We start from the raw sequence: 72,089 nt of genomic DNA on the forward strand, positions 1-72,089 counted from the left end.
CCATACATTGTTCATCATTGTTGTAATATATGTTATAAACAATGATGTTTATCATATCATATATCTTTTGTATATTTTGTATTTTGCTCTTTTGTTATTACTGTATTTTAGATGTATGATTGACCCTCTGATTAACATCCCTGAAGGAGAGACAGATACTCTGAAACGCGTCAGCTGAATCACAATCTCAGAGTCAATCATTGTGGTGATTTTGTATTTAGCATACAGTTATTGTAACCATTACAATAGACGTTGCTGTTTTTATTGTGCTTAATAAAAATATATACCTTTTCTGCAAATTATGTCAGTGCCTTTAAAGTCCACCTAGGGGATTTTCCTTGTTGTCTAGCTTATTTGGATGTGGCACTTTACAGGGACACTTCACTGATATAATTAGGTTTGTAGCATGGAGCAATTCACTTTTTATCTGATTGACTATAATGGAACAGGCTGAGAGTGTAAGCAAACCCAGAAGATATAACCTGTATCGTATTTCAGTTGGCAGGATATTCTGAGGATAACTTTTGATCAAAACATGCTATTTGAATAATTCTTTTTTGCTACTGACATCTCTTGCGAAGGGGAAGTCAGGTGCAAAAATTGGATTTTTGGCTTTTTGCCAACAGGGTTCAAGTGCTAATATATCACTAACCGTAATAGATAGTGGGGAATTGTTTGCGGCATTAGTACTACCGCAATTGAAGGCACTGTTTGAACCTGTTGGCACTCTGCCAAAAATTTGTAATGTAAATAAAAATTGTTTGGTTATAAACATAAACAAAGTAATAATGTACAAAGCTTGCTTGTGATCAGGGGAACCTCTGGCCATAAGGAGTGCTTATTGGCAGTTTACCAAGGAAAAAAAAAAAAAAAAAAAGAAGACTCAGTATCTACAAGAATCTAATTAGAATGTTTAGAAAAAAAAAAATAAAGATGAAAATCAAAATGCATGCTGTGGAGATCCCCGGCTGGACCAAGACTCCCTATAGCATCCTAGCCCAAACATTGTACACAATGAGTTTAGCAGAGTCATGGGATGGTAATTTAAGGGTTAAATCAACCTTCTCAACCTTGCCTGTACCATGTGCCCCGCCTCCTCCCCCTTACATTCCACAACCAGATAAGGACCTCATCACATGAGGACACACAGCAACAAATCTTCCTTACCCACAGCCGTAGCTTGCAAACAAAAGCCAGTAGAATCTGTGTTAGAATTTTGGAAAAGATTTTTAGAAGTTTGGACACAAGAGCCGGGACTTAGTGTCCAGGAGGGAGGGGGGGAAAAAGGGGGGAGGGGGGGAAGGTGGAAGGGGAGGGAAAGGGGGGAGGGGGGGAGAAGGGAAAAAGGAGGGAGGAAAAAGGGAAAAGGGGAGGGGGAGAGGAAAATGGGGGGGGGGGGGAAGGGGGGAACAGGGGAAGGGGAAGGAGACAAAGTAAGGAGGTAGACAGACCATGGGGGAATAGAGGGATTGATGGTGGTACAAAGACACATGCGATTGAGCCTACCTCTAAGAGAAATTAAAACTACAAATAGCTGGGAAGTGTGTGTTGCCATAAACAACTTCCGAATAGCCAAGCTGAATAGGATAACCAATGACGTCAATTCTAGGGAGTATAGACATATATATGGTAAGACATAGTAAGATATGCTCTGTGTATATATGGACACACATATATAGAAAAAGTAATAATAATGATAGGAAGCCAATCCAAGAGATACACCAGAGCCATATAAATGTGTATATATCAAAATCTCACCTTGTGAGAGGCAATGTAGGCCCAACGAATCTTCCGGACAAAGTCACAAGCTGTGACCCCACTATCCCACCACCCAGAGGAGCATCACCGGCAGGGATGTATTGGGATTTTAACGACTTAAGGACCGCCTCACGCCGATGTACGTCGGCAAGGGCAGGCAAAATCACGTACATACACGGGATTTGCCTCCCGCTGGTGGGGGGTCCCGGTGCCCGAGGCGGTCCTCTTTTGTTCCCCGGCGATCTGAGGTGAGGGGGAGGCCATCCGTTCGTGGCCCCCCCCTCGCGATCGCCGCCGGGCCAATCAGATCATTTCCTTTGCTGCTGTATGCTAAACAGCAGCAAAGGAAATTATGTCATCTCTCCTCGGCTCGGTATTTTCCGTTCCGGCGCCGAGGAGAGAAGACTGAAATGTGAGTGCACAAACACTACACACACAGTAGAACATGCCAGGCACACAAAACACCCCGATCCCCCCCCGATCGCCCCCCGATCACCCCCCAATCACCCCCCCCCATCACAAACTGACACCAAGCAGTTTTTTTTTTTTTTTTTTCTGATTACTGCATGGTGTCAGTTTGTTACAGTTACAGTGTTAGGACAGTTAGGGTTAGCCCCCTTTAGGTCTAGGGTACCCCCCTAATAAAGTTTTAACCCCTTGATCACCCCCCATCACCAGTGTCGCTAAGCGATCATTTTTCTGATCGCTGTATTAGTGTCGCTGGTTACGCTAGTTAGGGACGTAAATATTTAGGTTCGCCGTCAGCGTTTTATAGCGCCAGGGACCCCCATATACTACCTAATAAAGGTTTTAACCCCTTGATTGCCCCCTAGTTAACTCTTTCACCACTGATCACCGTATAAGTGTTACGGGTGACGCTGGTTAGTTTGTTTATTTTTTATAGTGTCAGGGCACCCGCCGTTTATTACCGAATAAAGGTTTAGCCCCCTGATCGCCCGGCGGTGATATGCGTCGCCCCAGGCAGCGTCAGATTAGTGCCAGTACTGCTAACACCCACGCACGCAGCATACGCCTCCCTTAGTGGTATAGTATCTGAACGGATCAATATCTGATCCGATCAGATCTATACTAGCGTCCCCAGCAGTTTAGGGTTTCCAAAAACGCAGTGTTAGCGGGATCAGCCCAGATACCTGCTAGCACCTGCGTTTTGGCCCTCCGCCCGGCCCAGCCCAGCCCACCCAAGTGCAGTATCAATCGATCACTGTCACTTACAAAACACTAAACGCATAACTGCAGCGTTCGCACAGTCAGGCCTGATCCCTGCGATCGCTAACAGTTTTTTTGGTAGCATTTTGGTGAACTGGCAAGCACCAGCCCCAGGCAGCGTCAGATTAGCGCCAGTACCACTAACACCCACGCACGCACCATACACCTCCCTTAGTGGTATAGTATCTGATCGGATCAATATCTGATCCGATCAGATCTATACTAGCATCCCCAGCAGTTTAGGGTTCCCAAAAACGCAGTGTTAGTGGGATCAGCCCAGATACCTGCTAGCACCTGCGTTTTGCCCCTCCGCCCTGCCCAGCCCACCCAAGTGCAGTATCAATCGATCACTGTCACTTACAAAACACTAAACGCATAACTGCAGCATTCGCAGTCACAGGCCTGATCCCTGCGATCGCTAACAGTTTTTTTGGTAGCTTTTTATTGAACTGGCAAGCACCAGTGGCCTAGTACACCCCGGTCGTAGTCAAACCAGCACTGCAGTAACACTTGGTGACGTGGCGAGTCCCATAAGTGCAGTTCAAGCTGGTGAGGTGGCAAGCACAAGTAGTGTCCCGCTGCCACCAAAAAGACAAACACAGGCCCGTCGTGCCCATAGTGCCCTTCCTGCTGCATTCGCCAATCCTAATTGGGAACCCACCACTTCTGCAGCGCCCGTACTTCCCCCATTCACATCCCCAACCAAATGCAGTCAGCTGCATGAGAGGCATTTTCTTTATGTCCTCCCGAGTACCCCTACCCAACGAACCCCCCCAAAAAAGATGTTGTGTCTGCAGCAAGCGCGGATATAGGCGTGACACCCACTATTATTGTCCCACCTGTCCTGACAATCCTGGTCTTTGCATTGGTGAATGTTTTGAACGCTACCATACACTAGTTGTGTATTAGCGTAGGGTACAGCATTGCACAGACTAGGCACACTTTCACAGGGTCTCCCAAGATGCCATCGCATTTTGAGAGACCTGAACCTGGAACTGGTTACAGTTATAAAAGTTAGTTACAAAAAAAGTGTAAAAAAAAAAAAAAATTTATAAAATAAAAAAAAATAGTTGTCGTTTTATTGTTCTCTCTCTCTCTATTCTCTCTCTCTATTGTTCTGCTCTTTTTTACTGTATTCTAATCTGCAATGTTTTATTGTTATTATGTTTTATCAAGTTTGTTTTTCAGGTATGCAATTTTTTATACTTTACCGTTTACTGTGCTTTATTGTTAACCATTTTTTTGTCTTCAGGTACGCCATTCACGACTTTGAGTGGTTATACCAGAATGATGCCTGCAGGTTTAGGTATCATCTTGGTATCATTCTTTTCAGCCAGCGGTCGGCTTTCATGTAAAAGCAATCCTAGCGGCTCTAGACTGCTTTTACAAGCCGTGGGAGGGAATGCCCCCCCACCGTCTTCCGTGTTTTTCTCTGGCTCTCCTGTCTCAACAGGGAACCTGAGAATGCAGCTGGTGATTCAGCCAGCTGACCATAGAGCTGATCAGAGACCAGAGTGGCTCCAAACATCTCTATGGCCTAAGAAACCGGAAGCTACGAGCATTTTATGACTTAGATTTCGCCGGATGTAAATAGCGCCATTGGGAAGTTGGGGAAGCATTTTATCACACCGATCTTGGTGTGGTCAGATGCTTGGATGGCAGAGGAGAGATCTAGGGTCTAATAGACCCCAATTTTTTCAAAAAAGAGTACCGGTCACTACCTATTGCTATCATAGAGGATATTTACATTCCTCGAGATAACAATAAAAATGATAAAAAAAAAAAAAAAAATGAAAGGAACAGTTTAAAAATAAGATAAAAAAGCAAAAAAAAAAAGAAAAAAAAAAAAAAAAGCACCCCTGTCGCCCCATGCTCTCGTGCTAAGGCGAACGCAAGCGGCGGTCTGTCGTCAAATTTAAACAGCAATTGCACCATGCAAGTGAGGTATCACCGCGAAGGTCAGATCGAGGGCAGTTATTTTTGCAGTAGACCTCCTCTGTAAATCTAAAGTGGTAACCTGTAAAGGCTTTTAAAGGCTTTTAAAAATGTATTTATTTTCTTGCCACTGCACGTTTGTGCGCAATTGTAAAGCATGTCATGTTTGGTATCCATGTACTCGGCCTAAGATCATCTTTTTTATTTCATCAAACATTTGGGCAATATAGTGTGTTTTAGTGCATTAAAATTTAAAAAAGTGTGTTTTTTCCCCAAAAAATGCGTTTGAAAAATCGCTGCGCAAATACTGTGTGAAAAAAAAAATGAAACACCCACCATTTTATTCTGTAGGGCATTTTCTTTAAATAAATATATAATGTTTGGGGGTTCAAAGTAATTTTCTTGCAAAAAAAAAAAACTTTTTCATGTAAACAACAAGTGTCAGAAAGGGCTTTGTCTTCAAGTGGTTAGAAGAGTGGGTGATGTGTGACATAAGCTTCTAAATGTTGTGCATAAAATGCCAGGACAGTTCAAAACCCCCCAAATGACCCCATTTTGGAAAGTAGACACCCCAAGCTATTTGCTGAGAGGCATGTCGAGTCCATGGAATATTTTATATTGCGACACAAGTTGCGGGAAAGAGACACATTTTTTTTTTTTTTTTTGCACAAAGTTGTCACTAAATGATATATTGCTCAAACATGCCATGGGAATATGTGAAATTACACCCCAAAATACATTCTGCTGCTTCTCCTGAGTACGGGGATACCACATGTGTGGGACTTTTTGGGAGCCTAGCCGCGTACGGGACCCCGAAAACCAAGCACCGCCTTCAGGCTTTCTAAGGGCGTGAATTTTTGATTTCACTCTTCACTGCCTATCACAGTTTCAGAGGCCATGGAATGCCCAGGTGGCACAAAACCCCCCCAAATGACCCCATTTTGGAAAGTAGACACCCAAAGCTATTTGCTGAGAGGTATAGTGAGTATTTTGCAGACCTCACTTTTTGTCACAAAGTTTTGAAAATTGAAAAAAAAAAAAAAAAAAAAGTTTTTTCTTGTCTTTCTTCAATTTCAAACACAAATGAGAGCTGCAAAATACTCCCCATGCCTCTCAGCAAATAGCTTCGGGTGTCTACTTTCCAAAATGGGGTCATTTGGGGGGGTTTTGTGCCACCTGGGCATTCCATGGCCTCCGAAACTGTGATAGGCAGTGAACAGTGACATCAAAAATTTACACCCTTAGAAATCCTGAAGGCGGTGATTGGTTTTCGGGGCATCATACGCGGCTAGGCTCCCAAAAAGTCCCACACATGTGGTATCCCCATACTCAGGAGAAGCAGCTGAATGTATTTTGGGGTGCAATTCCACATAGGCCCATGGCCTGTGTGAGCAATATATCATTTAGTGACAACTTTTTGTAAATATTTTTTTTTTTTTTGTCATTATTTAATCACTTGGGACAAAAAATAAATATTCAATGGGTTCAACATGCCTCTCAGCAATTTTCTTGGGGTGTCTACTTTCCAAAATGGGGTCATTTGGGGGGGTTTTGTACTGCCCTGCCATTTTAGCACTTCAAGAAATGACATAGGCAGTCATAAACTAAAAGCTGTGTAAATTCCAGAAAATGTACCCTAGCTTGTAGACGCTATAACTTTTGCGCAAACCAATAAATATACACTTATTGACATTTTTTTTACCAAAGACATGTGGCCTAATACATTTTGGCCTAAATGTATGACTAAAATTGAGTTTATTGGATTTTTTTATAACAAAAAGTAGAAAATATTTTTTTTCAAAATTTTCGGTCTTTTTCCGTTTATAGCGCAAAAAATAAAAACCGAAAAGGTGATCAAGTACCATCAAAAGAAAGCTCTATTTGTTGGAAGAAAAGGACGCAAATTTTGTTTGGGTACAGCATTGCATGACCGCGCAATTAGCAGTTAAAGCGACGCAGTGCCAAATTGGAAAAAGACCTCTGGTCCTTAGGCAGCAAAATGGTCCAGGGCTCAAGTGGTTAAAGTTACAAGCATAAGCAGCCTAGCAGCAGCCAAACGACAACCGTCTCTAGAGGAGGGAACATAACTCAATGTAACCAGTAAGCTCCAATGCACGGGGTGTAACCACCAAGATTAAGTATACCGTAGCCAAAGATATAGCCATAAAGAGTCTTACCAGGCAATTAGCAGTAGTGTGGATAGCGCCCAGAAACCAGAGCGTCATCTGCAAGAGTGGCGTGGTAGTAGGCTAATCTCTTAGCCTTAAATACACGCCCCAATCAGGTGTGCAGCTAGTGCATCACCTGACTCGGCCAGGCTGGGCTGCGCGTGCACCTGCACTGAACCGCGCATGCGCAGTGGCCAGAAGCCAGCTACCAAGGATGCGGATGTGTGGGAGCAGCGCAGTCCTGAAGGTAACAGGACTTGGAGCTCCCCCTAGTGGCTCAACCTCGGTACCAGCGCTAAAGGCGCTGTGCAAGGCAGATGGAAACAGCCTAAGGATGGTAAAACAGACAATGAGGAAGTACACAACGCTCAACTAAGGGGAGAGACCCAGGCCCGAACCAGGAGCCGCAAAATCCATCCCCTGGATGGGGCGGAATGCGGCTACCTGGCCGCACATGTCATTGAGTGTGCCGGCAAGTAGGCAAGGTCCAAAGGTTAAAGTGGTGTTCCGTCCGAAATTATACTTTTTAAATAAAAATACCCCTATAATACACTAGCTTAATGTATTCTAGTAAAGTTAGTCTGTAAACTAAGGTCTGTTTTGTTAGTTTATAGCAGTAGTTTGTTGTTTTATAAACTTACAGCAGGCCGTGGCCATCTTAAGTGTGGGCATCTGAAGCCAGACTGTATTTCTTCCTGGATCTCATCCTTGCAGATCTCGCACATGCTGAGTGCAGCACAAGCAGTGTAATAGGTTTCAGGTCAGGTTTCCATAACAACGGCAGTTTCAGAGGAAGTTGCCGCCCCTTCCCAGAAGGCATTTCAAACAGGAAATGATGCGATTGGCCGCGGCCAGGGAGGAGGAAGGGAAAAATGAATACAGCAGATATACAGTAGGTGCTGAGAAAAAAAATTAAAAAATATCCAATTTGTTTACAGTGCACAGTTTAGTGAAGGATGCTGAAGAGTTGTAAAAGTGGGTGGAACTCCACTTTAACAACACCCGGGCTGTTAACAGGTCACAGACCCTTCAGCTGCTGCTATTTAATGAGTCAGTAAATAATTAGTATGTCTACACACCATAAGGAGATATAGGCATTAGCAGCCCTAAACTCTTGTATCAATCCCAGAAAGATATTGATCTTAGCCCTGGTTCACACTGGTAAGTTTTGACATGCGATTTAACATGTCAAATCGCATGTCAAATCGGCAGCAATTGCCATCAATGGCACCGTCCTAATTGGTGCGACGCTGCACCGATTTCAAAAAAGTAGTTTCTGTACTACTTTTTGCGATTTCGTGCTGTGATTTACATTGACATCTGCACAAATGTCTCTGAAATCGCAGCTGAAATCAGCTGAACTCGCACGGCTTCATTCCAGCAGCTCAGTGTGAACCTGGGCTTTAACACATAACAATAAATGAAGAACCAGCACAATGTCCTTGTTATAAACAAGGATAGAGAAATCTCTGTAGAGTAATCAGCTGCAACAAAATAACCAACGGTGTGTGGGGGAGTGTTAAAAAAAAATAGTAATTATAATAAACTGACGAGCGGGACAACCTTGTGGACCATACCTCTACCTTTCAACCCTTTTTCTTCTTTCTCTTTCCTTTTCTCCACCTTACGATTAAAGCTCATTATCAGAATTTATTTGACCTATATACACTCTACTTGTAAACAATATGTATAGTAGGTATAAATCATTTAAATACCTACAAAAGTAACTAAGGAAATGATATATATCTTTAATTTAGGTTTACGTGAACCCAATGTTTAATATTTGAAATTTCATGATATTTACCTATATAAACCCTACTGTAAAACAATGAGCTTACTTTATAGATCCTTGTAAACTTACTTTATGTATCTTTATAACATTGTATACTCAATAAACTTCTTTTGACAAGGAAAAAAATAGTAATTATAATTGATTCCTCAGAATCTTCATCTCTTCACCACACCACGTGGGACACCGCTCCCTTAAGATTTTACACTCACCAGAAATCAGGTGAAAATAAGCCTTAACCCCTTCAGCCCTGGAGCATTTGGCTGGCCAAAGACCAGAGCAGTTTTGCGATTCGGAACTGCGACGCTTTAACTGACAATTGCACGGTCGTGCAACGTGGCTCCCAAACAAAATTGGCATCCTTTTTTCCTCACAAATAGAGCTTTCTTTTGGTGGTATTTGTTCACCTCTGCGGTTTCTATATTTTGCGCTATAAACCAAAAAAGAATGACAATTTTAAAAAAAAAACGCATTATTTTTTACTTTTTGCTATAATAAATATCACCCAAAAATATATAAAAAAAAAAAATTTTTTTCCTGTTTAGGCCGATACGTATTCTTCAACATATTTTTGGTAAAAAAAATTGCAATAAGCGTATATTGATTGGTTTGCGCAAAAGTTTCTACAAAAGTGTTTACAAAATAGGGGATAGATTCATGGCATTTTTATTAATACATTTTTTTAACTAGTAATGGCAGCGATCAGCGATTTTTATCGTGACTGCGACATTATGGCGGACACATCGGACACTTTTGGTGCTATTTTGGGACCATTCACATTTATACAGCGATCAGTGCGATTAAAAATGCACTGATTACTGTGTAAATGTGACTGGCAGTAAAGGGGTTAACCAGGAGGGGGCGCTGCAGGGGTTAAGTGTGTCCTAGGGAGTGATTCTAACTGTGGGGGGGATGGGCTATGTGTGACACGGCACTGATCACCACTCCCGATTACAGGGAGCGGTGATCAGTGTCCTGTCACTAGGCAGAATGGGGAAATGCTTGTTTACATTAGCATTTCCCCGTTCTTCCTATCTGTGAGACGATCGCGGGTATCCCCGCGGACATCACGATCTAATACTGGTGGAATTACATTAGAAGCTAAAGAGGTAGTCCGTACCATGACTCGATGACCAGAGGAGGAAGCCCGTACATTTGTGGAGTTTAAGGCTTATTTTCACCTTATTTTTGGTGAGTGTAAAATCTTAAGGGAGCGGTGTCCCACGTGGTTTGGTGAAGGGATGAAGATTCTGAAGAATTAATTATAATTACTATTTTTCAACTCTCCCCCATGCACTGTTAGTTATTTTATTGCAGCTGATTACTCTACAGAGACTTCTCTATTTTTGTTTATAATAAGGACATTGTGCTGGTTTTTCATTTATTGTTATGTGTTTAACCACTTGATCACTGGGCACTTAAACCCCCTTAATAACCAGACCAATTTTCAGCTTTTGGTGCTCTCACATTTTGAATGACAATTACTCAGTCATGCAACACTGTATCTATATGAATTTTTTGTCCTTTTTTTCACACAAATAGAGCTTTCTTTTGGTGGTATTTAATCACCGCTGGGTTCTTTATTTTTTTGCGCTATAAAAGAAAAAAGACCGAAAAATCTGTAAAAAAAATTAATTTTTCTTCGTTTCTGTTATAAAATTTTGAAAATTAGTAATTTTTCTTCATATATTTTGGCCAAAATTTATACCGCTACATATCTTTGGTAAAAATAACCCAAATTAGTGTATATTATTTGGTCTTTGTGAAAGTTATAGCGTCCACAAGCTATGGTGCCAATATCTGAAAATTGATCACACCTGAAGTACTGACGGCCTATCTCATTTCTTGAGACCCTAACATGCCAGAAAAGTACAAATACCCCCCAAATGACCCCTTTTTGGAAAGAAGACATTCCAAGGTATTTAGAAAGATGCATGATGAGTTTTTTGAAGTTGTCATTTTTTCCCACAATTCTTTGCAAAATCAAGTTTTTTTTTTCCTTTTTTCTTTTTTTCACAAAATTGTCATATTAGCAGGTTATTTCTCACACACAGCATATGCATACCACAAATTACACCCCAAAACACATTCTGCTATTACTCCTGAGTATGACGATACCACATGTGTGAGACTTTTACACAGCGTGGCCACATACAGAGGCCCAACATGCAGGGGAGCACCTTCAGGCATTCTGGAGCACCCATGCCAATTCTGACATTTCTCTCCTACATGTAAAAATCATCATTTATTTGCTAGAAAATTACATAGAACCCCAAAACATTATATATGTTTTTTTAGCAAAGACCCTAGAGAATACAATAGCGGTCATTGCAACTTTTTATCTTGCACGATATTTGCGCAGCAATTTTTCGAACGCGTTTTTTTTGGAAAAAAAAATGTTTTTTGCTTTAAAAAAAAACAAAACAGTAAGGTTAGCTCAATGTTTTTGCATAATGTGAAAGACGAAGTTACGTTGAGTAAATAGATACCTAACATGTCACCTTTCAAAATTGCACACGCTTGTGGAATGGCGCCAAACTTCACCACTTAAAAATCCCCATAGGCAACGCTTTAAAATTTTTTACTGGTTACAAATTTTGAGTTACAGAGAAGGTCTAGGGCCAAAATTATTGCTCTCGCTCTACCAATCGCAGCGATACCTCACACGTGTGGTTTGAACACCGTTTTCATATGTGGGCGGGACTTACGTATGCGTTCGCTTCTGCATGCGAGCACACGGACAGGGGCGCTTTAAAAAATTTTTTATTTTTTTTTATTGTTCATTTTACTTTATTTATTTTAGTTTGACACTTTTTTCCCCCCAAAAAAATTTTTGATCACTTTTATTCCTATTACAAGAAATGTAAACATCCCTTATAATAGGAATATGGCATGACAGGTCCTCTTTACAGTGAGATATGGGGTCAATAAGACCCCAAATCTCACCTCTAGGCTGTGCCTGCAATTTAAAAAAAAAAAAAAAAAAAAAAAAAAAAAAAGGATCCTGGCTTCGATCGTAGCGGTGAGTCGGTAGAAGCACCGGAGGGTGGCGGGAGGGGGGGGACGTCCCCTCTCGCCTCCCGTAAGAATGATCAAGCAGTGTAACAGCCGCTATGATCATTCTTATGGTATAGGGAATCGCCGGCTGAAAAAGATGATATCTGAATGATGCCTGTAGCTGCACCCATCATTCAGATATCCCCGCACAAACTCAAGGACGTCGTATGACGGAAGGCCGGAAGTGTTAAAACGCTTTTTTTTTTTTTTTAACACAAAGTTGTCCATTTATACAATATTTATAACACATAGCATGTACATATCAAAAATGACACCCCAAAATAGATTCTGCTACTCCTCCTGAGTACGGCGATACCACATATGTGAGACTTCCACAGCCTGGCCACATACAGAGGCAGAGTATGGCTGAGCATGGCTGGGTATGGCTGAGCATGGCCGAGTATGGCTGAGCATGGCTGGGTATTGCAGAGTATCGCCGAGTATGACTGGGTATGGCAGAGTATGGCTGAGCATGGCTGAGCATGGCCGGGTATGGCTGAGCATGGCCGAGTATGGCTGAGCATGGCTGGGTATTGCAGAGTATCGCCGAGTATGACTGGGTATCGCCGAGTATGACTGGGTATGGCAGAGTATGACTGGGTATCACCGAGTATTGCAGAGTATGGCTGGGTATTGCGGGGTATTGCAGAGTATTGCAGGTTATGGCAGAGTATTGCAGATTTTTGCGGGGTATTGCAGAGCATGGCTGGGTATGGCAGAGTATGGCTGGGTATCACTGAGTATTGCAGAGTATGGCTGGGTATCACTGAGTATTGCAGAGTATGGCTGGGTATCACTGAGTATGGCTGGGTATCACTGGGTATGGCAGAGTATTGCAGGGTATGGCAGAGTATTGCGGGGTATTGCGGGGTATGGCAGAGTATTGCGGAGTATGGCGGGGTATTGCGGAGTATGGCGGGGTATTGCAGGGTATGGCAGAGTATTGCAGGGTATTGCAGGGTATGGCAGAGTATTGCAGGGGTATTGCAGAGTATTGCAGGGGTATTGCAGGGTATGGCAGAGTATTGCAGGGGTATTGTGGGGCATACCAGAGTACTGTGGGGCATTGCAGAGGGCATTGCAGGGCATGCATAGTAGTGGGGATGGCTGAGCATGGATGGATGGATGGCTGGATGTCTCTGTGCAGCGCTGTGGGCACTACACATGCAGCCCACAACGCTGCAGCCATCCATCCCCCTCTCCGCTCACTGTGTACCGATCGGTACACAGAGGGCAGGAGAGGAACCGGCGTCCTCAGATGACGCCGGTTTGTTTACATGTGATCGCTCCGTCATTTGAAGGAGCGATCACATGGTAAACGGCCGCGATCAGCGGCCATTTACCGGGATCTGTGATGCGCCGGGTCCTATGGACCCGGTGGTCACGGATGCTCTCGAGTGCGCGCCCTAGGGGGCGCGCGAGAGCAGAATTCTGGGAGGACGTCCCTGGACGTCCTCCCAGAGTTAAACAACCGCCCTGTAGCCGTCATTTGGCTATGGGCCGGTTGTTAAGCGGTTAAGATCAATATCTTTCTGAGATTTATACAAGAGTTTAGCGCTGCTAATGACTATAGCTCCTTATGGTGTGTAGACATACTTATTAACATAGTACAAAGGTAACTTAATTATGTGCATGCCCTCAATTTAAATGATTTTCTTTCCTCAGCATTGACACAATTCCACCTTTATGAAGACAATTGGGCACGTCAGATTTTCCATTTGGACCTGAAAAGGAATATGAAGATAACCTGGAAAAGGTACACCTATCCATTCATCACTACCTCATATCAGTCCTGGAAGGGGGAGCGTACTATTTCTCGAGAAATTGACCTAATTAGAGGTGATCAGCGTACTGTGATTGTACTAAATATAGGGGTACATTTTAGAGCATATCCTATTTATCACTTTATTAGACGGCTGCTTAATATACGAGGTGCTATTGAACGCCTCTTTCTTAGAAGTCCACAAACCAAAGTTATCATTAAGACTGAGAATACAGGTGAAATGAAACAAAACTTTGAAACCATGAGCGATTTTCATGCTTCTATTCATTATTCCATAATGGAAATCATTTTCACTGACCTAACTGTAGGTTTTGTCAATGGATGGGATATGACCAATGCATTTGACTCAAATGCAATCCACCCTGCAGAAACGGTAATTAGAAATGAAGTTCAAATGCTGATGACCTACATTTGTTAGGCAACTATACAAAATACAATATGTGATGATCAGTTATGTGTATTTTCATCTGTAAAGTCTTTTTGAATAAAAAGAATTGAGAACCAAAAATGCATTTGAAAATTCTATTCAGTTGGTGTGCACATTGAGTCTTGTACAGGAGCTTGCAGCCCTGAAATTATCATTTCTCCATCCATAGGGAACAGGCTTTCCTTAAGAAATGCACATTTGGGCTGATTGCCTATAAATAGTGTGACTATTTACTTCAATTATCCAATCCTGTGCAGATGAAATAAGTAATAGACATGTGCAATTCGGAAATATCCAAATTTCTGAATTTTTCAGAATATTGGGAAATCCAAAAATAGGAATGAAAATCCGAAATAATAACTTACTAATAATAACTTAACTTAAATTATAGGTATTGGAATTTCCTTTAAAATTTGGCTGTTAGTGAATGTAACGAATACAAATTCATCCGAAGTTGAAAATTATCCGTAATAGCGAATGGCGTATTTAAATGAATGGAATGTAACAAATTAATAATAAATAACAGTAATATTAATAAAAATATATTATTATTATTATTTTTTTCCGTTCCATTTGTTTCAAATAATTTGTAACTTCAGATAAATTTGTATTTGTTACGTTCACTAACAGCCAAATTTGAAAAGAAAATACCAATACCTATAATTTAATAGTTATTATTAGTTAGTTATTATTTAGAATTTTTGTATTTTCAGATTTTCCTTTCTTATTTTCAAATTTACAAATTTCCAAAAAAAACAAAATGAATGAAACGAAAACTAACAAATTTTTTGGCAATGTCTAATAACTAAACAGACATTTTCTTTTCACATTGTTGGATAACTGAAGTTAATCTACATAAGCTATTGTGTGAATCTTCTCAACTTCTTCAGTAAACCAGCATCATGAAGTTCTGGAAAGGGGGATTAGAGATAGTTATGTATTTGAACTTCAGTTGTGATATCCAAGAAAGTAGTATCTGCTGTATATCAGTGATGGTCAACGTAAAATATACAGTGGGCCTCAAACGAGGCCCTTTGCACGTCCATATGGCCATGCTATAGCTTAGATTTGTACTCTTCCCATGCTGTAAGGAATCCACAAAATTTCCGGCCATGAGTGGCCCTGCATTCACCACCTGGCTTGGTAAAAGTAGATTTAAAAGTTAACTGAGCCAGATGGAAAATTACTGGCTGTTATGTCCAGGATGAAGTATATTTATTGCCCAGATTTTAATCAAGTAGACCAGTGTTTTTCAATCTGTGTTCAGTCAATTATAATTTTGCACAATTCTGGGGCACAGCAGTCTGAGTGCTCGTTCACACCAGGAAAAATTTCATAAATGTCATCATCACACCAAGGATTCCTCAGAAGGGTCCAAAGCTTTTTCACATGGTACACAGATGGCAAAGTTTCAGAGCCACGCAGGGCCCCTTCGTCAGGCCCACGCTTGGATTAGATCACACCAGGAGGTGCATCCAATCGCACATACTTTTTTGCACATTCCGTTACATTTTTTAATGAGCTGCTCTATGCATATGAAAAGTGTGCCGGCATGATTTTTAAAATTGCGCAGCACCAAAAGACATAGTACTATGGTACCATGCGTTTTAGCAGGTGCAAGTGTATGGCCACACAAACCGTAATACAAAAACTAAGACCCCATGGACATTACCCACCATCCTTGGACAGACCATCTCCCTAAGCACCAAAGACAAAAGTCTTGGAGTCATCTTTGACGCAGAGATGTCGATGGATGCACAAATAGGTTCAGTAGTCAGTGGCTCTCACCATCTTCTCCGCCTACTACGTTGACTCATCCCGTTCATTCCAGAAGAGGACAAAGCAGCAGTAGTCGGAACAATCATCAATTCCCGACTCGACTTCACAAACTTCCTCTACATAGGACTACCTAAATACCAGATTGCTCGCTTACAAGTCATCCAAAACACAGCAGCAGGACTAGTAACGGGAAAAAACCTTGGGAATCCATCTCCGCATCACTGAGGACCCAATACTGGCTAACCGTAAAGGATCGGATCACATTCAAGACCCTCTGCCTCACCCACAAATGCACACAAGGAAATGCTCTGCGATACCTATGCGAGAAAATAAAACACTACACTCCTAATCGCAGTCTACGATCAACGAACCAAAACCTCCTCCTCGTTCCCACGTCCAGGTACAAATCAAAGGGAGAACGAAGATTCGCAGTCCACGGACCACAGCTATGGAATGCTCTATTATTATTATTATTATTATTATACAGGATTTATATAGCGCCGACAGTTTACGCAGCGCTTTACAACATTAAGGCAGACAGTACAAGTACAATACAATTCAATACAAGAGGCATCAGAGGGCCCTGCTCGTTAGAGCTTATGCTCTACCCACTAACATCCGCATGGAAGAAAACCATCGGGCCTTCAGAAAAAAACTCAAGACTCACCTCTTCTAAGAAGCAGGACAACTCAGGACAGATCAAGCGCCTTGAAGCAATTCAGTTCGCATTGTAGCGCTATACAAATTCTTCATTCATTCATTCATTCATGCACATTTGCTAGATGTGTCAGGGTGTCATTAAATTTACACCTCTGCAAAAGGCAGCGCATTTTTTACGGTATGGGAAAACATGTAATTTCACACCTGTTACTGCACTGCACCTGGTGTGAACAAGCCCCAAAATGTACTCTGCGAGGCAGAGATCAGTGGTCTGTAGGTTGTAAACTTACAAATCCCCCCCACCAATTCCCCCTCCTCGCACAACCCCCATTCAAATCCCCCCTCCAAGCACACCCTCCCACCCGCTCCCAAATCCCCCACCTAGCACATTCCCAAATCCCCCACCTAGCAAATCCCCCTTTCTCCTAGTACAAATTCTGTCCCTACATTAGTGACAGCAGCAGAGAGGAGGAGAGAGCCAGGAGCCAGGAGGGGGTTGTGCTTTCTATAACCCCCCACACACCCCTTAGCTCCTCTCCTTCCTGTACATTGTTATCTGTGCGATCCTCTGTTAACTATTTACCAGATCAAGATTGCTTACGAATTTAAATTGGACTGTGTATGGGACTTTTACTTAGTCACTTCATACTTCACGTGTGTGACATTTTGGACTTTATTTAGGACTTATTTTTATTTGCATTATTGTATTTTCTTTTGCTGTCTCTTATTTATGTTTAGGTTTGTAGCATGACAACAAGGAAAATCCCCTAGGTGGACTTTAAAGGCATTGGCATAATTATGCCTAAGATATATATTTTTATTAAGCACAATAAAAACAGCAACATCTATTGGAATGGTTATAATAGCTGTATGCTAAATACAAAATCACCACAATGATTGACTCTGAGATTGTGATTCACCCGACGCGTCTCAAAGTATCTGTGTCTCCTTCTTCAGGGATGTTAATCAGAGGGTCAATCATACATCTAAAATATAGTAATAACAAAGGCTCAAAATACAAACTATACAAAATATGATATGATAAACATCATTGTTTATAACATATATTACAACAATGATGAACAATGTATGGACTCACATATTGGGTGGAGATACCATATGCGAAAGATTCCAATCAAGCTATTAAAAACAAGAAACATAACCGGAAATGTGTCTCCAGAAAACTGCCTGTGAAGATAGTTTGCCTTTCGCAACATATTAAGATATACCATCAATTTGCAGATTGAAAACAGCCGAACTTAACATGAGAGTACTGAAGCCAACGAGGGGCGCAGCCCTGTAAGTAAAAAGTAATGAATTATAATAAATTATAGTAAAGGACAAATTGAGTAACAAAGCCTGCATCATTCCTATAAAGGAATTTGCAGCGGCTGTGCAAAAAAAACACATGCAAAATTATTACTCAAATAATATAAAAATGATGCTACAATGTAAACACATGTATATAAAATACACAAGATACTGTGTATACATATATGTCCTACCAGCACTCAACAATGAAAGACAATTGTTGAAGATGAGAAAAAACACTGTAAGGTTGGTAACACACAAAGATAGTAAATGCATGACAAACAATCACTTATGTGTACATGTATAAACATATACACAAGGTGTATCAATATGATTTTATAGTACTGGGGGACTGTATTGATTGTTGGGCCATCATTAACAATAACATAAAGGATTATTAAGACAGATTAAAAAAGATGTAAATCCGTAGTATAAGTAAATTATAATATTATCCAACCATAAAAACATGTTTGGAACGTGTATAGAGTGTACAGCTAACCTGTATGGATAGCTCACTGAATGGTAATAAAACATGTGATTAGGCCTTAGTGTTATTAAAGTATATCAATAATTATAGTCCTCCATAGAAGCAACATTATTGATAACCAAGATAGAAAGCAATTTTAAGTTTGTGCATGCATATATATGATGTTGTAATTATATAGCCATCAAAGCTTCAACATCAAGCAACTGTCTCTGTGGAGTAGCAAAAAATCAATCGTACCTGGTGCATAAAAGGCAGCAACGTGGAGACACATCCTGGCATCCAAACCCTCAGGTGGATGTCAGCCATGTCACACAGGCATGCCTATATATAATCAACTCCCACCAATAGCAGACACAGCCAATAATTATCAGCTGTGCCTGGGATGGAGGGAGGAATCAGGCTGGCATGTGATAAATGTTTAGAAATATAAATATTACAGCTAATGCTATAAACAACCAATACAAGATATAGAAAGAGAAACATGGCCCTCTAGTGGCCAGAGTTGACAATGCAACTAACAGGCAGATTAACCGGAACACAGAAAACCGGTGAACAATGTTATATATCTGTTATAAAGAAAATATATATACATGCATAGAATGAAACTATATCATGCATATAATAATATGTATACAATAAATGAACAAAAACAGATTAAGGAGGTATCCAAACAGTATAGTAATGATACAAAATTATGAGCAAAAGAATGAGGCTACAGAGAGCTATCAAACGGGACTGGGATTACAATAAGAGGCTCACAGGGCCGCGCCCCTCATTGGCTTCAGTACTTTCAACGGTCCAACATCTCTCATGTTAAGTTCAGCTGTTTTCAATCTGCAAATTGATGGTATATTTTAATATGTTGTGAAAGGCAAACTATTTTCACAGGCAATTTTCTGGAGACACATTTCCGGTTATGTTTCTTGTTTTTAATAGCTTGATTGGAATGTTTCGCCCATGATATCTCCACCCAATATGTGAGTCCATACATCGTTCATCATTGTTGTAATATATGTTATAAACAATGATGTTTATCATAGCATATATCTTTTGTATATTTTGTATTTTGCTCTTTTGTTATTACTGTATTTTAGATGTATGATTGACCCTCTGATTAACATCCCTGAAGAAGGAGAGACAGATACTCTGAAACGCGTCAGGTGAATCACAATCTCAGAGTCAATCATTGTGGTGATTTTGTATTTGGCATACAGCTATTGTAACCATTACAATAGACGTTGCTGTTTTTATTGTGCTTAATAAAAATATATACCTTTTCTGCAAATGATGTCAGTGCCTTTAAAGTCCACCTAGGGGATTTTCCTTGTTGTCTAGCTTATTTGGATGTGGCACTTTACAGGGACACTTCACTGATATAATTAGGTTTGCAGCATGGAGCAATTCACTTTTTATCTGATTGACTATAATGGAACAGGCAGAGAGCGTAAGCAAACCCAGAAGATATAACCTGTATCGTATTTCAGTTGGCAGGATATTCTGAGGATAACTTTTGATCAAAACATGCTATTTGAATAATTATTTTTGCTACTGACATCTCTTGCGAAGGGGAAGTCAAGTGCAAAAATTGGATTTTTGGCTTTTTGCCAACAGGGTTTAAGTGCTAATATCTCACTAACCGTAATAGATAATGGGGAATTGTTTGCGGCATTAGTACTACCGCAATTGAAGGCACTGTTTGAACCTGTTGGCACTCTGCCAAAAATTTGAAATGTAAATAAAAATAGTTTGGTTATAAACATAAACAAAGTAATAATGTACAAAGCTTGCTTGTGATCAGGAGAACCTCTGGCCATAAGGAGTGCTTATTGGCAGTTTGCCAAGAAAAAAAAAAAAGAAGACTCAGTATCTACAAGAATCTAATTAGAATGTTTAGGAAAAAAAAAAATAAAGATGAAAATCAAAATGCATGCTGTGGAGATCCCCAGCTGGACCGAGGCTCCCTATAGCATCCTAGCCCAAACATTGTCCACGATGAGTTTAGCGGAGTCATGGGATGGTAATTTAAGGGTTAAATCAACCTTCTCTATGCCTGTACCATGTGCCCCGCCTCCTCCCTCTTACATTCAACAACCAGATAAGGACCTCATCACATGAGGACATGCAGCAACAAATCTTCCTTAACCACAGCCGTAGCTTGCAAACAAGAGCCAGCAGAATCTGTGTTAGAATTTTGGAAAAGATTTTTAGAAGTTTGGACACAAGAGGCGGGACTTAGTGTCCAGGATAACATGCACTGTCTCTTAATACAGACATACCTCAGTAAACTGGAGTCAAGCCATCAGACAGTTGCAAATCAGTGGTCTTGCTATCAGACAAGTTTTTTTGGTTGAATATTCAACACAGAAAAACGAAATATAACGTAATGTAATATATAAAATAATGATTACACAGAGTTGTCACACATACATCACCCTCTCTAACATTTACAATACGGTATGATTTTACTGTGGACATTTAAAGATACAGAGCCCCAAACATCAACCCATTGGCTACAAACTGACATTTTTTGTAATACTTCAAAGTGGGTCAGAAACAAACTCTCCCATTGGACCAAAACGTTTACAACGCAGATGTGTCATACACCCCCCCCCCATGATATCTTGCAATACGGTATGATTTTACTGTGAAAATTTAAAGATACAGAGCCCCAAATACCAACCCATTGGCTACAAACTGACATTTTCGCAATACTTCAAAATGAATCAGAAACAACATCTCCCATTGGACCAAAACGTTTACAATGCAGATGTGTCATACACACCTCCCTCTATGATATCTTACAATACGGTATGATTTTACTGTGGAAATTTAAAGATACAGGGCCCCAAATACCAACCCATTGGCTACAAACTGACACTTTTGCACTACTAAATGGGTTAAAAACAAAATCTCCCATTGGACCAAAACGTTTACAATGCAGATGTGTCATACACACCCCCCTCTATGATATCCTACAATACGGTATGATTTTACTGTGGAAATTTAAAGATACAGAGTCTCAAATATGAACCCATTGGCTACAAACTGACATTTTTGCAATAATTCAAAATGAGTCAGAAACAAAATATCCCATTGGACCAAAACGTTTACAATGCAGATGTGTCATACACACCCCCCTCGATGACATCTTACAATACGGTATGATTTTACTGTGTTAATTTAAAGATACAGGGCCCCAAATATGAACCCATTAGCTACAAACTGACATTTTCGCAATACTTCAAAATGAGTCAGAAACAAAATCTCCCATTGGACCAAAACGTTTACATGGATATGTGTCATACACACCCCTCTTTATGATATCTTACAATACAGTATGATTTTACTGTGGAAATTTAAAGATACAGAGCCCCAAATTTCAATCCTTTGGTTACACAGTGACATTTGTCCAATACTTCTAAATGGGTCAAAAACAAAATCTCTGAGGATCTTGAAGGGGGAACCCTCACCAAAATGGAAAAAAATAACGTTTCTGGGTTAGAGAAACAAATGGAATAGCAAATCTCACCACAGGATGGGCTGTGGAGATTCCATATATAGAACAGTGCCAACGTCCTAAATCTACAAATTCTCAAAAATACACCAAAAGGAGTGGAAAAATGGACTTTGTAGGCACCAATCATAAAATTAAATGTAAATGTTTTATTATACAAAAAATACAAAAAACCAAAAACACAAACATGTTAAAACATTGCAATAAATTCAGGAGCAATGACTGGCATTCTCTCAGACGTAGGTCATAGCCTACAGAGGGGTATCCCTTAGAACAGGGAGAGATATAGCCCTCTGTTCAGCATAACCGACATCAAACTACTATAGCTCTACATGTTTCACAATTGAATGCTTCTTCAGGAGCCCGTTTGAGTCACCTGCAATAGGGAAAGAGAGAGAGAGGACAGACAACAAAATGATGCAAAATTGTTAATATTCACCTAAGACCTTGTTAGTAACGCGTCTCAATCATTATACATGAGCACCATGAGGAAGTCAACCAGTGGACCTGACAGCCAACAAGCATAAGGTGACAAACGTTCACATGTCTGCTAGTAAAGCCGTAAGAGGTGTATACACCGGGAAGGCAATATAATAGAAAGTCCCGGCTGCCCAGGGAAAGTTATAAACAATCATAGCAAACTTGGAGGGTGGTAAACTTGTGGAAACACTCCATCTGTAATAAAAACAAAGAGAGAAAGAAAGACAAGAAAGAAAGGGAAGATAGGGGAGGGGAAAAGGGGGGGAGAGGGGGGGAAGGAAGGGGGGAAAAAGGGGGGGGTAGGGGGGGGAGGTGGAAGGGGAGCGAAAGGGGGGAGGGGGGGAGAAGGGAAAAAGGAGGGAGGAAAAAGGGAAAAGGCGAGGGGGGGAGGAAAAGGGGGGGAAAAGAAGGGGGGAACAGGGGAAGGGGAAGGAGACAAAGTAAGGAGGTAGACAGACCATGGGGGAATAGAGGGATTGATGGTGGTACAAAGACACATGCGATTGAGCCTACCTCTAAGAGAAATTAAAACTACAAATAGCTGGGAAGTGTGTGTTGCCATAAACAACTTCCGAATAGCCAAGCTGAATAGGATAACCAATGACGTCAATTCTAGGGAGTATAGATATATATATGGTAAGACATAGTAAGATATGCTCTGTGTATATATGGACACACATATATATAGAAAAAGTAATAATAATGATAGGAAGCCAATCCAAGAGATACACCAGAGCCATATAAATGTGTTTATATCAAAATCTCACCTTGTGAGAGGCAATGTAGGCCCAACGAATCTTCTGGACAAAGTCACAAGCTGTGACCCCACTATCCCACCACCCAGAGGAGCGTCACCGGCAGGGATGTATTGGGATTTTAAAGTTACAAGCATAAGCAGCCTAGCAGCAGCCAAACGACAACTGTCTCTAGAGGAGAGAACATAACTCATTGTAACCAGTAAGCTCCAATGCACGGGGTGTAACCACCAAGATTAAGTATACCGTAGCCAAAGATATAGCCATAAAGAGTCTTACCAGGCAATTGGTGGTAGTGTGGATAGCGCCCAGAAACTGGAGCGTCATCTGCAAGAGTGGCGTGGTAGTAGGCTAATCTCTTAGCCTTAAATACACGCCCCAATCAGGTGTGCAGCTAGTGCATCACCTGACTCAGCTGGGCTGCGTGTGCACCTGCACTGAACCGCGCATGCGCAGTGGCCAGAAGCCAGCTACCAAGGACGCGGATGTGTGGGAGGAGCGCAGTCCTGAAGGTAACCGGACTAGGAGCTCCCCCTAGTGGCTCAACCTCGGTACCAGCGCTAAAGGCGCTGTGCAAGGCAGATGGAAACAGCCTAAGGATGGTAAAACAGACAACGAGGAAGTACACAACACTCATCTAAGGGGAGAGACCCAGGCCCGAACCAGGAGCCGCAAAATCCATCCTCTGGATGGGGCGGAATGCGGCTACCTGGCCGCACATGTGATTGAGTGTGCCGGCAAGTAGGCAAGGTCCAAAGGTTAAAGTGGTGTTCCGTCCGAAATTATACTTTTTAAATAAAAATACCCCTATAATACACAAGCTTAATGTATTATAGTAAAGTTAGTCTGTAAACTAAGGTCTGTTTTGTTAGTTTATAGCAGTAGTTTGTTGTTTTATAAACTTACAGCAGGCCGTGGCCATCTTAAGTGTGGGCATCTGAAGCCAGACTGTATTTCTTCCTGGCTCTCATCCTTGCAGATCTCGCACATGCTGAGTGCAGCACAAGCAGTGTAATAGGTTTCAGGTCAGGTTTCCATAACAACGGCAGTTTCAGAGGAAGTTGCCGCCCCTTCCCAGAAGGCATTTCAAACAGGAAATGATGCGATTGGCCGCGGCCAGGGAGGAGGAAGGGAAAAATGAATACAGCAGATATACAATAGGTGCTGAGAAAAAAAATTAAAAAAATATCCAATTTGTTTACAGCGCACAGTTTAGTGAAGGATGCTGAAGAGTTGTAAAAGTGGGTGGAACTCCACTTTAACAACACCCGGGTTGTTAACAGATCACAGACCCTTCAGCTGCTGCTATTAAATGAATCAGTAAATAATTAGTATGTCTACACACCATAAGGAGATATAAGCATTAGCAGCCCTAAACTCTTGTATCAATCCCAGAAAGATATTGATCTTAGCTCTGGTTCACACTGGTAAGTTTTGACATGTCAAATCGCATGTCAAATCGGCAGCAATTGCCATCAATGGCACCGTCCTAATTGGTGCGACGCTGCACCGATTTCAAAAAAGTCGTTTCTGTACTACTTTTTGCAATTTCGTGCTGTGATTTACATTGACATCTGCACAAATGTCTCTGAAATCGCAGCTGAAATCAGCTGAACTCGCACGGCTTCATTCCCGCAGCTCAGTGTGAACCTGGGCTTTAACACATAACAATAAATGAAAAACCAGCACAATGTCCTTGTTATAAACAAGGATAGAGAAGTCTCTGTAGAGTAATCAGCTGCAACAAAATAACCAACGGTGCGTGGGGGAGTGTTGAAAAATAGTAATTATAATTATAATTAATTCCTCAGAATTTTCATCCCTTCACCACACCACGTGGGACACCGCTCCCTTAAGATTTTACACTCACCAGAAATAAGGTGAAAATAAGCCTTAACCCCTTCAGCTTTGGAGCATTTGGCTGGCCAAAGACCAGAGCAATTTTGCGATCTGGAGCTGCGTCGCTTTAACTGACAATTGCGTGGTCGTGCGATGTGGCTCCCAAACAAAATTGACATCTTTTTTTCTTTTTTCCTCACAAATAGAGCTTTCTTTTGGTGGTATTTGTTCACCTCCGCGGTTTCTATATTTTGCGCTATAAACAAAAAAAGAGCGACAATTTTGAAAAAAAAACGCATTATTTTTTACTTTTTGCTATAATAAATATCACCCAAAAATATATAAAAAAACATTTTTTTTCCTCAGTTTAGGCCGATACGTATTCTTCTACATATTTTTCTGTAAAAAAATTGCAATAAGCGTATATTGAATGGTTTGCGCAAAAGTTTCTACAAAAGTGTTTACAAAATAGGGGATAGATTCATGGCATTTTTATTAATACATTTTTTTAACTAGTAATGGCAGCAATCAGTGATTTTTATCGTGACTGCGACATTACGGCGGACACATCGGACACTTTTGGTGCTATTTTGGGACCATTCACATTTATACAGCGATCAGTGCGATAAAAAATGCACTGATTACTGTGTAAATGTGACTGGCAGTAAAGGGGTTAACCAGGAGGGGGCGCTGCAGGGGTTAAGTGTGTCCTAGGGAGTGATTCTAACTGTGGGGGGGATGGGCTATGTGTGACATGGCACTGATCACCGCTCCTGATTACAGGGAGCGGTGATCAGTGTCCTGTCACTAGGCAGAACGGAGAAATTGTTTACATTAGCATTTCCCCGTTCTTCCTCTCCATGAGACAATCGCGGGTATCCCCGCGGACATCACGATCTAATACTGGTGGAATTACATTAGAAGCTAAAGAGGTAGTCTGTACCATGACTCGATGACCAGAGGAGGAAGCCCGTACATTTGTGGAGTTTAAGGCTTATTTTCACCTTATTTTTTGGTGAGTGTAAAATCTTAAGGGAGCAGTGTCCCACGTGGTTTGGTGAAGGGATGAAGATTCTGAAGAATTAATTATAATTACTATTTTTCAACTCTCCCCCATGCATTGTTAGTTATTTTGTTGCAGCTGATTACTCTACAGAGACTTCTCTATTTTTGTTTATAATAAGGACATTGTGCTGGTTTTTCATTTATTGTTATGTGTTTAAGATCAATATCTTTCTGTGATTGATACAAGAGTTTAGCGCTGCTAATGCCTGTAGCTCCTTATGGTGTGTAGACATACTTATTAACCACTTGACGACCGCCTCACGCCGATTTACGTCGGCAAGGTGGCACGGACAGGCAAAATCACGTACATATACGTGATTTGCCTTTCGCGGGTGGGGGGTCCGATCGGACCCCCCCCGGAGCCCGAGGCGGTCGTCTTTTGTCCCACGGCGATCGGAGATGAGGGGGAGGCCATCCGTTCGTGGCCCCCCCCTCTTGATCGCCGCCGGCCAATCACATCATTCCTTTGCTGCTGTATGCTAAACAGCAGCAAAGGAAATGATGTCATCTCTCCTCGGCTCGGTAATTTCCGTTCCGGCCCGAGGAGAGAAGACAGGTATGTGAGTGCACCAACACTACACAACACAGTAGAACATGCCAGGCACACTAAACACCCCGATCCCCCCCCCCCCGATCACCCCCTGATCCCCCCCCCCCAATCCCCCCCCCCCCTGTCACAAACTGACACCAGCAGTTTTTTTTTTTTCTGATTACTGCATTGGTGTCAGTTTGTGACAGTTACAGTGTTGGGACAGTTAGTATTACCCCCCTGTAGGTCTAGGATACCCCCTTAACTCCCCCCTAATAAAGTTTTAACCCCTTGATCACCCCCTGTCACCAGTGTCGCTAAGCGATCATTTTTCTGATCGCTGTATTAGTGTCGCTGGTGACGCTAGTTAGGGACCTAAATATTTAGGTTCGCCGTCAGCGTTTTATAGCGACAGGGACCCCCATATACTACCGAATAAATGTTTTAACCCCTTGATGGCCCCCTAGTTAACCCTTTCACCACTGATCACCGTATAACTGTTACGGGTGACGCTGGTTAGTTTGTTTATTTTTTATAGTGTCAGGGCACCCGCCGTTTATTACCGAATAAAGGTTTAGCCCCCTGATCGCCCGGCGGTGATATGCGTCGCCCCAGGCAGCGTCAGATTAGCGCAAGGTAACCGCTAACACCCACGCACGCAGCATACGCCTCCCTTAGTGGTATAGTATCTGATCGGATCAATATCTGATCCGATCAGATCTATACTAGCGTCCCCAGCAGTTTAGGGTTCCCAAAAACACAGTGTTAGCGGGATCAGCCCAGATACCTGCTAGCACCTGCGTTTTGCCCCTCCGCCCAGCCCACCCAAGTGCAGTATCGATCAATCACTGTCACTTACAAAACACTAAACGCATAACTGCAGCGTTCGCAGAGTCAGGCCTGATCCCTGCGATCGCTAACAGTTTTTTTGGTAGCATTTTGGTGAACAGGCAAGCACCAGCCCCAGGCAGCGTCAGGTTAGCGCCAGTAGCGCTAACACCCACGCACGCACCGTACAGCTCCCTTAGTGGTATAGTATCTGAACGGATCAATATCTGATCCGATCAGATCTATACTAGCGTCCCCAGCAGTTTAGGGTTCCCAAAAACGCAGTGTTAGCGGGATCAGCCCAGATACCTGCTAGCACCTGCGTTTTGCCCCTCCGCCCGGCCCAGCCCAGCCCACCCAAGTGCAGTATCGATCGATCACTGACACTTACAAAACACTAAACACATAACTGCAGCGTTCGCAGAGTCAGGCCTGATCCCTGCGATCGCTAACAGTTTTTTTGGTAGCTTTTTATTGAACTGGCAAGCGCCAGCGGCCTAGTACACCCCGGTCGTAGTCAAACCAGCACTGCAGTAACACTTGGTGACGTGGCGAGTCCCATAAGTGCAGTTCAAGCTGGTGAGGTGGCAAGCACAAGTAGTGTCCCACTGCCACCAAGAAGACAAAAACAGGCCCGTCGTGCCCATAGTGCCCTTCCTGCTGCATTCGTCAATCCTAATTGGGAACCCACCGCTTCTGCAGCGCCCGTACTTCCCCCATTCACATCCCCAACCAAATGCAGTCGGCTGCATGAGAGGCATTTTCTTTATGTCCTCCCGAGTACCCCTACCCAACGAACCCCCAAAAAAGATGTCGTGTCTGCAGCAAGCGCGAATATAGGCGTGACACCCTCTATTATTGTCCCTCCTGTCCTGACAATCCTGGTCTTTGCATTGGTGAATGTTTTGAACGCTACCATTCATTAGTTGAGTATTAGCGTAGGGTACAGCATTGCACAGACTAAGCACACTTTCACAGGGTCTCCCAAGATGCCATCGCATTTTGAGAGACCCGAACCTGGAACCGGTTACCGTTATAAAAGTTAGTTACAAAAAAAAAAGTGTAAAAAAAAAAAAAAAATATATAAAATAAAAAAAAATAGTTGTCGTTTTATTGTTCTCTCTCTCTCTCTCTCTATTCTCTCTCTCTTGTTCTGCTCTTTTTTACTGTATTCTATTCTGCAATGTTTTATTGTTATTATGTTTTATCAAGTTTGCTTTTCAGGTATGCAATTTTTTATACTTTACCGTTTACTGTGCTTTATTGTTAACCATTTTTTTGTCTTCAGGTACGCCATTCACGACTTTGAATGGTTATACCAGAATGATGCCTGCAGGTTTAGGTATCATCTTGGTATCATTCTTTTCAGCCAGCGGTCGGCTTTCATGTAAAAGCAATCCTAGTGGCTAATTAGCCTCTAGACTGCTTTTACAAGCCGTGGGAGGGAATGCCCCCCCCACCGTCTTCCGTGTTTTTCTCTGGCTCTCCTGTCTCAACAGGGAACCTGAGAATGCAGCCGGTGATTCAGCCAGCTGACCATAGAGCTGATCAGAGACCAGAGTGGCTCCAAACATCTCTATGGCCTAAGAAACCGGAAGCTACGAGCATTTTATGACTTAGATTTCGCCGGATGTAAATAGCGCCATTGGGAAATTGGGGAAGCATTTTATCACACCGATCTTGGTGTCATCAGATGCTTTGAGGGCAGAGGAGAGATCTAGGGTCTAATAGACCCCAATTTTTTCAAAAAAGAGTACCTGTCACTACCTATTGCTATCATAGGGGATATTTACATTCCCCAAGATAACAATAAAAATGATTAAAAAAAAAAAAAAAAAAATGAAAGGAACAGTTAAAAATAAGATAAAAAAGCAAAAAAATAATAAAGAAAAAAAAAAAAAAAAAAAAAAAAAAAAAAAGCACCCCTGTCACCCCCTGCTCTCGCGCTAAGGCGAACGCAAGCGGCGGTCTGTCGTCAAACGTAAACAGCAATTGCACCATTCATGTGAGGTATCGCCGCGAAGGTCAGATCGAGGGCAGTAATTTTTGCAGTAGACCTCCTCTGTAAATCTAAAGTGGTAACCTGTAAAGGCTTTTAAAGGCTTTTAAAAATGTATTTATTTTGTTGCCACTGCACGTTTGTGCGCAATTTTAAAGCATGTCTTGTTTGGTATCCATGTACTCGGCCTAAGATCATCTTTTTTATTTCATCAAACATTTGGGCAATATAGTGTTTTTTAGTGCATTAAAATTTAAAAAAGTGTGTTTTTTCCCCAAAAAATGCGTTTGAAAAATCGCTGCGCAAATACTGTGTGAAAAAAAAAATGAAACACCCACCATTTTAATCTGTAGGGCATTTGCTTTAAAAAAATATATAATGTTTGGGGGTTCAAAGTAATTTTTTTGCAAAAAAAAATAACTTTTTCATGTAAACAATGAGTGTCAGAAAGGGCTTTGTCTTCAAGTGGTTAGAAGAGTTGGTGATGTGTGACATAAGCTTCTAAATGTTGTGCATAAAATGCCAGGACAGTTCAAACCCCCCCCAAATGACCCCATTTTGGAAAGTAGACACCCCAAGCTATTTGCTGAGAGGCATGTCGAGTCCATGGAATATTTTATATTGCGACACAAGTTGCGGGAAAGAGACAAATTTTTTTTTTTTTTTTTGCACAAAGTTGTCACTAAATGATATATTGCTCAAACATGCCATGGGAATATGTGAAATTACACCCCAAAATACATTCTGCTGCTTCTCCTGAGTATGGGGATACCACATGTGTGAGACTTTTTGGGAGCCTAGCCGCGTACGGGACCCCGAAAACCAAGCACCGCCTTCAGGCTTTCTAAGGGCGTGAATTTTTGATTTCACTCTTCACTGCCTATCACAGTTTCGGAGGCCATGGAAAGCCCAGGTGGCACAAAACCCCCCCAAATGACCCCATTTTGGAAAGTAGACACCCAAAGCTATTTGCTGAGAGGTATAGTGAGTATTTTGCAGACCTCACTTTTTGTCACAAAGTTTTGAAAATTGAAAAAAGAAAAAAAAAAAAAGTTTTTTCTTGTCTTTCTTCATTTTCAAAAACAAATGAGAGCTGCAAAATACTCACCATGCCTCTCAGCAAATAGCTTGGGGTGTCTACTTTCCAAAATGGGGTCATTTGGGGGGGGGGTTTGTGTCACCTGGGCATTCCATGGCCTCCGAAACTGTGATAGGCAGTGAAGAGTGAAATCAAAAATTTTCACCCTTAGAAATCCTGAAGGCGGTGCTTGGTTTTCGGGGCCCCGTACGCGGCTAGGCTCCCAAAAAGTCCCACACATGTGGTATCCCCATACTCAGGAGAAGCAGCTAAATGTATTTTGGGGTGCAATTCCACATATGCCCATGGCCTGTGTGAGCAATATATCATTTAGTGACAACTTTGTGCAAAAAAAAAAAAGTGTCACTTTCCCGCAACTTGTGTCAAAATATAAAATATTCCATGGACTCAATATGCCTCTCAGCAAATAGCTTGGGGTGTCTACTTTCCAAAATGGGGTCATTTGGGGGGGTTTTGTGCCACCTGGGCATTCCATGGCCTCCGAAACTGTGATAGGCAGTGAAGAGTGAAATCAAAAATTTACACCCTTAGAAATCCTGAAGGCGGTGCTTGGTTTTCGGGGCCCCGTACGCGGCTAAGCTCCCAAAAAGTCCCACACATGTGGTATCCCCATACTCAGGAGAAGCAGCTGAATGTATTTTGGGGTGCAATTCCACATAGGCCCATGGCCTGTGTGAGCAATATATCATTTAGTGACAACTTTTTGTAAATATTTTTTTTTTTTTGTCATTATTCAATCACTTGGGACAAAAAAAAATAAATATTCAATGGGTTCAACATGCCTCTCAGCAATTTCCTTGGGGTGTCTACTTTCCAAAATGGGGTCATTTGGGGGGGTTTTGTACTGCCCTGCCATTTTAGCACTTCAAGAAATGACATAGGCAGTCATAAACTAAAAGCTGTGTAAATTACAGAAAATGTACCCTAGTTTGTAGACGCTATAACTTTTGCGCAAACCAATAAATATATGCTTATTGACATTTTTTTTACCAAAGACATGTGGCCGAATACATTTTGGCCTAAATGTATGACTAAAATTTAGTTTATTGGATTTTTTTTATAACAAAAATTAGAAAATATCATTTTTTTTCAAAATGTTCGGTCTTTTTCCGTTTATAGCGCAAAAAATAAAAACTGCAGAGGTGATCAAATACCATCAAAAGAAAGCTCTATTTGTGGGAAGAAAAGGACGCAAATTTCGTTTGGGTACAGCATTGCATGACCGCGCAATTAGCAGTTAAAGCGACGCAGTGCCAAATTGGAAAAAGACCTCTGGTCCTTAGGCAGCATAATGGTCCGGGGCTCAAGTGGTTAATATAGTACAAAGGTAACTTAATTATGTGCATGCCCTCAATTTAAATGATTTTCTTTCCTCAGCATTGACACAATTCCACCTTTATGAAGACAATTGGGCACGTCAGATTTTCCATTTGGACCTGAAAAGGAATATGAAGATAACCTGGAAAAGGCACACCTATCCATTCATCACTACCTCATATCAGTCCTGGAAGGAGGAGCGTACTATTTCTCGAGAAATTTACCTAATTAGAGGTGATCAGCGTACTGTGATTGTATTAAATATAGGGGTACATTTTAGAGCATATCCTATTTATCACTTTATTAGACGGCTGCTTAATATACGAGGTGCTATTGAATGCCTCTTTCTTAGAAGTCCACAAACCAAAGTTATCATTAAGACTGAGAATACAGGTGAAATGAAACAAAACTTTGAAACCACGAGCGATTTTATTGCTTCTATTCATTATTCCATAATGGAAATCATTTTCACTGACCTAAATGTAGGTTTTGTCAATGGATGGGATATGACCAATGCATTTGACTCAAATGCAATCCCCCCTGCAGAAACGGTAATTAGAAATGAAGTTCAAATGCTGATGACCTACATTTGTTAGGCAACTATACAAAATACAATATGTGATGATCAGTTATGTGTATTTTCATCTGTAAAGTCTTTTTGAATAAAAAGAATTGAGAACCAAAAATGCATTTGAAAATTCTATTCAGTCGGTGTGCACATTGAGTCTTGTCCACGAGCTTGCAGCCCTGAAATTATCATTCCTCCATCCATAGGGAACAGGATTTCCTTAGGAAATGCACATTTGGGCTGATTGCCTATAAATAATGTGACTATTTACTTCAATTATCCAATCCTGTGCAGATGAAATAAGTAATAGACATGTGCAATTTGGAAATATCCACATTTCTGAATTGTTCAGAATATTCGGAAATCCAAAAATAGGAATGAAAATCCGAAATAATAACTAACTTATAGGTATTGGAATTTCCTTTCAAACTTGGCTGTTAGTGAACGTAACTAATACAAATTCATCCGAAGTTGCAAATTATCCGTAATAACGAATGGCGTATATAAACGAATGGAATGTAACAAATTAATAATAATAAATAACATTAATATTAATAAAAACATATTATTATTATTTCGTTCCATTTGTTTCAAATAATTTGTAACTTCAGATAAATTTGTATTCGTTACGTTCACTAACAGCCAAATTTGAAAAGAAAATACCAATACCTATAATTTAATAGTTATTGTTAGTTAGTTATTATTTAGAATTTTTGGATTTTCAGATTTTCCTTTCTTATTTTCGAATTTACGAATTTCCAAAAAAAACAAAATGAATGAAACGAAAACTAACAAATTTTTCGGCAATGACTAATAAGTAAACAGACATTTTCTTTTCACACTGCTGGATAACTGAAGTAAATCTACATAAGCTATTGTGTGAATCTTCTCAACTTCTTCAGTAAATCAGCCTCATGAAGTTCTGGTAAGGGGGATTAGAGATAGTTATGTATTTGAACTTCAGTTGTGATATCCAAGAAAGTAGTATCTACTGTATATCAATGATGGTCAAGGTAAAATATACAGTGGGCCTCAAACAAGGCCCATTGCACGTCCATATGGCCACACTATAGCTTAGATTTGTACTCTTCTCATTCTGTAAGGAATCCACAAAATTTCCAGCCATGAGTGGCCCTGCATTCACCACCTGGCTTGGTAAAAGTAGATTTATATTTAACTGAGCCAGATGGAAAATTACTGGCTGTTATGTCCAGGATGAAGTGTATTTATTGGCCAGATTTTAATCAGGTAGACCAGTGTTTTTCAATCTGTGTTCAGTCAAGGCACCCTTTAAAATTGTGCACAATGCCGGGGCACAGCAGTCTGAGTGCTCGTTCACACCAGGAAAAAGTGTAGAAATGCCATCATCACACCAAGGATTCCTCAGAAGGGTCCAAAGCTTTTTCACATGGTACACATATGGAAAAGTTTCAGAGCCACTCAGGGCCCCTTTGTCAGGTCCACGCTTGGATTAGATCACACCAGGAGGTGCATCCAAGCGCACATGCTTTTTTGCACTTTCCGTTACATTTTTTAACAAGTTGCTCTATGCATATGAAAAGTGTGCCGGCATGATTTTTAAAATTGCACAGCACCAAAACACATGGTATTATGGTACCATGCATTTTAGCAGGTGCAAGCTTATGGCCACGCAAACCTCCACGCAAACCGTAATACAAAAACTAAGACCCCATGGACATCACCCACCATCCTTGGACAGACCATCTTCCCAAGCACCAAAGCCAAAAGTCTTGGAGTCATCTTTGACGCAGAGATGTCGATGCATGCACAAATAGGTTCAGTAGTCAGCGGCTCTGACCATCTTCTCCGCCTACTACCTAGACTCATCCCGTCCATGCCAGAAGACGACAAAGCAGCAGCAACAATTATCAATTCCCGACTCGACTACACAAACTCCCTCTACATAGGACTACCTAAATACCAGATTGCTCGCTTACAAGTCATCCAAAACACGACAGCAAGACTAGTAACGGGCAAAAACCCTGGGAATCCATCTCCGCATCCCTGAGGACCATACACTGGCTAAAGGATCGGATCACATTCAAGACCCTCTGCCTCACCCACAAATGCACACAAGGAAACGCTCCGCAATACCTATGCGAGAAAATAAAACACTACACTCCTAATCACAGTCTACGATCAACGAACCAAAACCTCCTCCTCATTCCCAAGTCCAGGTACAAATCAAAGGGAGAACGAAGATTCGCAGTCCAAGGAGCATGGCTATGGAATGCTCTACCCACTAACATCCGCATGAAAGAAAACCATCGGGCCTTCAGAAAAAAACTCAAGACTCACCTCTTCTAAGAAGCAGGACAACTCAGGATGGATCAAGCGACTTGAAGCGTTTCAGTTCGCATTGTAGCGCTATACAAATTCTTCATTCATTCATTCATTCATTTGCATTTGCTAGATGCGTCAGGGTGTCATTAAATTTACACCTCTGCAAAAGGCAGCGCATTTTTGTGCGGTATGGGAAAACATGTAATTTCACACCTGTTACTGCACTGCACCTAGTGTGAACAAGCCCCAAAATGTACTCTGCAAGGCAGAGATCAGTGGTCTGTAGGTTGTAAACTTACAAATCCCCCCCAATTCCCCCTCCTCGCACAACCCCCATTCAAATTCCCCCTCCAAGCACAACCCCCCCACCCGCTCCCAAATCCCCCACCTAGCACATTCCCAAATCCCCCACCTAGCAAATCCCCCTTTCTCCTAGTACAAATTCTGTCCCTACATTAGTGACAGCAGCAGAGAGGAGGAGAGAGCCAGGAGCCAGGAGGGGGTTGTGCTTTCTATAACCCCCACACACCCCTTAGCTCCTCTCCTTCCTGTACATTTTTATCTGTGCGATCCTCTGTTAACTATTTACCAGATCAAGATTGCTTACAAATTTAAATTGGACTGTGTATGGGACTTTTACTTAGTCACTTCATACTTCACGTGTGTGACATTTTGGACTTTATTTAGGACTTATTTTTAATTGCATTATTGTATTTTCTTTTGCTGTCTCTTATTTACGTTTAGGTTTGTAGCATGACAACAAGGAAAATCCCCTAGGTGGACTTTAAAGGCATTGGCATAATTTGTAGAAAAAGGTATATATTTTTATTAAGCACAATAAAAACAGCAACGTCTATTGGAATGGTTATAATAGCTGTATGCAAAATACAAAATCACCACAATGATTGACTCTGAGATTGTGATTCACCCGACGCGTCTCAAAGTATCTGTGTCTCCTTGCCAAACCGGAGTTGACAATGCAACTAACAGGCAGATTAACCGACACACAGAAAACTGGTGAACGTTATATATCTGTTATAAAGAAAATATATATACATGCATAGAATTAAACCATATAATGCATATAATAAGATGTATACAATAAATGAACAGAAAAAGATTAAGGAGGTATCCAAACAGTATAGTGATGATACAAAATTATGAGCAAAAGAATGAGGCTACAGAGAGCTATCAAACGGGACTGGGATTACAATAAGAGGCTCACAGGGCCACGCCCCTCATTGGCTTCAGTACTTTCAGTGGTCCAACATCTTTCATGTTAAGTTCAGCTGTTTTCAATCTGCAAATTGATGGTATATTTTAATATGTTGTGAAAGGCAAACTATCTTCACAGGCAGTGTTCTGGAGACACATTTCCGGTTATGTTTCTTGTTTTTAATAGCTTTATTGAAATGTTTCGCCCATGATACCAAATATGTGAGTCCATACATCGTTCATCATTGTTGTAATATATGTTATAAAAAATGATGTTTATCATATCATATATCTTTTGTATATTTTGTATTTTGCTTTTTTGTTATTAATATATTTTAGATGTAAGATTGACCCTCTGATTAACATCCCTGAAGAAGGAGAGACAGATACTCTGAAACGCGTAAGGTAAATCACAATCTCAGAGTCAATCATTGTGGTGATTTTGTATTTAGCATACAGCTATTGTAACCATTACAATAGACGTTGCTGTTTTTATTGTGCTTAATAAAAATATATACCTTTTCTACAAATTACGTCAGTGCCTTTAAAGTCCACCTAGGGGATTTTCCTTGTTGTCTAGCTTATTTGGATGTGGCACTTTACAGGGACACTTCACTGATATAATTAGGTTTGTAGCATGGAGCAATTCACTTTTTATCTGATTGACTATAATGGAACAGGCTGAGAGTGTAAGCAAACCCAGAAGGGTTGATTTATAAAGACTTTGCACAGACACTCACCCAATGAAAGTGTATGTGCATTAGCTTTATGTAAATGGGGCAGAAATCAAATGTGACCAGGCTGTATCATGTGTTTTTCTATAGCACAGTAATCTTACAGTTTATCGTAAACAGAAAATGTGACATTTAGTGACTGGATAGAGCTAAGTAGTATAGGAAATTTCAATGATATTTTAAAGCATATGTAAACCCAACATGTCATATTCCTGATATGTGCCTGCTGTACTATACTTGTAAGAAAAAGTATCCTGCTCTCTTTGTATTGCTTCATTTGTGTAAAATCCCTGGTGTTCCTGCCAGTCCCTCTCCTTTCCTAATAAAAAGTGACCACACTAGGCAGGAGAGCAAACCGTAGTCAGTTCTCTAGGTATACTGGGAACTCAGTCTGCTCCACTCCAATAAGCACTTATCTTGACCCCCCCCCCCACTGCACAGCAATTCACTGGGAAGCTCAGTGTACTGTTGCTTCTCCTCCTCCCAAGTCTTATGCAGCTGAGAACAGAGGGAATGTGATCACTTATTAAAAAAAAATGTAAACTGAATGTGTTGCTTTACAAGCTGTTCATTTACAATCACTTTAATCTAGTGACCAACTGTGGCACATACACTTATACTTTGCAAATTCCAAAGAGTGTGATGGATACGAGGAGGCTGAAATTTTGTTTTTTACTGTATTTGCAGTGTATGCAAACCTTAACAATAAACTTTTTTAAATTTTTTTGGTATCTTTCCGTCTGCTAAATATACCATTCAAAGCATTTTGTTATATCTGTTTAATAACTTAAAAAAAATACCTGCTGATCTTGCCAGAAATCTTGTGAACAAATAACTTCCAATACTCTCTATCTGTGCTGACCTTTTAAAATTACATTGTTCTCTGTTGACTACAAAACCACAACCCTCTGTTATGGAGATTGACCATATTTTGTTTCTGTTGTCCTGATAAAGATGAGAGAGTGAGTGTTGTCATCCTAGGACTAGAAGCAGTTTACTGGCAGAATCCCCACGTGAAGATAAAAAAAAATCTGTAATATATATTACAGTATATATATTATATTATTATGTAATCTGTAATATACTGTTCAAGTTTTGAGCATGTGTGAAGAAATGCTGTAAGGGCCGGTTCACACTGCTGCGATGCGGGAACCTTGCAAATTCACTTCGGGTTCCCGCATCGCATGTCTCCCGGCAGCAGTTCACACTGCCCTATGCAAACTGCTGGGAGTGTCAGTTAAAAGTTAATGACACCCCCAAATTACTTTGCATATCGCAGTACGATCTGCAAACTTGAACAGGAATCGGATCGCATGGGTGTGAACACCCATGTGATCCGATTCTGCTGCAGTCCAAAAAAAGGGTCCTGTGCGAGTTTGATGCAAATTCAGCCATACTATCTGTATGGCTGAAATTGCATCGCACAGAGATCGCATGTGATTTGAACTGCAGTACGGTGTGGTGCGAATCACATCCCATCTCAGACATTGTACCAGTGGGAACTGGCCCTAAGTCAGAATGCTTTCAAAAATATATATTTTAATTGTTTATTTTGATCAATTTATAAAATGCAAAGTGAGCGAACAAAAGATTTTGAACAAATCTAAATCAAACCAATATTTGGTGTGACTACCCTTTGTCTTCAAAATAGAATCAATTCTTCTAGGTACACTTGCAAACAGTTTTTGAAGGAACTAGGCAGGTAAGTTGTTCCAAACATCTTAGTGAGTGCACTTGCTATTGTAATTGGCTCTTATGCTGGTGAGATGCTTTCTTATTGTTTTACTCCTATCCAGGATCAATTTTATATTTTGGATAAATGTATAATTTTAGTGTGGATCCTTAACCAGTTGCCGCCCGCCCACTGTTAAATGACGGAGGGGCACTGCAGCTCTCATTCTGGGCAGACGTCATATGACATCGGCCCATTCAAACAGGGCATGCGCGCAGCCCTGCACTGTCGTGGCGGTGTGTCCCGGAGACACAGCACGTCACCGACAGGGGTGAACAGCTATTGGGCATGGCTGTTTACCACGTGATCGGCCTTGGTTAAGTCACGGCCAACTACACAAATGGTACTGGCCGCTTGAAGACGACGCATGCGCATGATCGGGAGCGCCCTGCGCGGGCATGTCAGTGGCAGCGCGTTGCCAGGAACACTGCTCGTCACCGACAATGGTAAACAGCCAATGGCTGACGGCTGTTTACCACGTGATCACTAAATGAAAACACAGACCGTTTCCAGTGTGAGGAGAGAAGAGCCAGGAGCAGTCAGTTACCGATCTGTGTGTGTATTGTATCAAGCACCACACAGTAAAGAGAACCTGTTACATCGCCCCCCCATTGCACCTGTCATCCAACAGTCACAACATCAGTGCCCATCGGTGCTTATAAAAGTGCACCTGTCACCCATCAGTGCCCGTAAAGTGCACCTGTCACCATCAGAGACTGCCATCACTGACCGTCAGCGGTGCACCCGTCACCCATCAGTGACCATCACCTGTCACTCATCAGTCACCCATCAGTGACCGTCATCAGTGAACCATCTGTGACCCTCATCTGTCACCTATCAGTCCTATAAAGTGCACCAGTCACCATCAGAGACTGCCATCAGTGACCGTTGCCGGTCACCCATCAGTAACCCATCCATGACCCTCATCTGTCACCTATCAATCCCATAAAGTACACCGGTCATCATCAGAGACTGCCATCAGTGACCCTCACCTGTCACCCATCAGTGACCATTACCTGTCACCTATCAGTGACCTGTCAACTATCAGTGAACGTAACCTGCCACCAATCTGTCACCCATCGCACAGCCCATCAGCAAAAGGTCCAAAAAAGTTTATAACAGTTTATAACAGTGAGGAGGCATTACACCGATTGATAGTAGTGGATGGGCAAATAAATCAAAGAAAGAATGGGTCCTTCCTAAAAGGGCACGGTGCTCTAGAAACCAGGCAGCCGCCAGTGAAAGACCCCAAGAACAAGGGCCCAGTACCAGTGCTGTACCAGCACAGGAACTTCAAATTCCCCAACTACCAGCACTGGAGTGTAACGTCCCTCAAGAGCCAGGGCCGCTACATACCTGCCAGATGGTCTTGCCAACCCAACATGGCTGCCTTCCGACTCGGGATCAGCAATTCCCCCTTTCACCGCACAGCCCAGTGTGCAGGCCAATACCCCAAATTTCACAGAAATAAAACAATATATTCCTAGCAAAAGGGCCAGATACAGAGTCAAATTTTACAAGCTTTGTGAAAGAGTCATGGGATATCTGTATGCGTTCCGCATATATGAAGGAAGAGATTCCCAGCTCCAGCCCCCTGAGTGCCCGGCCTAAATGGGCACAACTGGTAAAATTGTATGGGACCTAATAAAGGTTGCCATATTATACCTGGATAACTTTTATACCAGCTTGCCCCTTTTCAAACAACCTATACATTGCTAAAACACTGGCCTGCGGAACCTCCAGTAAGAACAGGAAGGGCTTCCCACAATCCATAGTGAATAAAAAACTGCGAGGGGGGGGGGAAGCAACTTTGAGATGCAACGAAGTGCTGGCCTTGAGGTGGAAGGATAACAGGAATGTGTACATGATGTACAAGGAAGTATCAATTTATCTAATTAATCTGACAATTTATAATGCATACATTAATTTACACCAAATCCATGGAAAGCCCCTCCCACTTCATAAAATTCATCAAAGAAGTTGTCACGTCCCTCATCTCTCAACAAAGATCCCCCCTCAGAAAACCTTCGCTCTAATGCTGTTAGCCGACTGCATGAGCGCCACTTCCTGGGCAACATTCCAACATCTAAAGCATGCCGTAGACGCCAATAAAGATGTTGTGTATGCAGGAAAAAGAGGATTTCGAAGAGATACCAGCTACCATTCTCCCCAGTGTCCCTCCCAACATGGCCTTTGCATTAGTGAATGCTTCTGAGTTTTTCACACACCCCAAAAATATTAGCCCATATTTTTAACCATTTCACCATTTTCATCATCTATGCTGACCATTTTCCATGTTTCCTCAAGTAACCATGCCACTGCCTTCCACGTGAACTGACCCTGGCCTGTTTTTTGACTATGCCTCTGCCTACTGCTTGGACTGCTTCTACGTGAAATGACTCTGGCCTGTTTTATGAACAACGCTTCTACCTACCGCTTGGACTGCTTGCACGTGAACTGACCCTGGCCTGTTTTATCGACTATGCTTTTGCATACCACTTGGACTGATCTGTTGCCCTGCTACTGTAGTACACAGGGGTCTCACATATGCGAGGGGCTCCAGACTAGTTTTTCCGGATGAAGAAAACAACTTTTTGTTTTCTCCAGGTTTCATAATTTCCGGATTAGGGTCTGGAGCTTGGAGGCTTCATAGAGATTTGGGTGGGCGAAGCCTCTACACCGGTGCCCTTGTTCACAGGTCTTACCCGACTGAGGCCCTTAGCCTGCTGCTGACTTACTGCCATCATGCCTATGCGTCCTGCATGAACTGACCACACCTCTACCTTGACTATGGAAATAATTAGCTGTAGCAAGAGGCAGTATGTTTATGAAAGGCTGGAGAGCAGTACAATAATGAGTGTCTGCAGGTAACAGTGTACCAGGACCAATATTATGGCTGTGCTGGCTGTCTCTGCCTGGACAATTCCTATGGACAAATGCTTTGGCTGTGCTGACAATATCTTTGTGTTGACTTCAGACAATATTCCTGCCTGCTGCCTGGATAAATTACCATTGTTGTCGATAAGCACATCCCTGCCTGCTGCCTGGACCAATTCTCTCCTCTGTGGACACTACTAAAACCACAGGTAATACTTTTTTTTCACCCTTTCTTCAAAAGAATTTATTTTGGAGTGTAATTCTTGTTATGTACATGCTATGTGTTAGAAATATGAAGGGACTTCAAAAATGATAGGTTCTCCGGAAATTAGATGTGTAATTTATGCTCCTAGAATGCCTGAAGGTGCTATTTGAATGATGGGCCTCTGTATGTGGCCAGGCTGTGTAAAAGTCTCACACACGTGGTATCGCCATACTCAAGAGGAGTAGGAGAATCTATTTTGGGGTCCAATTTTTGCTATGAACATGCTAGGTGTTAGAAATATCTTTTAAATGGACAACTTTGTGAAAAAAAAAGTGTTTTCATTTTTTTTCCACATTTTCCAAAAACTTCTGGAAAAAAAAATGACATGTTCAAAAGACTCATTATGCCTCATAGATTATACATTGGGGTGTTTGCTTTCCAGAATGGGGTCATTATGTTGACAATTCTATTGTCCTGGTGCTCCAGGGCCTTCAAAAGTGTAATAGGTGGTTGAGAAATGAGATGTGTAATTTATGCTTGTAGAATGCCTGAAGGTGTTACTTCAATGTTGGGTCTCTGTATGTGGCCAGGCTGTGTAAAAGTCTCACACATGTGGTATTGCCATACTCAGGAGGAGTAGAAGAATGTGTTTTGGGTTGTAGTTGCAAGTATACATATGCTGTGTGAGAAATAACCTGTTAATATGACAGTTTTGTAAAAAGAAAAAAAAAGCCACACACTTAATTTTGCAAAGAATTGTGAGCAAAAATTACAACTGCAAAAAATTCACCATGCAACTTACTAAATACCTTGAGATGTCTAGTTTCCAAAAAGGGGTCATTTGGGGGTATTTGCACTTTCCTGGCTTGTTAGTGTCTCAAAAAATGATAGGAATTCAGTACATCAGGTGTGATCAATTTTCAATGATTGGCACCATAGCTTGTTGACTCTTTAGCTTTCACAAAGACCAAATATACGTAATGTCTAAACAGCTGGCAACAGAAGTGAGTACACCCCTAAGTGAAAATGTTCAAATTGGGCCCAATTAGCCATTTTCCCTCCCCAGTGTAATGTGACTCATTAGTGTTAGATGGTCTCAGGTGTGAATGGGGAGCAGGTGTGTTAAATTTGGTGTTATCCCTCTCACTCTCTCATACTGGTAACTGGAGGTTCAACATGGCACCCCATGGCAAAAAACTCTGAGGATCTAAAAAAAAAAGAATTGTTGCTCTACATAAAGATGGCCTAGGCTATAAGAAGATTGCCAAAACCCTGAAACTGAACTGCAGCATGGGGGCCAAGACCATACAGCGGTTTAATGGGACAGGTTCCACTCAGAACAGGCCCCACTATGGTCAACCAAAGAAGTTGAGTGCATGTGCTCAACGTCATTTCCAGAGGTTGTCTTTGGGAAATAGATGTATGAGTGCTGCCGATATTGCTGCAGAGATTGAAGCGGTGGGGGGTCAGCCTGTCAGTGCTGAGACCATACGCCACACACTGCATCAAATTTTTTCTCCATGGCTGTTGTCCCAGAAGGAAGCCTCTTCTAAAGATGATGCACACGAAAGCCTGCAAACAGTTTGCTGAAGACAAGCAGACTAAGGACATGGATTACTGGAACAATGTCCTGTGGTCTGATGAGACCAAGATAAACTTATTTGGTTCAGATGATGTCAAGCGTGTGTGGCAGCAACCGGGTGAGGAGTACAAAGACAAGTGTGTCCTGCCTACAGTCAACCATAGTGGTGGGAGTGTCATGGTCTGGCGCTGCATGAGAGCTGCCAGCACTGGGGAGATACAGTTTCTTGAGGGAACCATGAATGCCAGCATGTACTGTGACATACTGAAGCAGTGCATGATCCCCACCCTTCAGAGACTGAGCCGCGGGGCAGTATTCTAACATGATAACGACCCCAAATGCCTCCAAGACGACCACTGTCTTGCTAAAGAAGCTGAGGGTAAAGGTGATGGACTGAGGGTAAAGGTGATGGGTTTAGTTCTTCAGACCTAAATCGTATTGAGCATCTGTGGGGCATCCTCAAACAAAAGGTGGAGGAGCGCAAGATCTCTAATATCCACCAGCTCCGTGATGTTGTGGAGGAGTGGAAGAGGACTCCAGTGGCAACCTGTGAGGCTCTGGTGAACTTCATGCCCAAGAGGGTTAAGGCAGTGCCGAAAAATAATGGTGGCCACACAGAATATTGATACTTTGGGCCCAATTTGGACATTTTCACTTAGGGGTTTACTCACTTGTGTTGCCAGCGGTTTAGACATTAATGGCTGTGTGTTAAGTTATTTTGAGGGGACAGCAAATTTACACCATCATACAAGCTGTACACTCACTACTTTACATTGTAGCAAAGTGTCACATGAAAAGATATAATACAATACAAAAATGTGTGGGCTGTACTCACTTATGTGAGATACTGTAAAATACTGATGTGGAAAAAACAAAACAAAAACCTTAGTTACGATATGCCTTATTAATAATTTACCACTTCCCAAGATGGATGAGAAGGGAAGAGGATAAAAAGGGCCCAGAATGGAAAAGGCCAACCAGACTTTATATTCAGTCCTAAAGATGAGGATATTACTCTAAAAAATCCAAACCAGATAGCGAAACCACCTACAATAATATATGTAGGGATATTTTAGCTTGCTGTCCTTTATTTTAGCTATAAAAATCTATAAAAATATGTATCCATCTTAGAATAATATGTATATGTGACGTCTATCAAAAGTTAGTTTCAAATCCTTGTAAATAACATGATTTCCCCGAAATGATGCGTGAAGTTTTTTCCTTGTCGACAGTTTCTGTATGAAGAAATCATGTCTCATTTTTAGGTGGTTTTTAAACATCTGATATATACGTAATGTCTGTAGTTCCAGCATATATTAATGAAAGGGTTGAACTTTTTTTGTGATGTTATTTTGATTATATAAGTGATTGTCTACGGAAGTAAAAGCAGAACATTCCAGGCATTTGACTGTTGTGTCATTTTCTTACTGGAATGATCTCCGGGCCTGATTGGGTTTGAAAGAACACTCTAGGCAGTTATTTCAAGAAGAGGTTCACTTTCTCCTAGAAGATCGGTTAGCCCCCTATCAGTGTTGGTGGCAGCGTGTGGGGCGGTCATTATTCATGGGATGATCATCATCCAAGATCATCATCCAATTTTCTAAGTCCGGTGAGTCTGATTTAATTATTATTATTTCTTTCACCGTGACTTTAGTTTAAAAGACCGTTTCCCTATATGGGGTTAACAGAAGGTGTAGTGTTAAAAACATTTATGTAAATGTATGAACCTCGGTAGAAGTCCGTTCGGGTGACGGAACAAAGGGCTCTAAGCAGTCCAAGGGCTCTGAGAAGTCCAAAGGGCTCTGAGTAGTCCAAGGGGTTCTGAGAAACCCAAAGCAATATAATACAGTACTGTAAGAAGTTTTATAAAGATATCTGATAGAGTGTCCCGGAAAAAAACAAACCTCTTTGATTACCTTATCTTTCATTTCCGCTTAGATTTTATATATATAAAATAAGATAAGATAATCTGTACGTGTATTGTGTGGATTTTGTCGGACGCTGCAAGGTGAGGTGGCGTTCACCACTGTATTGTTATGGGTCAATTATCAGATGTAGGAGAGACATGTAAATGTTATGTAACCAGAATATGTGGAACTGATTATGTGTATATTAACCCTTGGGTAGATAATCTGGCGGGATGGACTGAAGACATGAGGAGTAGCGACCCGTTTCCCCGACAGGGTCAGAATGACATTTTTCATATGGACATGGTCAAGGGACTTTGTTTATATTATACGGGAGACCCCCTATGGGATAAGGAATATATGAGGAAAGGTGAGGAAAACTGGTTATTGTATGCCCACTACTGGTATGAGAGAGCGGATAAGAAAATAAGAAAGAAAAGTCCAAATCCAAGGGACAAGGAAGCTCCGGGGTTACATGCTTGTGAGAAGAGACTTAAATTAGGTTTCCCGTCCTTAGTTCCATGTGCATCAGCTCTCCCAGTAGCTCCCCCAGTTGCTCCCCCAGTTGCTCCCCCAGTCGCTCCGTCACCTCCACCTTATATACCGCAGCCAAATAGGGGAGCACCAAAACAAATATACCCCTCGTTCTCAAAAGAGAACATTTTTGGAGAACAAGTTTTTGGCTGCAATTGCAGCCGTTCGTCCATTTGAGAATAGAGTGTCATCTTTAGAGGCACCTGCTTCCTCTGTATACGTTCCACAGCAAGGTGCAGTGGTGGGTCAGGCACTGCTTGTGGTCTTACCAGAGTCACAGGTTGCTGTCCTATCAGATCAGCCACTGCCTGTAGTTTTACAAATGCAACAGCTGATGGGTGCTGCCTGCTCCACAATGGATGAGGAGTTACCTGAAAAGACACCTGCGGGGGAACATAAAATAAAGATGCCCCGTGGACCCTACAGGGAGGATCCTGCACAGACCAGGAGTACAACTCAGAAATTAAAACAAGCTGCAGAGGGTGAGATCACACAACACGCAGTTTTAAAACAGATAGCTGACAAGAAAAAAATGGAAGAAAAAGAGGAAGTGGCTACGCAGCTAACAATGCAAAGCTGCTTTCCTTTTCTGACTGTCGGTGATGTAATGGTGATAAAATGTATCGATATTGAAGATATCAATCGTATTGTCAAACATTGCCCCAAACCTTCCACATCAGCTTTGGGGGCAATCGCTTATTTAAAGAAAGCTTGTAAGGGTAGAAATTATACACAGGAAGATATAAGGATTATTCTAGATAGTTTGGTGGGAATGACCTCTCCTTGGGATTGGACTAAAGTGCCCACCATAGATGTCCTAGAGGCACCCACTACCAAAGCAGAGGCTTATTCACTAAACACTGTTGAAGGAAGGAACCTTATGTGGAAAGAGCTAGAGAAGGAAATGAAGAGAGTTTTCATTAACAAGTCATCACTCCCTACTGCAGTAGCTTGCAAACAGAAATCATTAGAGTCAGTGTTGGAATTTTGGAAAAGATTTCAGGAGGTCTGGACACAAGATGCCGGACTTAATACTCAGGATGGAATGCACAGTCTTTTAATACAGACTTATCTTAGCAACCTGGCCCCTAAATATGCCCTTGTTGTGAGACAGCAGATTTCAGATTGGGCGACGAGGAGTATGACTGACTTTCAAAAAAAAATTGACTGAAAAAGAGGCCGCGGGGTGTTTTGACATTCCCAAGCAAACACCAGCACCGATACATTACCAGGATAATTTCCCAGGAAATCAACGGGGAAACTTTTATAAGAAAAGGGGACAGGATAGAGGGGGTTATAGAGGTGGATATGTAGGGGAAGAGGACAGCCACAAAGAGGGGACTTCCAGCAGAGACAACCTAAGACAGGGTGTTTTAATTGTGGGGACCCCGGACATTGGAAAGCTCAATGCCCCTGGTATGACCGAGAGTGTACAAATTCAGGGCCACCGGCTGCACCTACTCCCCCTCAGGCACCGCCCTCAGTACAGCAGCAGCATGGTGTTAAGTACCCAATTTCTTGGAAACAACAACAGTCACAATGAAGCTGCCCGCAAGGTAGTATCCCGGCATTTCCACTTGTCTCTCATTCTTATCATGAACAGCCTATAATTTAATTGCTTGTAGACGGGCATGAGGTATCATTTGTGCCTAATTCAGGAGCGACACGCAGTACCATTAGCAAGGATTTTTATAGGGGAGAGGTTGTGGATGCTGAGCCTTCAAATGGGAATAAATGGGATACTCACCAAAACTTTTAAAACACCCCCACTTTCACTAAGCACCCGTACTGGTGCTGATTGTAATCTGCAACATTGCTTTAGAATTATTCCTGATTGTCCTGTGAGTCTCTTGGGAAGGGACTTGCTGGGAAAATTGGGCATTACAATGAAAATTACTGCAAAAGGAGGATTATATGTAAAATCTGACAGGGTTCACCTTTTTACATCGCTCTCACACCCAGAAGAGGAAGATGTCAAATTGAGTGAGGAGGGAGTATGGGCAGTGAATCCTCTTGATGTAGGGTTCATTTCCTGTACTCCCTATAAAGCCACTTTGAAACTAGGAGCTTTACCTGTGTATCATAAACAGTACCCCATATCCAGAGAAAAAGAAGAGGGTATAGAGCCCATTGTGGAGGATTTCTTGAAGAAAGGTATTTTAAGAGAAATCATTTCTCCTTACAACACTCCTGTCAATCCTGTTAAAAAGCCGGATGGCAGTTACAGGTTTGTACAGGACCTTAGGGCCATAAACAACTTAGTGGTACCAATTGCCCCAATAGTGCCTGATGTGCCATCATTGCTCACCTCCATACCATCCAATGCTAAGTATTTTTCTGTAATTGACCTCTCAAACGCGTTTTTTTTCAATTCCTTTGGACGAGGAAACACAGCCACTCTTTGCCTTCCGATTTAAAAATCGGACACTGACCTGGTGCAGATTGCCCCAGGGCTATATAGACTCACCTGTTGTCTATTCTATTGTCCTCCAAACTACTCTTAGAGCTTGGACACCTGAACATGGTTCAGTCTTGCTGCAGTATGCGGATGATCTGCTACTCTGCAGCTTGACAAGGGAGGCCGCCCTGGAGGACGGGAAAAATCTTTTGAAATGTCTTTTTGAAAGTGGTCATAAAGTGTCAAAGAAAAAGTTGCAATGGTGTCAGAAAACAGTTGAATATCTAGGGTTTGTTCTCACAAAAGGAGAAAGAAGAGTCAGTCATAAAAGAGTTACGGCTCTGATGGGTTTGCCCCGCCCACTCAACAGGAAGGACATGCTCACCTGCCTAGGTATGATTGGTTACTGCCGCCAATGGATACCTGACTGCTCTTACTATGACAATCTCCTGAGACAGGCCACAGGTTCAGATATGCCAGACTGTGTTAAATGGACAGATGAAATGTGTAATGTTTTTGTGTATTTGAAAAATGCTATGGTAACAGCTCCAGGACTCGGCCTTCCTAAATATAATGTGATGTTTTATTTGTATGCCAGGGAAAATTGTACAACGATGGCAGGTGTCCTCGCTCAGGAGCATGGAGGCAAGCTTCACCCTGTTGCTTTTTTTTCAAAGGTGGTACCAGTACCAGTTCAGGGCATGCCCGCATGTTTCAGAGCTTTAGCGTCTTGTGCTATGTTGGTTGAAATGGCTGCAACTTTCACTTAGGGCCATGATACTACTTTGTATACTACTCATAATGTGTCCACATTACTGAGAAATATACATACGCAACATATGTCAGCCCAAAGGTTGAGCGGCTATGAGGTGATATTGATGTCAAATCCAAAACTGCATATTAAATATGCTTCCCCTAATGCAGGCCCAGCTCCAATTTTAAATGCCCTGCTAGGATTAAAAGGAGAGCAGGATGAAGTGGTGCCACAACATGACTGCACCAACCTCATCCACCAAGACACATCTCCCAGACCTGACTTGTCCCCTACTGCTTTGCCAAATGTGCAAAATGTGTATGTGGATGGATCTTGTTCTAGGCCAAATGATCACACATATCATGCAGGATATGCGGTTGTGCAACTTCCAGATATTATACTTGAGGCCAAACCTATCCCATATCAGTCAGCACGAGCTGCAGAATTGATTGCTCTCACCAGGGCATGCCAAACGTTTGAGGGTCAAGATGTAAACATTTACACTGACTCCAAATATGGGTATGGCGTGGTGTATGATTTTGGCGGCATATGGAGTAGGCGTGGCTTTATTGCAGCTGATGGAAAAAGCATCTCCCATTCCTCTCTGGCAGTGTCATTGTTAAAGGCTATTCAGTTGCCTAGAACTCTTGCCATAATACATTGCAGAGCACATACAGGCCAACAAACAGAAGTAGCTAGAGGAAATGCCCTAGCTGATTCAGCAGCCAGACAAGCAGCTATCTCTCAACCAGCTCAAATCCAAATGCCAATGTTACAGCCTGAACTACCTTGTTTTGACCATGTACTGTCTGACCTACAAGATTATGCCTCAGAGGCTGACATGAGAGATTGGGAAAAGGTAGGTGCACAAATAGATCCAAAAACAGGACTTTTGTGCAAAGAAGGGAAGGTATGTATTCCAATGGCAAGTGCATCACTTTTTATTGCCCAGTATCATGGAATAGGTCACAGTGGCTGGAAGGCAACTTGTGAGTTACTAGGCAAGAATTTTTACATTTCGGATCTCCTCTTGTTGACAAGGGATTACGTGCCCAGGTGCATTACCTGCATTAGGAACAACCCAAATAACCCAAACAAAGCGAAACACGAACATTTGATATATCCCAGTACACCTTTCACCCACCTACAAGTTGATTTCACACACATGCCCAAGTTAGGGAAAAGACAGGAATATCTTTTGGTGGTCGTGGACATGTTTTCGAGATGGGTCGAAATTTTTGTAACTACAAAGGAAGACGCACAAACAGTAGTGAAAATTCACACAGGAAATTATTCCTCGATGGGGATGCCCACTTCAGATAAACTCAGACAGAGGTCCTGCATTCAGCTCAAAAGTATGTCAGGACTTGGTACATTCACTTCAAATAGAATGGAAGTTTCATATTCCATATCATCCCCAAAGTTCAGGGATAGTGGAAAGGGTAAATAGGACCGTGAAAGATAAAATAAGGAAAGCCACAGGAGGAACCTTTGTCCATTGGAAGAGGGTTCTCCCAGCGGTTTTGGCTGAGATAAGAAGTACTCCCTCCAAAACTACAGGCTACTCTCCTTTTGAAGTGTTGATGGGTTGTCCCTTTCCCACTCCCTGGGCCAGAGCACCTCTTATGATAGAGCAGGGGGATTTGGATCTAGTACAGTCAGAGTATGTGAGGAAACTAATTAAAACTTTGGATACAGTTGAGAGAAATGTTTCTCGCACCTCTCCTTTTTCTTCACAGGAACCTACCCACCCTTTTAAAGTAGGAGACACGGTGGTGATCCAACAGTTGAACAGAAGTAAGAAACGGGAATATCCTTTTGGACCTCCTACTACGCTGATTGTAGTGACCAGAACGACTATCCTGGTGGAGAATTGCCAATCCTGGATCCATGCCAGCCGAGTGAAAAAGGTTGCCCAAAGCCCCAAGAGCAGGAAGGAGATCTTAAATACAGGAGGCCCTCAAGCAGAAGTCCAAGCAGATGAAGGAGAAGTTCCTGGAAAAGCAGGTCCGGCCAGAGAAGATGACCTCGCTTATTCCACCACAGACTTCTGGCAAGGCATTCTGCCTCCTGTTCCTGATCACCCTGATGGTGTTCCCGCCCATTTGGATCATCACTAACTGTATCTACCACCCTGAAGATTTGGGTGCGATTAAAAGTATTTGTGGGAACACATATACACAGAAGAACGTTACAGTGATACAAGTTAGAAATAAGAGAGACATTGAAGATAATTTTGCTGATAAAATTATTTTGTTGAAATTTAAATATGCTTATGCTCGGAAATCAGGATTTCAAAAATGTTGGATCTGTAGTAAACTGCACCCTAGCACTGTTAGGATACCCTTAATGGCTATACCTTTAAATATTACTCCCCTGTTGAGAGAAGAGATTCTACTTGACCTTCTGAATGTCAGCAGAAGAACTAATGACACCATTTCCTTTCACATCATCAATAGAAGTCATAATCCTACCTGGTGTTTCAATTTAGGGAATTCTACTAGAAATGCTCATACCTGTAGTCAATCAGTTTTGAACATTTCTAATTGCTATGCCTCTAGTGGGAAGTCTTGTTCTTTATATCAAACGCACCACGATGAGGTCAGAGTACGGGCTGATTTTGAAAAGATTCTTGCCTCTGAAGATGAAAGTAGTAAACCTGTACAGCATTTGTTTCAGGTTTTAGCAGCAGTTACAGCAGTAGATCAAGAGACTGCTGTGAATACGCCCTTCTCGTTTGGTAACCACACTTATGTTTGTTGTGGAAAGACTTGTTATCCCTGGATTCCACAAGAGGTCCAGGGCTGGTGTTACCTGGCCTCACTGGTGCCCATAATGGGGGTGATAGGTGATAGTGATGGGAGTCATTTAATTGAAGCTAGTATACACCCAAGGTATCCATTAAAACATCATAACAAGAGAGAGTTATTCCTTGAGAAGGATATGGCCTGGGCATGGTTCCCTTCCTGGACTGGATGGGGAATAGATTTGATGAAAAGGTTAAATAAATATTCAGGAATTATTGATGAGATGATGGAAAAGAATTCTGATGACATTTCTAAACTTAATGTTGAAACTAGGGCTATTAGAAAACAACTAGAATTGCATGACTTAGCCATTGAGAGCATGAGTTCAGCCCTTACAGGATTATGTGAAATGACTGAGGATTATGTATGTTATACTTGGGTACACAATACCAGTATAGAGGTACCAGATTATTATGATGTGATAGCTCAGCATAGAAAAGAGGTGGCCAAGCTGCAACAAGAGGCTCGCAACATAGCCCAGACCTGGAGTCCTTTTGGAAATGTTGATTTTGGATTTGGAGGGATATTCTCTTGGATAAGGGATATTGCCATAATTTTAATCATTATTGTGTTCTTTTTCCTTTTCCTTTATCTTGTGTACAAGCTTATTATGTGCCTTATTAATAGAGTCATTCGCATTTCAGATCCCTCATCTCCCAATAAAACTTATCTCAGTATGTATCATCAGAAGCAAGCTGAGAATACCACCATGATAAGGAAGTGAGATCATACATATATATATATATATATATATATATATACATATATGATCAAAGAGGGGATTGTAGGGATATTTTAGCTTGCTGTCCTTTATTTTAGCTATAAAAATCTATAAAAATATGTATCCATCTTAGAATAATATGTATATGTGACGTCTATCAAAAGTTAGTTGCAAATCCTTGTAAATAACATGATTTCCCCGAAATGACGCATGAAGTTTTTTCCTTGTTGACAGTTTCTGTATGAAGAAATCATGTCTCATTTTTAGGTGGTTTTTAAACATCTGATATATACGTAATGTCTGTAGTTCCAGCATATATTAATGAAAGGGTTGAACTTTTTTTGTGATGTCATTTTGATTATATAAGTGATTGTCTACGGAAGTAAAAGCAGAACATTCCAGGCATTTGACTGTTGTGTCATTATTTTCTTACTGGAATGATCTCCGGGCCTGATTGGGTTTGAAAGAACACTCTAGGCAGATATTTCAAGAAGAGGTTCACTTGCTCCTAGAAGATCGGTTAGCCCCCTATCAATATAGGTGGACAAAAAGGTGATCAATAGCCAAAATGACAAACCAAAATGGAAACGCTGCTGGTTAGAAACATAAAAGTAATTGCACTTACCCCACAGTCTGCATACAACAATGTGTCCACCAGCATCCAATCATACAAATGAGAAACCATGCTGCATATATATATATATATATATATATATATATATATATATATATATATATATATATATATATCAATCAGACCCTGGTGCCAAAAAATCATGACCTCATCATCCCATGCCACTTTGCTGCCGCCCCGATTGCACTGATGGACACACAAATGGATATATCTGGCAGCTCTGGTGCGATTCGTAAAGGCACGAAGGATAAGGATTTTTTATTGCATCCTCCCAAACAAGACAACACTAAAAAGTTAGCCCCCCACAATTCAGACCGATACATACTGAGGAACAAGTAATCGAGGACAAATTACAAGTTATAAACCTATCTTCTCAGAAACTTTAGGCGGTTGAAACTGAAGTACTGAGTCTGTGTTTGAGATTTTGTGCTACGATGAAGACTGATGGCTTCAAAGTAGTGAAAGATCTTAATCTCTTTGCATGTAGACTTACATATAAATATCTTTTATGATGATGAATAAAAAAAAAAACAAGAAATAGAAAACAATGGAAAGGCTTCACGGTCAGGGAATTTACTACTCTTGAGGACTTAATGGATTTACTTAATGAAAATTAAAAGGCGGTGGGAGACTGTTATGGGGGGTTCCCCTGAAAATGATCTAGGGTCCTCCTCTTAGACACAGCCTCCCACTTTGCCATTAAAAATAAAGAAAAACAAACAATCTACTAAAATTTCCTCCACTACAAACAAATTCCAATATCTGGACATTCATTTCCCAAGTAACATTGGAAATTAAGCAGCTGGACCTCAGTAGTGGTATACAGAATAATATATCACAGAAAAGGCAGGCATTGGCTAAACTTCAGAGAGCTATAAGCCTTACTATCTAGATGGCTGATAAGGGAGGAAATGTTGTGGTAATGGATACATCTAGATACAGTTCCATCTCTCTATGCACTACCAAAAACGCATACGGATCTTAGAAGGCCACCGTAGAATCCCATTATATCAGGTATTGGGGCAAAAACGGAAAAGGGGAGCCATCTGGTAGATGCCTTTCTACGCTCTAACATTTTGAGCCTTCCATCCTATATTCAGGACACTAAGTTAACTCGTCCTTAATGAGTTCTGCAAGACCTCTTTGGAAGGAAGCTTTAAGGGCGCAATTATCCCAGGTAGTCTCTGCAGCTAGCATGCGTAATTCTATGGCATACAGTGCCTTGCAAAAGTATTCACCCCCCTTGGCTTTTTACCTATTTTGTTACATTACAACCTTTAGTTAATTTTTTTTAATCTGAATTATATGTGATGGATCAGAACACAATAGTCTAAGTTGGTGAAGTAAAATTAAAAAATAATAATAATAATAAAATACATAAAACAATTTTTCAGAAATAGAAAACTGATAATTGGCATGTACGTATGTATTCACTTTTTTTGTTATGAAGCCCATAAAAAGCTCTGGTGCAACCAATTACCTTCAGAAGTCACATAATTAGTGAAATGATGTCCACCTGTGTGCAAACTAAATGTCACATGATCTGTCATTACATATACACACCGTTTTGAAAGGCCTCAGAGGCTGCAACACCTAAGCAAGAGACACCACTAACCAAACACTGCCATGAAGACCAAGGAACTCTCTAAACAAGTAAGAGACAATGTTGTTGAGAAGTACAAGTCAGGGTTAGGTTATAAACAATATCCAAATCTTTGATGATCTCTAGGAGCAACATCAAATCTATCATAACCATGGAAAGAACATGGCACAACAGCACACCTGCCAAGAGACGGCCGCACACCAAAACTCATGAACCGGGCAAGGAGGGCATTAATCAGAGAGGCAGCACAGAGACCAAAGGTAACCCTGGAGGAGCTGCAGAGTTCCACAGCAGAGACTGGAGTATCTGTACATAGGACGACAATAAGCCGTACGCTCCATAGAGTTGGGCTTTATGGCAGAGTGGCCAGAAGAAAGCCATTGCTTTCAGCAAAAAACAAAATGGAACGTTTTGAGTTTGCGAAAAGGCATATGGGAGACTCCCAAAATGTATGGAGGAAGGTGCTCTGGTCTGATGAGACTAAAATTGAACTCTTTGGCCATCAAAGAAAATGCTATGTCTGGCGCAAACCCAACACATCACATCACCCAAAGAACACCATCCCCACAGTGAAACATGGTGGTGGCAGCATCATGCTGTGGGGATGTTTTTCAGCAGTCGGGACTGGGAAACTGGTCAGGGTTGAAGGAAAGATGGATGGTGCTAAATACAGGGTGTGGAGATGTGACCTTGTGTCACAGGTGAATATGAGCAGTGTATGCCTGATTTTGGCAGGAATACTAATCGCACACCTGTGGGCTGGGTTCATAAACATCCCAGGAATAGAGGTCAGTGCTCATGCTTAGAGATAGCTCTGCCTGGCAGACAGGAGTTCTGGCCTGGGAGTCAGGAGGGAGCCAGTGCAGCACGAAGCTGCAAGCACAGAGGTGCTGAACGTCAGGTCTGGGGAAGGTGTAAGACCTGAGCAGGAGTTCTGCGTTTTTAGCCAGGAAGGCTGAATGCTGGTTGTTCTGAAGCAGGACTGTAATACTGAATACCTCTGCGAGGGAATCTGATGTTTATTTTTGAACTTTATTTCTTTTGAATAAAAATGGGCTGCCATGCCCTTGAAAATGCAGTCGGACTGACACAATTTCTTCAACTTGGATGCACCACTAGAGCTTAATCACCCCGAATCTTTACAAGGGATACTCTTGAGCAAAACCTGTACCACTGTGTGTGATTTGAGGCTAGGATGGAGGTTCACCTTCCAACAGGACAACGACCCCAAACATACTGCTAAAGTAACACTTGAGTGGTTTAAGGAGAAACATGTAAATGTGTTGGAATGGCCTAGTCAAAGCCCAGACCTCAATCCAATGGAAAATCTGTGGTCAGACTTAAAGATTGCTGTTCACAAGCACAAACCATCCAACTTGAAGGAGCTGGAGCAGTCCTGCAAGGAGGAATGGGCAAAAATCCCAGTGGTAAGATGTGGCAAGCTCATAGAGACTTATCCAAAGCGACTTGGAGCTGTGATAGCCGCAAAAGGTGGCTCTGCAAAGTATTGACTTTAGGGGGGTGAATAGTTATGTACATTGACTTTTTCTGTTATTTTGTCCTATTTGTTGTTTGCTTCAAAATAAAAAAAAAATCTTCAAAGTTGTGGGCATGTTCTGTAAATTAAATTATGCAAATCCTCAAACAATCCATGTTAATTCCAGGTTATGAGGCAACAAAACAAAAAAAATGCCAAGGGGGTGAATACTTTTGCAAGGCACTGTAACAGGCTACTGTGCGTTTCCCCTGATGTAAAGTGAGAATGTTGGACTCGGCCACAGATACTCTGCCAGGAACGTCAAATATTTTCTCAAATGTTTTCATGAACGTGGGGTAGTCAGTAAGTATAGGAGAATCTTTCTCAAGAAGGGGTGACACCCAGGATAAAGCTCTGCCCTTTAGCAAGGAGATAATAAATGTCACCTTGGCTTGAGCAGAGGCAAACACAGAAGGTTGATTTCTAAAATGCAACCGGCAGTGGTTGAGAAATCCCCTGCAATCCAAAGGGTTCCCATCATACTTCTCAGGGAGAGGTATCTTAGGAACGGGAGAACCCTGGGGGGTTAGACATAACAACCAGTTCCCTAGTCCCAGCTTTGGTTACTAGATGTAGCAGGACTAGAACCATGTGCAGTAGACAAAGAGGATAACATAGCTGAGATAGCATCTAATCTCTCCTCCAATGACTGCACACGATTGGCTTGCTCTCCCAACAGTTGTCCTTGAAGAGAGACTGCTGCACCAACTCGCTGAGGTCCATCTGGCCCTAGTATAATGTCAGGCCTGCCAGGAGATTCCAACCATCACTCCGGTTTCCTGACCGGTAGTCTTCTTATCCCAGTATCAGGTGGAGGGACGGTTGGGATCCTGCAGGCAGAAATAGGGACCAGAAAGGGAAGTGCAAACAGACAATATCAAGGAACAACCAGCAAGTAACTCACGGTTAGTAGTGGCCAAAGTCAGGAACCAAGGCAGAAGTCCACAGGGGTAAACCAGAAGGCGGCATCAGGAACAGGCAGGGTCGGCAACAACAATCAGCGTAATCCATAGGGGTCTTCCAAGAAGCAAAGTCGGGAACAAGCATAAGTCAGCAACCAAAAAAACAATAAATCAAGCTGGAAATGGAACCTATACTAGGGCAAGGGCAGGAAGGGGAAGTGACTAGATTAAGTGACTGCCTACAGCTGGCCATATGGTGGAGCAAGAATCCATAAGCAAGTAGCATCAGTTTAACAAGGGCTTTAATCATAAAGAGGTTCCCCAGTGGCTCAGGCAGTAGGGAACCGCCCCAAGGACACCAGGTCCTGGGATTGATTCCCGGTCAAGGCGTGACAATATGCAAACATTGGCACCCTTTAACTGGCGATCACATCCTACAAAAGTATCTTAAGGAATATCAGCAGCTCACATATAGGACGGGCAGTTCACTCAGGGACTGGCTGATCCAGAGTCATTTTCAGGAAAATTCTCTAACAGCAGACAGCAGTAGTGGTATGTACAGATGTGGTGCCTGTGAATACTGTGAATGGGTTCTGAAAGGGCCATCTTTTGTCTTACCGAACGGCCAAATACACGATAGGACATCATGTGGACTGCCAGACCCATGGAGCCATATACATATGTCGTTTTATGTTGGCAAGACCATTAGAAATTTCTGGAGATGAATATGTGATCATATCTATTACATTAGGAAAAATCTTTTGTATACCCCGATAGGTAGACATGTGACCCTTAAGCATAACCATGACACCTCTATGGTTAAATTCACTGTTCTTGAGAAAGTCCTTGGGGATCCAAGGGGAGAGAATTTTGATAGAAAGTTGCTACAAAGAGAGGCAAGATGGATATTTAATCTTAACACCACCACGGCACCTGGTTTGAATGACGCTTTACGTTTTAAATCCTTCCTATACGATATTGGGCTATGGAATTAGAAATGTATATGGAATGGTTCCATCTAGAATACACCAACAGGTAGTAATTGATCTCCTTTTTGTCCATCTATATTATTGTAGGTGGGTTCGCTCTCTGGCTTGGATTTTTTAAAGTAATAGCCTCATCTTTAGGACTGAATATAAAGTCTGGTTGGCCTTTTCCATTCTGGGCCCTTTCTCTCCTCTCCCCTTCTCATCCATCTTGGGAAGTGGTAAATTAAACGAATGCCCCGTACACACGGTCAGATTTTCCAACGGAAAATGTGTGATAGGACCTTGTTGTCGGAAATTCCGACCGTGTGTAGGCTCCATCACACATTTTCTATCGGATTTTCCGACACACAAAGTTTGAGAGCAGGATATAAAATTTTCCGACAACAAAATCCGTTGTCGGAAATTCCGATCGTGTGTACACAAATCCGAAGGACAAAGTGCCACGCATGCTCAGAATAAATAAAGAGATGAAAGCTATTGGCCACTGCCCCGTTTATAGTCCCGACGTACGTGTTTTAAGTCACCGCGTTTAGAACGATCGGATTTTCCGACAACTTTGTGTGACCGTGTGTATGCAAGACAAGTTTGAGCCAACATCCGTCGGAAAAAATCCTAGGATTTTGTTGTCGGAATGTCCGAACAAAGTCCGACCGTGTGTACGGGGCATTAGGCATATGGTAAATAAAGTTTTTGTTTTTTGTTTTTTCCACATCCGTATTTTATATATTTTTTTTATTTTTGGACCATTTTCTCTTTTTGGTATTGTGCCTAATTGTATTTCACTGATAATTGTAGGTCTTTTACCCTATTTGGGGATATCTTGACAACAATCTTGCACATCTGGGGTACTACCCTACGTTTGCTGTTTTTTCCAAATTGTGCCTTTTTTTTTCATCTATAGTAAGTAAGTTCTGCACTATAGGGATATTATACCCTGTTTCCCCGAAAATAAGACCTAGCGTGATTGTCGGGGATGGCTGCAATATAAGCCCTACCCCCCAAATAAGCCCTACTTAAAGTCCTTGTAGGTCTTATTTTCAGAGTAGGGCTTATTTTCGGGGAAACAGGGTAGGGCTTATTTGGGGGGTAGGTTTTATATTGCAGCTATCACCGACAATCACGCTAGGTCTTATTTTCGGGGAAACAGGGTAGTATATGAAGAGGTTATCTTAGTTGACTGGCCATTTATGTATTTATTTTATTTCCCTATTATAGGGCTACATTTGTATATGTTATTCTACTACCCCACACTAATCTTGTCTGCACTTTTTGTTCCACTATCCTTGTGACGACACATGAGTTGACATATGAGATATAACAAACTGTATGGATATCTTGACATATGTTGAATACTAATTGATTATTGTTAATAGGCCATTATCTCTGCTGCCAAATCAATGGGGTCCTGAGGAATGTGAAACACGTCAACCTGTTTGGCATTAGCATAGACACGTTGGTTTCTCATTATGGCATATATCTTATGTCACATTAATGCATGTTTCTTCCTTCTGTAATAGTTTCTTTCTTCTGTGATATTTGTGTTTAATAAATTTTGTTATTTTTACATTACCCATGTGGCCGTCCTTATTTTGGTACCAGTAAAGTCCAATATTTTCTAGTTTTTTGTTACATATTTTATATGGGTGAGGTCAGGGCTTTTTTTCTCAAACAATAGGTGCTGGAACTCAACCACGACCCCCCAAAACCCCTCCTCACACACACACCCTCCAAATCATATCAAATAGTGGGTGTGGTCAGTCGAATTTCACGAACAGTAGGAGGGTCTTAAAGGGGCATTAAATACCAGTATTGCATTACATAGAGAGTGCACAGTTCAGGGGGGGTTACACACAGAGTGCAGAACTGTCACTTGTAAACACAGAAACTGGACTTCTGTGTTTACAAGTGATTGTGGTGAGCAGCCCCCCCAAGGGTCTGAGTCAGAGGTGGTGGAACTGAGTTCCACCAAGTTCCCCCTGAAAAAAAAGCCCTGGGTGAGGTACTTTTTTAATAGCCCTAATTAACCACTTCAGCCCTGGAAGAATTTACCCCCTTCCTGACTAGTGTGTTTTTTGCGATTCAGGCACTGCGTTGCTTTAAGTGACAATTGCGCAGTCGTGCGACATGGCTCCAAAACAAAATTGACGTCCTTTTTTCCCACAAATAGAGCTTTCTTTTGGGGGTATTTGATCACCTCTGTGGTTTTTATTTTTTGCGCTATAAACAAAAAAATAGCGACAATTTTGAAAAAAACGCATTATTTTTTACTTTTTGCTATAATAAATATCCCCAAAAAATATTTTAAAAAACAATTTTTTTCCTCAGTTTAGACCGATACGTATTCTTCTAAGCTTCTATTCTAATAAGCGTTTATTGATTGGTTTGCGCAAAAGTTATAGCGTTTACAAAATAGGGGATAGTTTTATGGCATTTTTATTATTAATTTTTTTTTTTTACTAGTAATGGCGGCGATTAGTGATTTTTATCGTGACTGCGACATTATGGCGGACACATCGGACATTTTTGACACATTTTTGGGACCATTGTCATTTATACAGCAATCAGTGCTATACAAAAGCACTGATTCCTGTGTAAATGACACTGGCAGTGAAGGGGTTAACCACTAGGGGGCTAGGGAGGGGTTAAGTATGTCCTGGGGAGTGTTACTAACTGTAATGCCGCGTACACACGGTCGGACTTTTCGTCTACAAAAGTCCAACGGACGCTGACGGACTAAAGCTGGCTGGTAATCCGATCGTGTGTGGGCTTCTCCGGACTTTCAACGGACTTTTTTAGCCTCAAATCCGACGGACTTTAGATTTGAAACATGCTTCAAATCTTTACGTCGTAACTACGACGGACCCCGAAGTCCGCTCGTCTGTATGCTAGTCCGACGGACAAAAAAACGACGCATGCTCATAAGCAAAAACTAAACGGAAGCACTCGGTCTAGTAAAACTAGTGTTCGTATTGTAGGTAGCACATTCCTCACGCTGCAAAATCTGTGATCGTTGAATGCAGCGCATTTAATGTCTTCTTTACGAATGCTATAAAGAACGAAGATGTTTTGCTGTTCATATTCAAACAGAGTTCTCCCAAACAGATTTCTGGATTCTTTTTCTCTTTGATCTCATGAATGACATGGTATGCTTTTTCAAAACAATGTTTCCATACTAATAATTCTTTTTAAACTTTTTTTTTTTTTGGTGGAGTCATCTTTTCTTGTAATTTTTATCCAGATATTTATTTTATGATTGTTGTGGAACTTTTTTTCTGTTTATCTCTAAATTTTTTTGTAAAGTTACCACAGGGAACCCATTTTTATATATATTTTTTAAATTTTTTTTAATGTTTGTAAAGTTACCACAAAGAACCCTTTATAATTTTTATTTTTATAGTGATTTGTTATTTTTTTTATATAAAGTTAACCCAAAGAACCGTTTTTGGTTATGTATCTTTTTTTTTTTAAATACTTACCACTCGAACATTATTAACATTATTTTAATCTATTTTTGTTGTGTTTTTGCAAAATCAATGAGATTGTTGTCCCTTGTTAATTTAAAACATTGTGTCTAAAATCTATGATTTAAAATAAAAAACCTAAACTCAAAAAATATCCATTTATTTATGGTCTAAATAAAATAAAGAGGAAGTCAACGCTGGAAAAAGTATGTGTACAAGAAAATGGGGATCTTGAGGAGTCCATATAAGAGGGAGCACAATCTGGTCCAAGAATCCCAGAGATCAACAGCACCAGCAGATGATATAGATGTCCCCAGACTGTGGTACTACAACAGCCTGCGTCTTCTGTCAGACCAGACTGAACCCAAGTCATCACTTTCTTCTCTTCCCTGCAGCCTTTCCTCCACGCTGCCCTGCAGCCTTCCCTGCAGCCTTCCCTTTAGCCTTCTTTGGAGGCTGTGGCTCTGGTGTTTCAGTTGTGGCAGGAGGAGGAGGAGGAGGAGGGGGGGCTGCCTCATGTAGTTGGGTGTTTCGTGTTAGCGTGCCCTGCAGCCCCTTCTGGATTGTTTCCCCAAATAGTCGCTCACAAATGAGGCGCTGCTCCCAATCCATTTGAAGAAGCCTGCTGGCTAAGTAGCAGCCATAGGACTCTTCCGCTTCGGGGGGCTCTTCAAAAAACGGGTGGCCTCTTGCATGAGGCGCAGGGATGCCTCCTGTGTGACCGTCCCCTTCCTGGCCCTTTTTTTGGGAAGGTGGAGGGGAAGCACTTGTGATTGGGTCATGCTCCTACTGGGCCCAGCCACCTCACTTGGCCCAGCCACCTCACTTGGCCCAGCCACCTCACTGGGACCAGCCACCTCACTGGGACCAGCCACCTCCTGCCTGACACTGGGCCCAGCCTCCTCCAGGATGATGGAGAATCCACCCTCCTCCAGGCTGTCCATGGGCCCGGTCTCCTCCTGCCTGCCACTTTCCACACATTCCTCCTGGATGGACTCATCCTGTGTATAAAAAAAGGACATAGTTTTATTTATTTATTTGGGGTTCATCAATGACACACAATTTGCTTCTCATGACTAGCAAATTCAATGTGAATACATCTCTTTAATAAAAGAGTCTAATCAGACACCCTAATTTTTTATAGCAGGTGCCAAACATATTTAGCCACTCCTGTCAATTGATATGTATACACAATTTTGAGGCCAAAATTATTTTAGACAATTATAACATCCAGTTAACATCATTAATATTAGTACAGTAAATATTTGTTAATATAATTTACCTGACTCCAGATGGTCATATCCGGTTCATCCAGGATGGAAGACCCAGCTTGCTCCTCATCAGCCTCTGCTGGGGTGGAGGGAAGGGTGGAGGGAAGGGTGGAGGGAAGGGTTGAAAGTGATGCCCTAGCTTCATTCTGGTCATCAAGAAAACGGAGTTGATTGTAGTACCACAGCCTGGGTACATAAACATCATCTGCTGATGCTCCTGATCTCATTGATTCCTGGATCTTCTTATGCTCCCTCTTATACATATTCCTCAAGACCCCAATTTTCTTGAGCAATGTCTCCATTGTTGCTTCCGGGATGGTCGCCTGGACAAAGGACAGAAGTCTCTCCAGCGTTGACTTCCTCACATGCTTTGCATAATACTGAGGGTGTTTCACCTCCCACAAATTCCTCATCTCTCGATATTTAGCTATGAAAGCTGTAAGGAACTCTGGATCCTTAAATAGGGGATTCATTATATCTGGAAAAGATAAAGTCACAAGACAAAAAACACTTATTATTAGGTTTCTGCTAACCCCTCATCATCTTCTCCCTATGTAGGCCTCATCAATCTATCAAGCCATATAGGCCGCTTGCTACAAAGTCATGACCTAAAACCAAAAAAAATTATTTAAAATTACCTTCGTTTTGTAACGTCCTGGTCCACTATCACCTACGCACAGAACGTACGTACGACACGTGCGCAAGGGCCCTCTTTATACACTACGCATGTGTGAAACTCCGCCTGCGTCGCCCGCCCCTGACGTTCAAAATTAACTCATGTTCTCCGCCCCCTAATTCGACGCACAGAACGTACGTACGACACGTGCGCAAGGGCCCTCTTTATACACTACGCATGTGTGAAACTCCGCCTGCGTCGCCCGCCCCTGACGTTCAAAATTAACTCATGTTCTCCGCCCCCTAATTCGACGCACAGAACGTACGTACGACACGTGCGCAAGGCCCCTCTTTATACACTACGCATGTGTGAAACTCCGCCTGCGTCGCCCGCCCCTGACGTTCGATTTTAACTCATGTTCTCCGCCCATTTTTAGTTACGGCGCGTAGTGGGGTAAATAATGGCGGAGACACCTGACATGTTATCTACCTCAGGTAGCGAAAAAAGCCCGGAGGCTGGAACGTCAACCAGATCTGTGAGGCCTAGATTTAAGGCCTCTAATATGAGTTTTGAAGAGATGGTGGAGATGGTGGCCATTCTTCAAAAAAAGGACTATGATGGGAAGTATGGGCCGTACGCACGGCCAAATTTGCGCAAGGCCAAAATAATGGCGAAGGTGGTGGACACTTTGCAGGCTTCTTTTGGGGTCCAGCGCTCCAAGGATCAACTTCGCAAAAGATGGTCTGACCTCAAGCTCAGGGAGCCGGATCAATACAGACGGATCCTTAAAGTGCTGAAAAAAAGTAAATACTTGTCGTGTTTTTCTCTTGTGTTTATTACCTTGTATACTGCTCCATGTGCTTTTCCTTCCTATACGATTTTTTTGCTCATCGTTTCAAACGATCTTTTAATAAACCTCGTTACATATCTATAGATATATATATATATATATATATATATATATATATATATATATATATATATATATATATATATATATATATATATATATATATATATATAGATAGATATATAGAGAGATCAAAAGATTATTAACTATATTTCGAGATATTGATATCTAGATATCTATCTATCCGATATGTCTTTATAATTTTTAATATTGAGGTAAAATAGGAACTCTACACAAACCACTTCACTCCAAATGTTTGAAAATTACTATGTACTAAAATATCTGTGTGCTAAGTAGATTACTAATTTTTTGTTTCACATAGGGGAAAAATCACTCAGCCAACAAGAAGACAGTCCACCCCAAGCCAAACAACATGATTGGGAAATCAGCCCAAGTCCCACTGAGGATGTGGAGGAAGGAGAGGTGGGCGACATGGGCACCCCACCAGGTGAGTGTCTGACACACCAGCTTACGGTAATCTATGCATGGCTGTCTTTTCTTTAATGTAATTTTTCTACTCTATTTTAGGGGATCTGGTTGTGCTTGATTCAAGCAACAGTGCCACCCCCGAGGATGTGGAGGAATTATGCTACATGGGCACCCCACCAGGTCAGTGTCTGAGACAACAGCTTTATTATGGTAAGGTAAACTATGTATGTGTGCATATTTCTAAACACATTTTTTGGTTTCATTCCACTTTAGGTACAAGAAGTGACTATTTCACCTCAGACAGTGCCCAACGGCTAATTGGTCAAATAATGGCCTGGAACAGGGAGATCGATGAAATGCATAATCGGCTGGATCGTATGCAGCAGGAAATTAAGGACATGATTGATGTTTTGGGTAGAATCTAAATGCCCTTTTTGAAAGCCCAAAACATCGATCATGTCCTTCATTTCCTGTTTTGCTGACCCCATTCTGGGCCTTCTCTTTTTTTTTTTGGCTGAACATATATGGCTGTTTAACATAATTTAAAAAAGGAGGGCTGTTTCTAGAAAATACATACAAAATCCACAAAAAAATAAAACTTGATTTAAAAAAAAAACAAAAAAAGATAAAACTTGATTTTAAAAAAAACAAAAAAAAAAAATATTGATTTTCCAAAAAAACAAAAAAATAAAAAAAATAAAAAAAAGCCTGTTTGCGAAAATCAAAAAGGCAAAAAAATTTTTTGGTGGATTATGTAGAAATATTTAAATATAATAATATTTTTGCTAATTATTAAGATATCATTATATTTTTGTCTATGAACATTTTCTATTAAATGCATAACTGAATGCATAACAACGATTAATAAAAACATCTCCTTATAGGAATTAAATAAATGTGTGGTTTGTTATTTCAATGCTCAGTATCAGTTTGGTTATAATTGTAAAAAAGTTGTTTACAGTGGCAATGGAGCTTATTTAGACATTTAAAAGGAAAATACAGTTGGCACTACAACTGCTCGACCATAACCTAGGAGAAAGCCCAAAAGAAAGGCAAGCAACAAATATAATTCCAGATTTCATCAATATTTTTTTTATTTTAAAAAATTAAATATCCTGGCCCATTGCAATGGCCCCCCTACCCATAAAATAATTAACATATTGCTGTCTAACTTGACGGGCACTTTGGGGGGCCAAGCCAGTACGGACAGTATCCAGGCCCGTAAGGTTGTCATCTATAAGTCCGGCCTCAGGCCCAACTGTTCCTATATAATTTACAGAATGTTTGTGTAAAAAGTTGTGCAAAATGCAGCACGATAAAATGATAAAATTAAGTTTGTATTCCGCCAAATTAATGGATGTTTGAAACAGGCGGAACCGGCTGGCCAGAATTCCAAACGCATTCTCAACCACTCTTCTAGCTCTGGCCAGCCGGAAATTAAGAACCCTCCTCTCCGGGGTGAGGGTTCTTTGGGGGAATGGCCTCATGAGGTGCTTGCTGAGAGCGAAGGCTTCATCGGCAATGAAGACAAAGGGGAGTCCTTCCACGTTATCCGCATCAGGTGGCAATCCCAGGCCACCACTCTGGAGACGCTGGCAGAACTCCGTCTGGGCAAATACTCCTCCATCCGACATCCGGCCATTCTTCCCCACGTCCACATATAAAAATTCATAGTGTGCCGACACCACCGCCATTAAAACAATACTGTGGAACCCCTTATAATTAAAATAGTATGACCCCGAATGGGGTGGTGGCACGATGTGGACATGTTTCCCATCTATAGCCCCTCCACAATTGGGAAAGTCCCAACGGCTGGCAAAATGGGATGCCACAGTCTGCCATTCCTGTGGCGTTGAAGGAAACTGGGGAATCAAACAAGAAAACCAAAATCATTAATTTTGAAGCTAACATTGCAAGAAAATTATACAATTAAAAACATTATTCCCCAGCATCAGTATAACATTAAATAATTTAATTCTTCTGGAATAACTAATATGGAAAGGCACACTTATCAGATTGCTCACCCCCTCTGATGGAACATTGATTACATTTTAGGGGGTTGTGAAATCAAGCTAATTGCTAATTATCAGCACACTATTTGGAGTGAGTTTAGGGGGGGGGGGTTGGTAAATCTAGCTAATTGCTAATTATAAGCACACTAAATACACTCAAACAAAATACATTCAAAATGAGTAGACTAGGTGGATATGTTCCCATCATTGCATGCTGGGGAGGTTATTGAAGGAAAATATACATGCATGACAAAATATAACAGGAAAAAAATCCAGCATGTGTGAGGATAAAAAGGGGACATTCACACTATATTGCAATGATGGTAAGTAGTGTTTGAAGCAAGAAATACATTACATTATCAAAGATTACATAAAAGAACATGTGATGCTAATAAAAGAAAAATATCTTACCTTAATATAGTCCTTCTGCAGGACCTGGATGATGGCAGAACAGGTCTCTGGGATAATGATCCCCAGAGCCTGGGGGGAGATGCCTGTCGAGAACTTGAGGTCCTGCAGGCTTCTCCCTGTCGCCAAGTACCGCAACGTGGCAACTAGCCTCTGCTCCGGAGTGATGGCTTGCCTCATGCAGGTATCCTGCCTGCTGATATAGGGGGTCAGCAAAGCCAACAAACGGTCAAAAACGGGGTCCGTCATCCGGAGAAAGTTCCTGAAATCCTCAGGATTATTCTCACGGATCTCACGGAGCAATGGCATGTGACAGAACTGGTCACGCTGGAGCAACCAATTCTTGGTCCATGAACTCCTCCTCGCCCTGTTCATGGACTGGTCTTGGTCTGAAGAATAAACTACAGCACCAAGCACATACAATGCACGAGCTCGACGATGAGTACGTACAGGTAACATGGCTTCAAAACGGTCGGCTGGTCAGAACGCACTGAAGAACAGCAAGGCCTGTGAAGAACGACCTGAAAATCAGGAACGAGCGGACAATAAAACAAAGATTTCTCAATGCCAACTGACCAAACGCACTGAAAAGCAGATACAAACCTCACAAGCACAGACTGAACAACAGTTAAAACGAACTGAAAAATACGAGTCTCACAAGCGCGAATCGTCTCTCACCAAACTTCTACTAACACGAGATAAACACGAGATTAGCAGAAGGAGCCCAAAGGGTGTCGTACGGGCTATTGAACTTCCGTTTTATAGTCTCGTCGGACTTGGTGTACGTCACCGCGTACTAGGCTGTCGTACTTTTGTGTGGTCATGTGTAGGCAAGTCCGTTCGTTAGAAAGTCTGCCGCAAGTCCGCCGAAGGTACGCCGGAAGTATGTCGGACAGGCTGTCGGACTTTTGTAGCTGAAAAGTCCGACCGTGTGTACGCGGCATAAGGGGGCGTGGCTACATGTGACACCTCACTGATCTCTGCTCCCGATCACAGGGAGCAGAGATCAGTGACACTGTCACTAGGCAGAATGGGGAGATGCTTGTTTACATTAGCATCTCACCGTTCGTCCTCTCCGTGAGGCGATCGCGGGTATCCCCGTGGCGATCGAGCACACGGGACCCGCGACACGACTGATGGAGCTCGCGGCCGGCGCTCAGGCGATGGCACGGTGGAAATTTCAAAGGGACGTATGGGTATGCCCATTTGCCCAGCCTGGCCTTTCTGCTGGCGTGCATCGGTCCGGAACCAGTTAATTTTGTATCTGGCATAGAGATGGTGGCAAGGTGTGTAACATGTGGTGTTTTATTTTCTGATTGTGGAAGATATCACATGGACATATTTTCTTATGTTCTAAAGTGGACTTTATTTTTAATGCGAAGTGGACTTTATTTTGCAATATCATAAACTGCTGTTCAAGTGGTTAATTTTGCACTGTTATATACACGAATGTTTAAGGCACTAACACTCCAAGGAATTTTTTTTGGTGGTGCTGCATGGATTTTATGATCTTGGGGAACTAACCACAGATCTTCTGTGAATTTAGGCTGCCTGAAATCCTTCTGTCTCTTCATGTAATCCCAGACATACTCGGTCATGTTGGGGTCAGGGTTCTGTGGGGGCCAAATCATCACTTTCAGGACTCCTTATTCTTCTTTATACTGAAGATAGTTCTTAATAACATTGGCTGTATGTTTGAGGTCGTTATCCTGCTGCATAATACATTTGGGGCCAAACACATGCCTCCCTAATGATGTGGCATGATAAATAAATATCTGTATTTCTCAGCATTGAGGACAACACAGAACCTAACCAAATCTCCAACTCTTAAGCATATATAACAAGGAGTCCTGGAAGTGATGGTTTGGCCCCCACTGAGCCCTGATCTCAACATAATCCAGTCTGTCTGGGATTACATGAAGAGACAGAAGGAGTTGAGGCAGCCTACATCCACAAAAGACAGTTCTCCGAGATGTTTGGAACAACCTACCTGTCGTGTTCCTTCAAAAACTGTGTACAAGTGCAGCTTGCACACAAGTGCAGAATTAATGGAGTTTTGAAGGCATTAGGGTAGTCACATCAAATATTGATTTTATTTGGATTTCTCTTCTGTTCTTTTACTATCCTTTTTCCTAATTGATAAAAATAAATTATTAAGACTTTTATTTCTGAAAGCATTCTTATTTTACAGCATTTTTTCACATCTGCCTAAAACATTTGCACAGTACTGGTATACAGTATGTCTCAAAATGGAACTTAGATTTAATTTAGAAAGGGTAATTCCTTTGCTGCCTCTTAGTGCTAGTTACAGTCAGGTCCATAAACATTGGGACATCAACACAATTCTAATCTTTTTGGCTCTATACACCACCACAATGGATTTGAAATGAAACAAACAAGATGTGCTTTAACTGCAGACTTTCAGCTTTAACTTGAGGGTATTTACATCCAAATCAGGTGAAGGGTGCAGGAATTACAGCGGTTTGTATATGTGCCTCCCACTTTTTAAGGGACCAAAATGGGACAATTGACTGCTCAGCTGTTCCGTGGCCAGGTGTGTGTTATTCCCTCATTGTCCCATTTACAAGGAGCAGATAAAAGGTCCAGAGTTCATTTCAAATGTGCTATTTGCATTTGGAATCTGTTGCTGTCAACTCTCAGTATGAGATCCAAAAGAGCTGTCACTATCAGCGAAGCAAGCCATCATTAGGCTGAAAAAACAAAACAAACCCATCAGAGAGATAGCAAAAACATTAGGTGTGGCCAAATCAACTGCTTGGAACATCCTCAAAAAGAAAGAACGCACCGGTGAGCTCAGCAACACCAAAAGACCTGGAAGACCACGGAAAACAACTGTGGTGGATGACCGAAGAATTCTTTCCCTGGTGAAGAAAACGCCCTTCACAACAAATCAAGAACACTCTCCAGGAGGTAGGTGTATGTGTGTCAAAGTCAACAATCAAGAGAAGACTTCACCAGAGTAAATACAGAGGGTTCACCACAAGATGTAAACCATTGGTGAGCCTCACAAACAGGAAGGCCAGATTAGAGTTTGCCAAACAACATCTAAAAAAGTCTTCACAGTTCTGGAACAACATCCTATGGACAGATGAGACCAAGATCAACTTGTACCAGAGTGATGGGAGGAGAAGAGTATGGAGAAGGAAAGGAACTGCTCATGATCCAAAGCATACCACCTCATCAGTGAAGTGTGGTGGTGGTAGTGTCATGGCGTGGGCATGTATGGCTGCCAATGGAACTGGTTCTCTTAAATTTATTGATGATGTGACTGATGACAAAAGCAGCAGGATGAATTCTGAAGTTATTCGGGCAATATCTGCTTATATTCAGCAAAATGCTTCAGAACTCATTGGACGGCGCTTCACAGTGCAGGTGGACAATGACCCGAAGCATACTGCGAAAGCAACCAAAGACTTTTTTAAAGGAAAGAAGTGGAATGTTATGCAATGGCCAAGTCAATCACCTGACCTGAATCCGATTGAGCATGCAATTCACTTGCTGAAGACAAAACTGAAGGGAAAATGCCCAAAGAACAAGCAGGAACTGAAGAGAGTTGCAGTAGAGGCCTGGCAGAGCATCATCAGGGATGAAACCCAGCGTCTGGTGATGTTTATGCATTCCAGACTTCAGGCTGTAATTGACTGCAAAGGATTTGCAACCAAGTATTAAAAAGTGAAAGTTTTATGGATGATTGTTAATCTGTCCCATTACTTTTGGTCCCTTAAAAAGTGGAGGCACATATACAAACTGTTGTAATTCCTACACTGTTCATCTGATTTGGATGTAAATACCCTCAAATTAAAGCTGAAAGTCTGCAGTTAAAGCACATCTTGTTCGTTTAATTTCAAATCTATTGTGGTGGTGTATAGAGCCAAAAAGATTAGCATTGTGTCGATGTCCCAATATTTATGGACCTGACTGTACATACACTGACACAGTTAATACATTTGGAAACTCTTTGCACTCTGTACATCTAGAAAGAGGCATTCTTAGAGGTCAAGTTTTATAGAGTAGTTTGCAAACTTAACTTTTATGCTTCATTTGACCAGTTACTGCAACGATACCTGGTTTAATGATCAGGGTATCACTGTGCTTGTTAGGCCAGCAAACTCGCCTGACCTAAACCCCATAGAGCAGTGGTCATCAACCCTGTCCTCAGGGCCTACTAACAGGCCAGGTTTTATGTATTACCTTGGGGAGATGCAGACTAGAATACTGCAATCACTGAGCAGCAAATGATATCACCTGTGATGTATTTCAGTTATCTTGCAAACCTGGCTTGTTAGTGGGCCCTGAGGACAGGGTGGAGGACCACTGGCATACAGAATCTGTGGGGTATTGTCAAGGTGGAAGATGAGAGACACCAGACTCAACAAAGCAGATGAACTGAAGGCCGCTGTCAAAGCAACCTGGGCTTCCATAACACCTCAGTAGGGATGAGCCAGATGTTCGAATCGAACGCAAGTTCGACTTGAACATCGGGTGTTCGCCTGTTAGCCGAACAGCGGACAATATGCGGCGTTCGCGGCAAATTCGAAAGCCATGGAACGCCGTTAAAGTCTATGGGACACTAACATGAATAACCAAAAGTGCTCATTTTAAGGGCTTATATGCAAGTTATTGCCATAAAAAGTGTATGGGAACCTGGGTCCTGCCCCAGGGGACATGTATAAATGCAAAAAAAAGTTTTAAAAACTGCAGTTTTTTCAGGAGCAGTGATTTTAATAATGCTTAAACTGAAACAATAAAAAAGAAATATTCCTTTAGATATCATGCCTGGGGGTGTCCTTAGTCTGCCTGTAAAGTAGCGCATCTTTCCTGTGTTTAGAACAGTACCACAGCAAAATGATATTTCTACAGGAAACATTTTCATTTAAAACTGCTTGCGGCTGTAATGTATTGTCGGGTCCCAGCAATATACATAAAAAATCATTTTAAAAAAATGGCATGGGTTCCCCCCCAGTCCATTACCAGGCCCTTTTGGGTCCGGTATGAATATCAAGGGGAACCCCGCACCAAAATTTAAAAAAAAATGGCGTGGTACAGTTCAGGGGGGGGGTCCTCTCTTGTCCCCCACCTTTTTCTGCGGCCTGCCAGGTTGTGTGATCGGATAAGGGTCTGGTATGGATTTTGGGGGGACCCCTACACCATT

At 41.7% G+C, this 72,089-nt stretch overlaps 1 protein-coding gene and 1 long non-coding RNA gene across 3 annotated transcripts; one reads left to right on the forward strand and one right to left on the reverse strand.

The window, feature by feature from the left end:
• The first annotated feature begins 13,584 nt into the window (after window positions 1-13,584).
• LOC141145224 (NXPE family member 2-like) lies at window positions 13,585-32,492 on the forward strand. 2 transcript variants are annotated; one of them, XR_012244530.1, is made up of 3 exons: window positions 18,077-18,140; window positions 19,318-19,358; window positions 31,867-31,995. XR_012244530.1 is itself a non-coding variant. In XM_073631726.1 (2 exons), the coding sequence occupies exons 1-2, from the start codon at window positions 13,671-13,673 to the stop codon at window positions 32,400-32,402; spliced, it is 639 nt and encodes a 212-aa protein (XP_073487827.1). In that variant the 5' UTR covers window positions 13,585-13,670; the 3' UTR covers window positions 32,403-32,492. The 2 variants fall into 2 exon arrangements, 1 of the variants encoding a protein (XP_073487827.1); XM_073631726.1 differs by lacking the exons at window positions 18,077-18,140; window positions 19,318-19,358 and adding an exon at window positions 13,585-13,773 and having other exon boundaries at window positions 31,867-32,492.
• Window positions 17,417-18,696, reverse strand: LOC141145225 (uncharacterized). Its single transcript, XR_012244531.1, has 3 exons — window positions 18,619-18,696; window positions 17,683-17,880; window positions 17,417-17,569 (listed from the first exon to the last, which is right to left on the reverse strand). It is a non-coding gene; the product is annotated as an uncharacterized lncRNA (long non-coding RNA).
• Window positions 32,493-72,089: the final 39,597 nt, after the last annotated feature.

The sequence above is a fragment of the Aquarana catesbeiana genome, linkage group LG05 (genome assembly GCF_042186555.1).
Source record: "Aquarana catesbeiana isolate 2022-GZ linkage group LG05, ASM4218655v1, whole genome shotgun sequence".
Lineage (NCBI taxonomy): Eukaryota > Metazoa > Chordata > Amphibia > Anura > Ranidae > Aquarana > Aquarana catesbeiana.

Coding starts and splice junctions, on each gene's coding strand:
- LOC141145224 (XM_073631726.1), top strand. CDS start 13,671: ATGAAGATAACCTGGAAAAGGTACACCTATCCATTCATCACTACCTCA. Junction 13,774..31,866: donor AGAAATTGACCTAATTAGAG/GTGATCAGCGTA, acceptor TTCTTTCCTCAG/CATTGACACAATTCCACCTT.